Source organism: Equus quagga, chromosome 13 (assembly GCF_021613505.1).
Source record: "Equus quagga isolate Etosha38 chromosome 13, UCLA_HA_Equagga_1.0, whole genome shotgun sequence".
NCBI lineage: Eukaryota > Metazoa > Chordata > Mammalia > Perissodactyla > Equidae > Equus > Equus quagga.
In genome coordinates this window covers 32013526-32084570 of record NC_060279.1, presented here as the reverse complement: position 1 = coordinate 32084570, position 71045 = coordinate 32013526, and the positions used below count along the sequence as shown (strand labels likewise).

The following is a 71045-nucleotide window of genomic DNA, read 5'->3' as shown; positions in this document are numbered from 1 at the left end:
CTACTACACTACCTTGCCACTTGGTCTTTAAAGACATAAAAGGATGAAATACACAGAGAGGAATAAACCAAGCACACATCACAGGCAACCAGAGTGTGGAGGCCTGTTCAGAAAAGCTAAGATAGCTAAGAGGCAAGGTCCAACAATGCTGGTGGGTTTTCTGTGAATAACTCATTCCCTTAGCAGGCGTGTACTCAGTGCTAGTTGCATGCAGAGCCCACAGTAGGCTGCTGCCCTGCTTCTCCTTCTGGACCTCATCCTCATCTTGGTCCTCATCTTGGATGAGTTACTCAGTCGGGTGAAGACAAGCTGGGTGCTCTCATAATTGAAGGCCCAGGCTCGGACAGCCCTCCCACTCTGCTCACGTCCAAGGCCGAAGGGTGACATTCAACCCCATCCCCAGAGTGTATCCACTGCCTACTCTTTTGATCACAAGTTCTACTGTCTTTAGAAAGTTTTCACTCCAGAAGCAACTTCTAGTGTGGACGCTGAACTATGAGATGGTGAGAGATGCTCATGTAAGAGATCACTAACCTCCAGATCCAAAATCAAAATGTTTGGGACCAGAAGTGAAAGATGTATCTTTAAAATAGATGCAGTGTACCATATTAAGAAATGGATCATCTTGTAAGATTAACTGTTTGCAGCACTGTCACTCCTCAAATCCGTGCCCATTTAGATGGGGGACCCTGTGAAGCTAACCAAAAAATATTACCTCCAGTTGTTTATAGGCATAGCCCTATTTCTGCAAACATCAGCTGGTTACAAAGGAAGAATGGAGAGACTCAAAAGCCGTCCCTGATTCTCATTTCTTAGGTGTCGCTTGACATCTGGAGCCTCTGAGGTCATCCACATTGCCTGAGCACCCAGTGGAACTTGGATTCTTGGGCTCCATTTCTGCATAGACGGTGGGCTAGAGGTAGTGGCCCCAGAATTTAAACTTTTGCCACAGATTCTAAGCGTTGGACCAAGCTCAGACATCTACCACTGATCTGTGGGAAACTATACAGATGAACCAGACAATATCCTTGTCCTCAAAGACATGTGAATGCTGTCTCTTCCATGGATCTATGTGGTCACCCTTCTGTTCCCACAGAAGAATACGGATAATTTCCAGAAGAGGGTAGGATTTCTGGTCAGCTTGAAAAATAAGTTTGGTTAGACACAAGCTGTTCTCAGGAGAGCTTTGGGATGGAAGGTTCGTTGGCCAGTGTCTTTTCATGGCCGCAGAACTCACCCACTCCCTTGGCTGCTGGTCCTGGGACACAAAATGATGCATTTCACCACATTGTCTCTGGTTCCCTGGAGTTGCTGGAATTCTCCTCTACTAAGCAACTTGTTCACATCAGACCAACACATTGCCCCCTCCAGCCTGGCAGCCTCAAGGAAGACGGAATTACAGCAACTCCCACGCCACGAGCCCAGCAGTGTCCATCAAACCCTTGGCCGGAGGGAACTGGAAATTCATCTTAATTTAAACAGTATGAGCAGGAAAGATGCTGAAACATTTAACCTCTTGTTTGAAATGGCCCTATGGGTCACCACTCAGGTGAACACACTAGAAGCACATTCCAACTAGCGGCACAACTAGCAGCAACACAGGGGCTAACTTCATCTCCCCAAGATTTATAATCTGCTACAAGGCAGCAGGGCATGAACAGTCCAAGGAAGGAAAAATCTGCTCTTAGAAAGTCAGAGTCTCCTTTTTTGGTTCCCATAGCAGCACCTTGTCCTGTGCCTTTCCTAACTCTCAGCACCTCTGCAGTTAATATGTGTCATCCCTTTAGGACAGTAAGCTCCAGAAGGGCAGGACTCCAATCAGTGTCTAATTCACTATTTTGTCCCCAGTAGTGCTTTGACATAGTGTGCTTGGGATATGGTACCTTGGCCATTTTAGGTTAAATCAGTATTTTTGCTGACTTGAATTATTGAGCATTTAGAAAGCCACAGATAGCATTGTCTTTCCAGGAGTGTACATGGTAGCCTGGCATTTGTCACTTACGTTTGCACGTACTAGCTACATCATGATATGCAAATGTTCATGGAGCATGTGCCACACGGGACACACCGTGCCCAGTGCTGAGCAAGCACTTCAAGGGACGCACAAGACCAGAGCCCTCCTTCTCTCAACAGGTAAGAAAATGTTAGCTTTCCTCTTCCCTTGTTTCTTTCTTCCTATTGCTTTTCCCTCCGATTTCAGTCTGTGGCAAACTGGAAGTGGACCTGGAAAGAGGCTGTGGCCCAGTGGGTCTGCAAGTGCCGCCCCCATTCTGCAGCAGGAGCACCATGGAACTGGAAGAAATGCAACTTCTCTGGCCCTGACCCAGACCTACTGAGTCAGACTCCGAGGCTGGGCCCAACAATCTGTGCTTTAACAAGCCCTCCAGAGGATCCTGATAGGAGCTTGAGAACCACCCATGTAGATGCCTATCAGAGAGGAGGGAGGAGGGAGCAGATCAGACTTCCACCAGAGATAAACCTTCCCGTGGCTGCTCTCGCTGGGGCTTTCGGGAAATACCAGGAAAGAATTTCCTTTTTGTCACTCCCTCTGTGAAAGTCCACAGGGATTACATCTTGAGCCTCCACAGCCTCTCATCTCTTGGTGCATCGCTGGCCTCCTGCTGCCCCGGGTGGCCGCACTCCCAGCTGAGGGGCAGGGACTAGGACTCTGGACTGTGCCCTTAAGCAGAAGTGTGCGCTCAGCCAAGTCAGCAACCTCAGGGCTCGGGGCTGCATCCAGGAAGGACAGAACTGGCTGCTTACCCACAGATCCAAGGCTCTCCTGGGGACTGAGCTCCTGTGAGGTTTCCCCTGGAACCAGCGCGGCCTGTGGAAGGGGGAGCTCTCCTGGCTGCTGTGAGCTCTCCCTGGAGCAGGTCTGGGAGAGCCCCCAGTGCACTTGGCAGGGGCGCCCCAGAGAGAATGCTCCTGGCCCCGCTGAGGACCTGGGACCTGCTCCCTTTCTCTCCCCATCACAGCTCTGAAGACCAGGTCTGTGCCCCAGGCTCCCTGGGGTTTATTCACTGGGCTGCAGGCTCTAACTCCCTTCAATACAGCACTGTGTCCATGGGTCCCAAACTTTGCTGCACATTGGAATCACCTGGGGATCTTTAAAAACTGCTGCCTGTCTCCCGCCCTGAGGCGTTCTGATTTAATCGGTACAGGGGGTGACCTGGCCATAGGCGTGGTAAAATTTCCCCAGCTGATTCTAACGTGCAGAATAGTTTGGGAGCCAATAAACAATGTCTTCTGAGGCCAAGACCTTGCTCGCGTTCTGACGTTTATGGAATAACACAGTCCTAGAGGTGGAGGGTGGGGCAGGGTTCCCGGGACAAGAAAAAAATGTGTTTGAATCATCAGACGGAGTCAAGACTTAGCAAATAGCTGGTAAAGACAGGAGGGGAGAAAGGTAGGGGTGGGGGCTGGTGTGCACTGGACTCACTTGTGGAGATGATGTCACACATTCCTCTGTGATGTTAGAACTGGGGAAATGCATGAACGTAACCGTGGCTGTGGAAATGGAACTTTCTGTGAAATGGCATGTTCTTGGAAGGAGAAGGAGCAGGGAGGGGAGAGAAGGGGGGAAGGAGAGAAGGAAAAAAGGGAGAGCGACGAGGGGGAGGGGAAGGCCCAGGTCAGAGAGAAGAAAGGAGAGAGATTTGCTAGTAAAATCACATGAAGATGTGACAAGAAGTGCAAAGGGGCGAGAGGCTGGTTTGAGTTGGCATGAGGAATGGGTGAAAGAGGACAGACAGCTGCTGACCTAGAAGAAGCCTGAAGCAACAGAAGGAAAAAATAAGCCAAGAGGGAGAGAAGGAATCAACTGCTAAGAGAAGAAAACACGCAGATGCAGAGGTTGACCCCAAGCCCACCCAGCCTCGGGCTCACGGGCGAGATGGAGAGTTTCCCAGGAGAAGGCTGAGAGGACAGCTGCTCACCACAACAGCTCCTTGAGGGGAAGGGACAAGACAGCAGATTGCCAGAGCATTCTCTCTCCTTTCTCCCCGCTCCTGGCTATGCAGGCTTCACAGAGGAGGGAGCTCTGGGCCTGATGTTGGGGAGCCAGACCTTTCTTCTTCCAAGTCTCCCCAAGGGAAAGAGGGCATGTGCTGCAGTTTGCCCCTGAGGGACATGCGGGCGAGTCCTGGGTGCAGGCCTCTGGCTCCCATGGTTGTTGGAGGCAGCTCCCCTATCCTGAGCCCAGCACCAGCCCTGGATTCTTACATCTCACCCTCATGGCTTCCCTCAGGGAGAGCCATCCAAATACTGAGTCACAGAGGAAAAAAAAGCCTTGCAGACAAAACCAAGAAAAATTACACAATCTCTTAAATTCCTGGACGAAAGAGTCTACACCTACTTTGTGCAAAATCAGGAGGCTTCTCATGACTGGGTGTGACTGTAACCCACGTGCTAATGACGAGCCATCTGCAAAGTAGATATACCAACTGTGTCACACGATGCCGCCCCTCTGATGCTCAGCACGTTCTGAGAGGTGAACAGGCAGGTTCCACCTTCAGTAGTGAGACAGCACAGGATGGAGCACAAAGACCCCACCACCACCCTCCAGGATAATGCCCTCCCCAACAGGAACTGCTTTCCCGAGAGTGTCAAGATAGAAGCTGTTCAAGCTCAAGGAACCATTTTGGATTATCGGAAACTCAAGTTCCGATATCCAACATCAAGTGCGTCAAGATGCTGAATGTTATCCCCCAACCAGTTTTATTCCTCCGTGGGCACCACAGGCCTTGCCACACTAGGTTGCCCAGGCCCCTCAGTGCCTCTGCTCAAGCCCGTCCCTCCCCCTGGAAGGTCTTGCCAGCCAGCTTTGAGGTGCTTTGGGATTCACACGATAATGCGCTGAGCCCTGCTGCTGGGAGCTGCCTGTGAGCACCTCAGAGTTTCCAGTCAGTGGTTTCCTGTGGGAGAGCAGTCCAGGGCCTCAGCTCTCCACTTACTGGCAGACCTCCCTCTCTCTGCTCTGCCTCCCGTCCATCCTGACCACTGGCCTGGCCTCGCAGGGAGACAAAAAGTAGTTTGGTTTCCTCGGATTAGAAAGATGGCAAGCCTGGGAGCTGAAACCACTGGCCCTTATTTTTCAGGGGAGAGGAGAGAAGCGTGTGTTGGGGAGAGGGCACGCTAGGACCCCAGGGTTGGGGGCCCGTCTCCTGCAGAGCTGCAGTGGGTAGGACAGTCTGTCCTGCAGGAATGCTGTAACCCCTAAGGGTGTCCGTGTGAAGGCTCTGTCTGTTCTGAAAGTGCACCATGGAGGGCAATGGTCCCTCTGTAACAGAAGTGGCCATTGTGAGATGAAGGAGTGAGAATGGGGCTAAGGTCTTTAGGGAGGCGGAGATTCCATGGCTGGCAGAGAGGTCTGGAAGGGTCAGGGTGACCTAGGGGCCACTGGAGCCTGGTCAGTTCCAGGGGCTGTTGGAAAGGTCAAAAGTGCTTCTGTGTGACCAGAATTGAGCTCTCTGGTGGCAGCCCACACGTCAGCCCCATCTACTCTGAGCCAGGCCCTAGCCAAGCTCTAATGGGGACATAGGGATGTCCTCATGCAACAGCCAGGCTAGAGAGAAGAACACAGGCACAAGCAACTTGGAGGTGGTCAGATGTGGTGTGTACCAAGACATCGCTGAGGAGGCGGGAGAAGGGGAGGAGAGGGTAGGCGCTGCCTCAGTGGAGCCAGGGAGGCCTTCCTCGAGGTGGGTTTGGGGTAAGGCTTTAGGGAAGGGGAGAATTCAGTCAGGTAGTGACTGGGGAGGGTCACCTGTCAGGGCATTCCAGGGGAACAGCCTGAGCAAAAGCAGGGAGGGTGCCCTCAAGCCTGTTGTGCCCAAGGGGGTGTAAAACTGGCTGGTAGATAACTTTTTGCATCTCGAAGTAGGACTTTGATGGTGAGGTCAGTTTTGAATAACCTCAAACGGCTCCTTGAACTTGGATAGCTTGAACTTGGATAGCTTTATCGCAAGAGAGTGACACTCTGAGGAGTTCTCTAAGCGAAAGGATATAGGTGTCAACCTGCAAAAAGTGAGTATTTCATCGGAAGTCACAGGCGTTGCTGTCCTGCAGCAACCAGAACACACCTCACTGTCCTCAGAGTCATTGGGCTCAGTGGCCCTGGGGTGCAGGAATTCCTTCCACAGCTCTCCTGACAAGAGCCCTTCTGGGCCCTAAGGGTCTTGAGGATCCTCTCAGTGGCTCTTCGACTAGAGGAAAAGCCAGCATCGACACTCTCCAGGGAAGTTAACATTTACTGAGCCCTTCCAGAAGACCTGTTCCTCCTGGCCATGGCTGGCTGGACAAAGGGAAGGCGTAGTCAATCCACATGCTCAGTATGAATAGACGAGCTGGCCCCATCAGGGAGTTTGAACAAGGACACAGAGACAGTGAACTGTGTGTTCTCAGAGAGCTGGTTGGGGCTGCTTGTACAGTTGAGGCTGCCATCTTGTTGGGCCACATGCAAGAAGAGTGAGCAGAGAGAAGCCAAAGTAAGAGAGCTCTCTGAGGGCCCCTGAGGGCTGGAGAGGATTGACACAGTTGCTGAATCTTCTGTCCCAGCCCCGAAGAGGCTTGTGATCCCTCACTGAATATCTGCGGGACTGCCTGTTATAGCCTTACAAACAATTGTCTTCTGTTTGAGCTCCTCAGTGGGCTTCTGATCTTCGCAAGCAAGAGATCCTTGATGAGAACACCACCCTCCAGCTCCCCTAGCCTCTGAGCTCAGGCAGGAAAAGCCAGCTTATCACGGAGCTTGGAGGATGGAGCTGGGGTTCTTTTGAGGGCAGCAAGCGGACCTCCCATCTTTCTCTCCAACCCCAGCCTTGCCTCTCCAAACCCAAACTGAAGCTGCTATGTGACTCTGGCAAGTTCACCAGAGTTTTCCGGCCCATTCCTGGCACCTGCTGCTGCTGGCTGCTCTTTAACTCCCTCAGGCACTGCCAAATTTTCCTTGGTGCTCCCAGGCCAGGCAGTCTCTCCAGAGAGAGAGAGAGAGCTCAGCTGAGGTCACATGGAAAATAACCCTGGAGCAGGGCCCTGCCCCGAGCTGCTTCAGCCAACTTCTCTTTGTTCTTGCTCTCCTTCTCACATGAAACTGGCCTGTTTCACCAAAGGTCAGGTCGCATTCCCCTATACACAGGAGTGCTATGCAGTAAAAGTTTGAGACAACTTGTTTGCATCTCATGACTCTGGGAAAGCTTTAAAAGTGGAGAACTCCAGGGATACCGTGCCACGATGTCTTTGTAACTGTTGGCTTCCAGACTATGAGCCCTTCCAATGGGAAAACTCGCAGTGCTGATGAACTCTGCTTTACACCATAACACATTCCTAAAGAGTCACAGATGATCTGCTCACTTATAGTCTGCCTCATTCCAGGGAAGGAAGAAAAACAAAAAACAAAAGCCACAGCATCACCAAGATGACAAATTAGAGAGAAAGAAAAAGGAACATCAAAAATACACAATAGAACCAGGAGAGGGGCAAAGACAAGATGGACACCGTCAAAATCCAACATGGTTGCTATGGGGAAAACACAGTTTGGCCCTAAGCTTTCCAGCAGCTGCTATGAAAAGAGAAATTTGATTAGTTACACAAAGAGTCGTGTATAAACTGAACTTTGGAAAATTGAATCATGTTTCAAATATATTAGTGGAGGTTGGAGGTTGCTGTTAAAGAAAACCTTTGTAGCGGACATCTGGTTTGGTTTTTTGGTGTTTGTTTGCTGTTTGTGTTTGTATTTGTCTGCTCAGCAGCCCTTCATCCGGGGAAATGGCCCTTCCGGACTTGGGGTGATTAGGGTGAGCTGTCAATCACAGAACCCCACCCTGGTTAGGAGGTAGGCTTTGGACCCAGCTCACTAATCAGATCCTCTCCTGGAAATTTGCATCTTGAGTGGAGATACCTGGGGGGCTGTAGGTTGTTAAAGCAGAGGCTCTCATGAGGGTTTCTTCAAAAGACAATTCAAAATGTCCTGCTACCCAGAGCCCCAGAGCTGGCCTGGTTCTGTCCTTCCCATGTCCTGATTTTTCACGTTTTCCTTTGAGCCTGTGATTTCCCAGTATCCTCTCAATAAATTCCTTAAGCTTAAGCTAACAAAAGTCTGTTTTCGTTACTTACAACTAAGGACTCCTAAAGATATGATGCTAACGAGTTCATGTGGAATATGAGAATGCTCTCAAAAAAACCAATATTCATCTTGAGTTGCCTTCTTGGAAAGTCACAATCCAAGACCTTTTATTGGGGTCTATTTGTGATTTCACAAGAGTGGGGTGGGGGGGAGATTGAGGAAGTCAAGGAGTTAATGGAGGAGGCGGGGAGGATGTCCCAGACGCAGCCGTGGAAGCTCTATGATCAGGTGGGCTAAGGTCACCCACCAACCTACTCAGGATCAAGCCTTCGGAGACTTGAAGGTTGCTCACCTGTGTACAATAAAAACCCCAGATGGCCATATTCCCTGTTAACTGGTAACTGGTTGAGAAACTGGGCATAATTCTGTCTCAGTTTCAAGGAGGGAAAGTAGCCCATCATCCTCACTGAGGCCTTAACAATGGGTGAGCTGGACACCTCCTGGGCTCAGGGATGACCGCTAGGTGGAGACTGTTGACCCCAGCAGGGATTCTCCCTGAGGGTGTCCGTGAGTCTGCCCTCCTAAGTCTTAACTTCCCTGAGCTTCAGCACAACCCCATGAATGCAGTCCACCTGGTCTGGTGAGCATTGTACTAAGAGTCTGTGGGCAGGACAACCTTGGGAAAAACACTGTTTGAGAATAACTCTCCAAATGTATACTGCAGGAAAGCCTGTGACTTTGGTCAGCTTCCTGTTTGTGAAGTCACTGATTTGACCTTGAATTTTGTGTGGCCAAAGTGAGTTCCTTCTTCATTCATTAGGCAGATTCCTAGTGAACAAGCATTTTGAGCCAGACTCTGTGCTAACGGCAATGGTGAATCCCTGATGAACAAGGAACAGCCTCTGCCCTCCAGGAGCGGGACACCTCACTGAGCAGATAGGACTTATCCACAGATAATTGCAATAAAGGGCAAATGTAGTTGGTGCCACGCACTGTATTCAGGGCTACCACTGCTCTGGCTGGGGAATTGGACAAGACTTCCCTTGGGCTGGACCTTAAAGACAGTCTAAGTATCAAGAAGAGAAGGAGGGTGGCGGCCGGGCAGGCGTTCTAGGAGAAGGGAACCTTGGAAGGACTGTAGGAAGTGAAAGTGGGAGTTTTCAGCCAAGGCCCCGGGAGACACTAGATCTCACGTTCCAAAGGAGGGGCCAGACCACGTGCTGTATTCACTGAGGAGGTGTCCGGAAACTGTGTAGAGACTTTTAAACTTTTCACCCACATTAAGAGTGTAAAAAAAAATTTGAGTTGGATTTTTTTTAAGAGGATGTTTGAAGAGAGGTTTTTGGAGTCCTGGCCCTCCTCCTGAGGCGGGGAGTGCGCACCCATCACCTCAAGGCTAAGGGAGACAGCTTTCACTGAATCAGTTGGGACACTTAATCCGTGTTCCCTATAGTTTGAGGGTCACAGTGGAGGGTGACTGACTCCCACTGGGGAGACCGAAGGAGGGACGATGGGCTGGCTACTTTCAGAGTGTATATTACTTAGGTGGGGGCCAACCTGCGTTCCAGGCTTGGTCAAGATATAGAATGTGTGAAAATTTCCTGTTGACCAGATGTAGCCATACGTGGGATCATCTTAGGTCCGATCCAAATGGACGTCTTAGAGGGACAGAGACTTCAGCAGAATGCCACTAGAAGTATCACTAGATTCCTAGGGGCCGGGGAAGGGTGGACAACCAGCTAGAGTGGAGACGCTTTAGTCCCTGTCAAGAGAAAATGACGAGGCATCTCTGTCAAAAGGGGAGGAAGTTCTTCAAAAGACCACAAAAGTGCCCAGGAGAGAGAGTATTTTAAACATCTCCCAAGAGTGCTGGACCAGCATGACGTCACCAGGCAGGTCATAACTTTCCTGCTCCCTCTGCTCTCCTCACTCTCCTGTCCAACTCTGGAGGGGCCGCCTGCATCTGGGGGAGTCAGTGACCTGCTCACCATCAGCAGGATTCCTGCCTCCTACGGGCCCCGGCAGGCGTGGAGCTGGGGGCAGCAACCTGAACTCAAGTTCAATATTTTGATTATTAAACTTGACTGGGCATTTTTTGGTGAGGAAGATTGGCCCTGAGCTAAGATTCGTGCCAATTTTCCTGTACCCTGTATGTGGGACGCCTGCCACAGCATGGCCTGACGAGCTGTGGGTAGGTCCATACCCCAGATCCAAACCCGCAAACTCTGGGCTACTGAAGCAGAGCACGTGAACTTTACCACTATGCCACCAGGCCAGCCCCTTGACTGGGCATTTTAATTACTCAACTGAATCAGTGTTGGGTTTTTGCATAGGACTTTTTATTACCTGAGAGTTCCCGGAGAAGACAAGGGACCTGCCCAAGTTTTCGTACAGGAGCAGGAAGAGAACTCAGCCCACGAAACACATTTAGAGGGATATTGGTAAGAAAAATCCAGTTGCTGGATGTTTACAGCCCTGGGGACACTCACATTCAACCTGACAGTTACAGGGACATGATCAAAGCAAGACTCATCTGCCAGCAGTGGGCTTGACAGATCTGTGGGCAGGGACCCAGGGGTCCGGGGGAACCGGTATGGGGTGTTTGCAATATGCCATCCCGATGTGGTGAGGCTGAAGAGGCAGTGGAACTAGTAGGGCAAATACGGAAGATACTGAGCCCCAAGTTCACAGCATCGCCATGAACTCTTCTTAGGGAAATTGTTGAAGCTGAACCTCATCAAGCCTTTAGATCTAACTTCTGGTTTAAAGAAGAAATAGGGAGAGGAACCAAATAAATGATGGTTGGATGAAGCAATCAGATAAAGCCAGAAAGTGATATTCTGCAGAAAAACCAACATGGTTTCTTCAGCAGATCAATGGCATGAAAGAAAGCAGGCAGAGCAAGAGGGAACTATTCTAGACAAAAGGCGATTCAACTGGAATTCAGTGACTAGTAATGGACCCACACTGGTTTCTTAGTTTTAACAAATACCACAATCATGTCAGATGTTAACATTAGGGGAAACTGGGTGAAGGGGATTTGGGAATTCTCCATACTACCTTTGCGACTTTTCTGTAAATCTAAAATTATTCCAAAATAAAAGTTTATGAGAAAGAGTGTTAAGATGCAAAACTATAAATTCAATGTGTGGACGTTGATTGATCTGGTTCAGAGACCCAAAATATAGGACATTTTTGAGACAACTGGGGAAATTGAATGTGGGCTGGGTGTCACTGATTTTGAGCAATCATTGTTAATCTTGTTACACTGAGGTTATGTAGAAAAATGTCCTTCTTTTAAGGGATACTTTCTGAAGTGTTTGGGTAAAATATCAGGATTTTTAAAAAAAATTTTTATTATTATTTTTTTAATTGCAGTAACATTGGATTATAACAATATATAGCTTTCAGATGTAAATCGTAATATATTTAGAATTCTGTGTAGATTACATCATGTTCACTGCCCAAAAACTAATTATAGTCCATCACCACACATGTGAGCCTAATCACCCCTTTTGCCCTCCCTCCTTCCCCTATGGTAACCACCAATCCAATCTCCATTGCTATGTATTTGTTTGTCATTCTTTTTATCTTCTACTTATGAGTGAGATCAAACGGTATTTGACTTTCTCCCTCTGACTTATTTCACTCAGCATAATACCCTCAAGGTCCATCCATGTTGTCACAAATGGCCGGATTTCATCATTTCTTATGGCTGAGTAGTATTCCATTGTGTATATACACCACATCTTCTTTATCCATTCGTCCCTTGATGGGCACCTAGGTTGCTTCCAAGTCTTGGCTATTGTGTATAATGCTGCAGTGAACGTAGTGGTGCAAGTATCTTTATGCATTTGCGTTTTCAAGTTCTTTGGATAAATACCCAGCAGTGGGATAGCTGGATCATATCCTTAATTTTCTGAGGATACTCCATACTGCTTTCCATAGTGGTTGCACCAGTTTGCACTCCCACCAGCAGTGTACGAGGGTTCCCTTCTCACCACATCCTCTCCAACGCTTGTTGTTTCCTGTCTTGTTAATTATAGCCATTCTGATCGGAGTGAGGTGATACCTCATTGTAGTTTTGATTTGCATTTCCCTGATAGCTAATGATGTGAGCATCTTTTCCTATGCCTGTTGGCCATCTGTATATCTTCTCTGGAGAAATCTCTGTTCAGATCTTTTGCCCATTTTTTAATTGGGTTGTTGGTTTTCTTGTTGTTGAGCTGCATTAGTTCTTTGTATATTTTGGATATTAACCCCTTATCTGATATATGGTTTGCAAATATCTTCTCCCAATTGTTAGGTTGTCTTTTCGTTTTGTTGATGGTTTCCTTTGCTGCGCAGAAACTTTTTAGTTTGATGGAGTCCCATTTGTTCTTTTTTTCTTTTGTTTCCCTTGCCCAGTCAGACATGGTACTTGAAAATATGCTGCTAAGACCAATGTCATAGAGCGTACTGCCTATGTTTTCTTCTAGAAGTCTCATGGTTTTGGGTCTTACATTCAAGTCTTTAATCCATTTTGAGTTGATTTTTGTGCATGGTGTAAGGGAATGGTCTACTTTCATTCTTTTGCATGTGGTTGTCCAGTTTTCCCAACACCATTTATTGAAGAGACTCTCCTTTCTCCATCGTGTGCTCTTGGCTCCTTTGTCGAATATTAGCTGTCCATAAGTGTGTGGGTTTGTTTCTGGGCTCTCAATTTTGTTCCATTGATCTGTGTGTCTGTTTCTGTGCCAGTACCATGCTGTTTTGGTTACTATGGCTTTGTAGTATATTTTGAAATTAGGGAGTGTGATACCTCCAGCTTTGTTCTTTCTTCTCAGGAATCCTTTGGCTATTCACGGTCTTTTGTTGTTCCATATAAATTTTAGGATTCTTTATTCTATTTCTGTGAAAAATGTTGTTGGAACTTTGATAGGGATTGCGTTGAATCTATAGATTGCTGTAGGAAGTATGGACATTTTAACGATGTTAATTCTTCCAATCCAAGAGCACGGAATATCTTTCCATTTCTTTGTGTCTTCTTCGATGTCTTTCAACAATGTTTTATAGTTTTTGGTGTATAGATCTTTCATCTCTTTGGTTAAGTTTATTCCGAGGTATTTTATTCTTTTTCTTGCAATTGTAAATGGGATTGTATTCTTAATTTCTCTTCCTGCTACTTTGTTGTTAATGTATAGAAATGCAACTGATTTTTGTACATTGATTTTGTATCCCGCGACTTGACTGTATTCATTTATTGTTTCTTAAAGTTTTTTAGTGGACTCTTTAGGGTTTTCTAGATATAAAATCATGTCATCTGCAAAGAGTGACAGTTTCACTTCTTCCTTTCCAATGTGGATCCCTTTTATTTCTTTTTCTTGCCTGTTTGCTCTGGCTAGGACTTCCAATACTATGTTAAATAAGAGTGGTGACAGTGGGCATCCTTGTCTGGTTCCTGTTCTTAGAGGGATAGCTTTCAGTTTTTCTCCATTGAGAATGATATTTGCTGTGGGTTTGTCATATATGGCCTTTATTATGTTGAGGTATTTTCCTTCTATACCCATTTCATTTCAAGTTTTTATCATAAATGGATGCTGTATCTTGTCAAATGCTTTCTCTGCATCTATTGAGAGGATCATGTGATTTTTATTCTTCGTTTTGTTAATGTGGTGTATCGCGTTGATAGATTTGTGGATGTTGAACCATCCCTGAATCCCTGGAATGAATCCAACTTGATCATGATGTATGATCTTTCTAATGTATTGTATTCGATTGCTAGTACTTTGTTGAGGATTTTTGCAGCGATGTTCATCAGTGATATTGGCCTGTAATTTCTTTTTTCCTGTTGTCCTTGTCTGGTTTTGGTATCAGGATAATGTTGGCTTTGTAGAATGAGTTAGGAAGCTTTCCCTCCTCTTCAGTTTTTCGGAAGAGTTTGAGAAGGATAGGTATTAAGTCTTCTTTGAATGTTTGGTAGAATTCACCAGGGAAGCCATCTGGTCCTGGACTTTTATTTTCAGGGAGGTTTTTGATTGCTGTTTCGATCTCCTTACTGGTGATTGGTCTATTCAAATTCTCTACTTCTTCTTGGTCCAGTTGTGGAAGGTTGTATGTTTCTAAGAATTTATCCATTTCTTCTAGCTTATCCAATTTGTTGGCGTATAGCTTTTCATAGTATTCTCTTATTATCTTTTGTATTTCTGAGGTGTCTGTAGTAATCTCTCCTCTTTCATTTCTGATTTTTTTTTTAAGATTTTATTTTTTCCTTTTTCTCCCCAAAGCCCCCCGGTACATAGTTGTACACTCTTAGTTGTGGGTCCCTCCAGTTGTGGCATGTGGGATACCGCCCCAGTGTGGCCGGTGAGCGGCGCCATGTCCGCGCCCAGGATCCGAACTGATGAAACACCGGGCCGCCTGCAGCAGAGCGCGCCAACCTAACCACTCGGCCACGGGGCTGGCCCCTCATTTCTGATTTTATTTGAGCCTTCTCTCTTTTTTTCTTGGTTAGTCTAGCTAAGGGTTTTTCAATTTTGTTTATCTTTTCAAAGAACCAGCTCTTGGTTTCATTAATTTTTCCTATTCTTTTTTTAGTCTCTATTTCGTTTATTTCTGCTCTGATTTTTATTATTTCCTTCCTTCTGCTGATTTTGGGCTTTGTTTGTTCTTCTTTTTCCAGTACCTTTAGATGAGCTTTTAGATTGTTTATCAGGGATTCTTCTTGTTTGTTGAGAGGATGTTTTTAATTTAAAACATTTCAGCAAATTTTTTTAAAGCAGATGAACCAAATATAACAAAATATTGATAATTGTTATATCTTGGTAATGGGGATATGGTGTTCATCATACTTCCCTGTTTTTCTGTATGATTGAAAGTTGTCATGATAAAAACTATTGAGTGCCTATTTGCCTTGTGCTTTAGGTATTATTTAATAAAGTCCCCCAAACAGCCATATAAGACAGATCCATCACTGAGGGCTCAGAGAAGGTCAGCGTTTTGTCCAAGATCACACAGCTGGAATGGAGCAGAGCCAGGATTCGTCCACGGGCACCCACTGCTCCTATCATGCCTTGTGCGAAAGGAAAGTATCTCAGGGGAGTAAAACAAGGGCCCTCAGGCTTGTATCCTAGTGGACCAGGCTAGCATCAGGGAAGTAGTCCAAGAGAGGAGCTGGCTTGAGGAATCAAGATCAGCACTCGAGCCTGGACAGTGATAATGTGTTTCTCACTTTTACTTGCATTGCCTTGCTTGAATCTTCCATGAATTCACCCTCCTTGTAGGCAGACTGTACTCCCTTTTACAGATGACAGCCAGGCTCAGAGAAGCTAAGTGACTTATCCAAGGTCACACGAATGTCAGATCGGGGAGCCAGGACTCAGACCCAGGCCCTGGAGACAGTTTCCTCCAGCAAACATCCCTCTTCCCTGGCTGGTAGCGAGGAGGCGGAAGGCCCGCTTGTGCCCAGGTGTGTGCGCACATCGAGTGGCAGAAGAATAAACTTCCTCACTGCCCGACGTGCTGGGGTGGGTGCAGGTGCTCCACCAGCCTCCCTCAGCGCCCCAAGCACTGCTGGGAGGACATGGGGTCGGCGGGGCTGCTTCAGGGCTTCTGCTCCATCCTGCCCCCTGCCGTCAGCCCCTAGGCCTGCATGCTCAGCCCCTTACTATCTTTTGCTTCTGCCCAAAAGCCCCCTCACCACACAGGCTTTCTCTGATCTGCCTTTACAAAAAGCCACTCCCTCCCACTCTCCCATCTTCCTCCATATCCTTTCTCTTCTTGTTTTTATTGCCACCTGTCATATCACACATAAATGCATTTCTTCTCTTTCGTCTAGAATGCAAGCTTTGTGAGGTGGGGGACTTCGTCTCTGACACTCAGGATCCCCAGTGCAGGCTCCATGATTATTTGTTGAATGAATATTTGTTACATGAATAAATGAACGTAGAGAGAATAAAGGGTGAGTTGTTAGTCATTTTTTCTCTACCTTTGAAAATGATACTGTTGGCAAATACTTCAACAGGAAAACCAAAAGTAAATCCATTTTCCCATCAGTATCAAGCAATTAGAATGCCCTAGGTAAGGTGAGGGGTTACAAAGCTCAGAGAAGGCTCAGTCAGCAGGCCTGAGAGCTGGAAAATCCACCTTTGTTTTACAGGTGAGGGAAAGGCCGGGGAAGGTGGAGGCGGGGGGTCATGTACCTCAGACCTGGCAGCAGGAGGAACACGACCCAGCCGTTGCTTCACCTCTTCAACCTTCCGAGAAACTCGTTCTCTAAGTCTTGGGCTTTGCAAAGTTGAATCCCAGGATGAGAAAGCCGCTTGGAGAAGTCCTGGGTGTGCTCACAGATGCTGTTCCCGACCACCCAGCTTCAGGCCTGCGGTCATCCTCGCCTCAGGCCCGGCCACCCTTTTCTCTGCTTCCTCCGTCCAGTGTGTGGGAGGCACCTGGGGAGCAGGGCCGCACCTGGCTGAGTGGGCAGCTGAGCCCTAGGGCAATTAATTCACGCAGACATGCTGCAGCTAGCATCCCCAGGGGCCGTTCCTTGTGGCCCCCTCGCTCTCCCAGCAGTGGGAGTTCCTGACCCACTGCCACACTGGAGGGTCAGGAAGTGAGGATGCTCCACACAGGGGGCCAGGAGGAGGCTCAGAGGAGCCACAGCAGGAGACCTGACCACGTGAGTTTCCAGGTTGGAGCCTGACCCCAGAGTCACCAAGGTGGGGAGCTGCCCTCCTTTTCTGCTGACCGCCTCCATCCTGGGCCCACAGATCTTGGCCACGGACAGGGCAGCTGCTCCCTTTGACTTAGGCAGTCCTGCTGCCTGGCCCCTGCCCTGCCCCTCCACCTTGAGGCTTCTCAGCCCTGGCCCTGGCTTTCCAGGGAGATGGCCTACATCTTGGGATCCTACACCCACACCTTGCGAGCCAGGCCTCCCAGAATTACTTTGCATGACCGCTGGGCCCTGACCGAGCCCTGACCACTTTCTACTGACCTGATTGCTTGTTCCTGAGGCCCATCTGCACAGGCCACCCTGCATTCTGAGGCCTTTCTGGACACTGCAGGGCAGACCAGCTTTTAGGAGGTGAATGCAGAGACCTGAAGAGTGGACAAACTGAGGGGCCCGGCAGCAAAGAGCCTAAGCTGGGGCCAGGCATGGGTGGTAGAGGGACAAATATCCAAAATATCCAGCACTGGCCTCTGAGCTACCCAGCAATGTGGTCCTCCTAGGCAGGGAGGTGGGGGGAAGGGGGCGAAGGAGTTCGGACAAGTCCTGGTCCAGGAGTCTGGCAATGGTAAACATGTCACTTTACATGGATGTCAGATGGATAGATAGAGAGTTAACATTTCCACAAGATGCAAGTTCCCCACCAGCGACTCTCCTGGAGGTGACCCCATTCCCTGAGAGCAGCCTACTGGGGGCTCAGGCTGAGTCTCTGCTATGGTTTCCCGCCTACAGCCTGGCAGAGGGACCAGGGTTTTGGGAGGGAATGCCTTCTCCCTCCTCTGGCCGGGCAAGGCCTCTGAACATGGGCAGCCCTCCTATCACCATCATCAACCAAACCCTTTTGAGCCCTGGACACATCATCACCCTGCCTCCAGCCCTTCTGCTGCCACCAAACCAGACAGGCACTTGCATTTGCTCAGGAAAATTTGACCAAACAGCCCCAAGACAAAGGGAAGTCATCTGGAGATTTATTTGCAATAGCGTAAGTGGAGGAAGCAGATAGCAGGGTGGGGGTGGCAGCCACCCCCCAGGCAGGAAGCTGTAAGCAGCACAGCACAGGGGTTGACAGGGCAGCATGCAGGGGAGGGCATCTGAGGTCTGGGCGGAAGGACTCACCACACAGCAGCTGCTCCCTAAAGGGGGGGCAGTGGGGACAGTGTGGTGACATGATGTGCTTGTCCCCCACGTCATCCTTGGGTTCCGTCCTCCTCCCACAACCTCAGGAGACACCTCGTGAGGATTTTTCTGACTTTCTGTCTCTTGTTTTGGATAATGTGGAGGAAAGGGCATGCCTGTGGGAAAACATTTCCCTCGGGGACCTTGTTTCAGAACCAGGCCCCTTTCCTGGAGGGGAGAGTGCGAAGGAAAACCTGGCAGCATGCAAATGTCCAGCATGAGATAGAGGAGAGAGAGAGAGAGAGAGAGAGATTGTAAGCTGCTCAAGGAAGTGCAGGAACAGGGTCACACTCAGCTTCATATTTTTTTTTTTTAAATTTTATTTCTTTATTTATTTAGAGGAAGATTAGCCCTGAGCTAACTGCTGCCAGTCCTCCTCTTTTTGCTGAGGAAGACTGGCCCTGAGCTAACATCCATGCCCATCTTCCTCTACTTCATATGTGGGATGCCTACCACAGCATGGTGTGCCAAGCAGTGCCGTGTCCGCACCCGGGATCTGAACTGGTGAACCCCGGGCTGCCGAAGTGGAATGTGCACACTTAACCACTGAGCCTCTGGGCCAACTTCAGCTTCATATTTTCAAGAGTGCCTCCCACCAGGCCACATGAAGGAGCACCAAGGAATGAACAGGTTCCCACATCTTGGGTAAAATGACCAGAAAACAGCAGAACAGAGCAAGGAAGCTGGTGTGACAGTGGAAGAGCAGTGAACAGATCAATGCCACAAACTTAAAGCCAGCATGGGGATGCTCATTCCAAATCCCCCCCACCTCCCGCCCCTACGAGACTCAGGCCAGAATAGCAGTGCTAAACAAAAACGCATTTGCTGGTGATTTTAAATTTCTTCTTTATTTAAAAAAAAAAAAAGCATTTTTCTGGGTTTTTAAAACTTCTCCAATACATCAATTTTTTTTCCTGCCCCTTAGAACTTCTTTCTTGCCTCCCTCACTCCTGCTCCTGGTGCCGCCTGCCTGCAAGACCCAGATGAAGGACCCTTCTCAGTGGTGGAGATCCGTGAGCTGGAGGGGTCGAGGGTTTGAAGGAAGGTGGTTACTGGTCAAAAGGAGAAGTTCATTTGCACAAAAATATAAACCGTGGAGGATGAGACCAGCACATACACTTATGGATTGATCTACAATCCATATAAAAAAAATAGACCCAAATTGTCATTTTACGTTTGCAATATTATACAAAATAATATATATATTTTTAAACAAAACATACCCGTCTACACACACACACACACACACACACGCACACACACACACACACACAAACACAAGGTGCCAGTAGCCCCTCTGCACTTCTGCTTGTGGGGACAGGGGTGTCAGTAGGCAAAGATGACATGGTAGGTGACCTGGTGGCCATTGTCCCAGGCATAGAGCAGGCGGTCCTTGGGGTTGTAGTCTATCTGGGTGGTGTAGGAGTACTCATTTTCAAACAGCAGCCTGGGGATGATCTGCGTGTTGGTGTGGGTGTCGAAGGCGTAGGAGATGTTGGCGTTGCGCTGGTTGTAGCTGTCCACGGCGTACAGCACCCCGCAGATGACGAAGCAGTTGCCGTAGAAGTTCCGCCGGAGCCCCGTGCGCCACGTGGTCTCCTTCTGCGTGCTCAGGTCCACGGCGTTGAGCTTGCTCAGTACGATGACCTCCTGGCTGAAGCCCTCGTCATCCAGGGCCGGGTAGATGAGCCACAGGCCATTCTCGTCCACAGCAAAGTCCACATCCGAGTGGCCCTGCCACCGCCAGGGTGTGGCCTCCTCGTAGGCCACGTCATGGAGCATGGCCCAGGCCGCCACGTAGCGCTGCTTCAGGTCATACTTGATGATGTTGCGGGTGAAGGCCCGGTTGTAGTAGAAGGCGCCGTTGTACACCACGTGGCCCGTGCCGATCCAGCTGTAGGGGAGCTTGTAGGAATTGCTCCAGCGACCTGCGGGCCGTGAGAAGGCAGGAGGCTTCAGGGCAATGGTGCAGAGACAAGCTGCCTGCCAGGACGGGGGCAGCCCCGTGCGAGGGGACCAGCAATCAGTCAGGGGTCACAGGCCCGGGCTTGTGTCATGGCTCTGGCACTTTCTAGTTTTGTATAGCAAAGCGCTTAACCTTCCTGACCTCTGCACCCTCCTCTGCCATATAGAAATCACAATTCCCACTCAGCTCACTGAGCTGTTTCAAGGATCCAGGCGCTAAGCTACATAAGTGTGGTTTGTAAACTGTTAAGGGCCATGAGAAGGGAGGATGTTTCACTACCGTCTTCTGGACTGGACTCCAGGTCGTACCATGACCCAGGGGCTGGGAAGGAGGGGCAGAGCTGAGAGATGAGTGAGCAGAGGATGTAAGGGAGTATGCAAGGGGGGTGTCCCGCTACCAAGGACAGTCCTTTCACCATCAGAATAAGGTGTCGCCTTTCTTGCCCACTGTCACCACCCAAAGAGATCTGGCCATAATTAAAACAGAGGACAGTGGGGAAGGAAGAAACCCCAAGTGGACCCAACACACCTACCTTGTTTGAAGTTCTCCAGGTTCCGGAACTCTACCAGGGTGTTGCCATAGTAATAATTGGTTACATAAATCCGCTCGTCCTTGGCCAGGGGGTCCTTCATCCAGGCCCCTTCGTTCCGCCCATATGTGTTCTGGGTGGTCGGCCCCGTGATTGTGGACAGGGTGTCCTTGCACCTTCCTGATGGAGAAGAGGTGGATGGAGGCGTGGGGATGAGCCAACAATGTCCCACCCCTGAAACCTTTGCTGGCTCCCCCACCCCCACTCCAGAGTCTGAACTCCCCGGCAGGTCCCAACAGCCCTGTGTAACCTGACCCCAGACATTTTCTCAGCATCATCTCCACACTCCCCTCACCCATCCTATACTCTACTCCTACGCAACCATCCGCTGTCGCCATCCTGGGCCTTTTTTCAGCCACCATGCTTTGCTCCTGCCATCCTCTGACTTCTCAATCCTACAGACTCATCCCTCAAGGATCCAAGCTCCAATGTCCTTTTCTGACACCACATCCTCCTCTGGAAAACCATTCTATCCTCTATGGGATTCCATCCTGCTCCCACAGTACTGTGGATGTGCCTGTCTTACAGGATGTGCCAGCTTACATCTCAACGATGCTGGTGCATCTCTCTCCTCCCTCCATGCCCATCCCCAGCCAGAGCATAAGCCCCAAGGGAGCAGGGGCTGGGGCTTTCCTCTTTGTGTCTTCAGTCCTCAGAATACACAGTGTCCACCATATCGTAAGCACCCAGCAGATGTTCTGAAACTTGGATGAACACACGGCAACATGAGGTGAGGACTCTGCTGGCTGTGACCAGGAACAGGCAGCTCCACCAGATGCTGAGCTGTCCCGAGGCGCTTGGCCCAGTCTGTCTGGGGCCCAGGCCACCAGCAGAGACCAGCCCTGACTGAGCAGTGGATGTTCATGCCCCTGAAGCCCACCTGCCGGGCCCTAGAGAGCTGAGCTCAAGCCTATGCCCCTGTCACCACTGTGGGCAGGATGCCAGGGCCCCCTTCTGGGGCGTGTCAGAGGCAGGGGACCAAGGTCCCGCATAAGGAACTCACTCTGGCTGTAGGAGCCTCCTTCAAAGGTCGAGTCTGCCTTCATGGCACAGAAACTCAGCAAAGTCCTCCTGAGAGACCCTTTGTAGTGATCTAGAGTTCAGGAGAGGCCCTAAAAGGCCACTAGAACTACGCTGGGTTCTAGACCAAGTTAGGAGTCTGCAATGCTTAACATGCACCATTATTATGGAACATGGCTGTGAACAATACTGAAACCACGCATGAGCACTGAGAGCACTGCTCCTCTGTCCCTGCCTTAGTGGGTTAGCGAGGAGCCAGGAAGAGGGCAATGGGAGGGCCGGGGGAGAAGCAGATGCATCCAGCTCTCCCACTGCCCCCACTCCTCCTGGGAAAACACCCCCCACTTGCCCCCGAGATTGGTGCACAGATGGGCAACAGTGATGAGAATAATTGGTCCCTGACATTCACCTGAGACAAGAGAACAAAGGCCTACAGTTCAGATTTGGGGTTCTCTAAATTCCAGGCCACCCCTACTCCCAAACTGTGCTAATCTGTTCCATCCGTGCTGCTCCCCTATTAGTGGTCTGAGGAAGGAGCCCAAACTGGCAGGACAGGGCAGGCGCTGTGCCCTTGGCTGCGGGCCTGAGGCAGCCGGGCGGCTGGAAGCGGGATGAACATTGTTTCCCAGGCAGGCCCCACAGTTGGGTGCCGTTGGCAGGGTTCAGGCAGCTCTGTGTGGGGTTTATTAGGTCCTGGTCTCACAGGGCAGGGAGGGATTCAGACCCCGTAAGACAAACAACAGAACCTACCCGCCAAGGCCTCATTCCCCCACAACTGAGCTCATCAGTTCAGGACAATAAATAGAAGGCTCTGGTGGAGCCCGGGCAGCAGAGGTCTGATGGAAAATATCTCATTCCCTGGCGGAGAGCGGGGCCTGGCTGCCAGTGGAGAAGCCATGCTCCCTCCGCACTGAGGTGAGCTCCAGCGGACCATCCCCAAGAAGAGGCATTTTTATGTGCCCCCTTCCCCTGGCAAAGCCCAGCCAGGACACCAACTCCCTGTCCCAGAGCCACCCCCAGCCCATGCCCCAGAGCCCCAGCAATGGCCATGGGAGCAAGGGGTTTCTGTCAGGGGGTTGCTATGGCTATGCCACCTCTCTGGCCAGACATGGAAACTACAGATGAGCTCCTAGAAGCCAGGACTCATCAGTTTGGATGTGCTGGGTCACTCCGGGCAGTGCCCGTAGCCCTACAGGGTCCTGTCTCAGCACTGAGGCTCCGCAATGGCAGGGCCCTGATGTGGGGTATAGAATGTGCCCGGGGCTTGCAGCCAGAGGCCTGGCCATGGTCTTGGCCCTGCTACTGACTCCAAAGTCTGTGTTGCCTCTAAAATGTCAGAAAGTTTTCATTTCTTCTGCAGTGAAATGAGTATAATATATGCCCTACCTACTTCACGAGAGTGCATGGGAATCCACTCTGATGATGGCACAGTAGGCTGAGTAATGGCCCCCAAAGACATCCAGGTGCTAATCGCTGGAGCCTATGAATGTGACCTTATATGGCAAAAGACACTCTGTAGATGCCATTACCTCAAGAATCTTGGGATGGGGGAGTCCCGATTATCCAGGTGGGCCCTAATTGCAATCAGAAGTATCCTCATAACGAGGAGGCAGAGGGAGATCTGACTAGAGATGAGGAGGCAACGTGACAAAGGAAGCAAAGACAGGAGTGATGCAGCCACAAGCCAAGGAATGCTGGCAGCCACCTGAAGCCAGAAAAGGCAAGAAATGGATTCTCCCATGGAGCCTCGGGAAGGAACCAGCCCTTCCGACACCTTGATTTTAGCCCTGTAAGACTCACATTGGACTTCTGGCCTCCAGAACTGTTGGAGAATAAATTTCTGTTGTTTAAGTCACTAAGTTTGTGGTAATTTGTTCCAGGAGGCATAGGAAATTAATACAGATGGAGTCAGTTTCTGGAGTCAGGCATCCTCATTTCTGTGGGAGGAGGGGAGTCCCAGCTTGCAGCCTTGAAGTCCTGATACCCAGAACCTCGGGACGGATTTCCACTTGCCCTCATACAGAGCAGACGCTGGTGGCACGAAGGGCTACCAAGCACAGGCAGGAACGTGGGACAGACCCTGGTGGTTCGAGAGCCTTTGAAGACAGGTTCAAGGGAGCAGGTCAGGAAACCATGAGGCCCAGACTCATCATCACTGTCTGAGAATCTGAGGTCATTCGGGTGCTCCCACCCTTGGCAGCGAACTGTCAGCCTTGGAGCGAAGACACTGCATGTGGACTCCTCTTCAAGGGCAATGAGAGAAAGATGGGAGACCGTTCAAAGGAGCTGCCGAGAAAAGAGAGCGAAGAGTGTCGCCTGCAACTCATCTCAGAAGTTTTCTCCCAAGGCCGGGGGCGGCTGACGTTTACTGAGCACTCTCTACATATTAACTCATTTAATCATCAATAGTCCTGCGAGGCAGCTGGCCCTGCTTCAAAGGCTCCCAGGGTCTGAAAAGAAGGGGTTCTTCCCCTCAGCATATAAACCTGCTCCAATCTCGCCATCTTGAAAAAATAAATCAGCAAGCAAGAGGCTCCCCGCCATTCCTGGCTCTCAGCTGCGGCGCTCACCGGGCAGGCCTCCCCCGCAGGGTGGAGGGGAGCCCACATACTCATTAACCCTCAGACCCTCAACGTGACTGCTGCCTTAAGCGCTCACACACAGCCCCTCAAGGATGCTCTGCGTTCCTTTTATTCTAGTCAAGCCCCTTGTTGGTCTGAAACCATGCACCGTCCCTGACACCCGCCCACCCACCTCAGGAGACGGTTCCCTCCCTCACTTGGCTTTCACAGCACGCTCTCATGGTCCCCGCCCACCTCCCTGGTCATGCCTTCTCCAGCTCTTTGGCTGGTTTCTCTTTTCTGCCCACCTTTCAAATGCCATCCTTTAGAGGTCCACTTTAGACTCTCCTCATTCCTCCTGCATTCATTGGGCAAACTCAGCTCTTACTGATGACTTGCAGCCCAGAGCTTGTTTCTGAGCACCGTCCATCCAATTGCCTACTAGACATTTTTCTCCTGTGTGTCCTCCTGGCTCCTCAAACTTAATGAATTAAAAATGGAGTCACAAGTGAACTTCCTCCTCCTGTACGTCCTGTCTTGGAGAAAGGCATGGCACACCACCCATCAAGCAAGCCGGGAACCGTGCTCATCCCTGATGGCCCCTTCTCCACACACGCTCCCATTGGTCACTGCGTCACACCTAGTCTGTCTCGCACCTCTTCACCTCTCTGCCCTTCCCTCCACCTCTATGGCTTAGCTTAGACCTCACTGCCTCTTGCCTGGATCACTCCAATTACGCCCTTGGTCTCTCTGGCTCATCTCCGCCCTCTTCTAACCTACCCTACCCAGTAGTCCTGAGCTGCTTTTCTGCTTAAACCCTTGGGTCACCATCACCAGCCACTGCGCAAAGCCCAAAGTCCCTACCCCAGCACATCAGCCCCTCCTGTGCTGACATTCTTACTTCCTGCCATCTCCTTCCTTCAGAGTTCTCAAACTCAAATGCCTCCGGGGGCCAGGTGGGAACTGAAAAAGGTGAAGCAGGCCCAGTGTGAGACATTAGGCAGCAACAGAGACTGGTGGATTGGAAGAGCAGCTTGGCCCGAAGGCATTCAAAGGCAAGACTGTAAAAACATCTTGGCGTGAATTCGGCCCTCAGGTGGCCAGCTTGAGCTCTCTTGCCCATACCTAATTGCCTGGACTCCCTGTGGGTGACCTGCCCAGGGCTGGCCTCATGGGCATGTGACCTGTGCAATCATACAGGGCTCTCGCTCCGAAGGGGTCACCACTGGTTTAATGCTCTGCTGTTGCCATCTTGAAATTCTTAATAATTTTACCTTCGAACTTGTGTTCTATAAGTGAAGTCTAATAGGACAATGGAACGTGTGTGAACACAGGAGAATGCACCCTGTGTGTGTCCGCCTTCCTTGTCGCCCATTTGCATGCAGCATTTGCTATGACTAATGAACACAGAATTCCAGGTGGACCCACTGTGTGGGAGTTCCATCACACTCAAAGCAAATACAAGGTAAGTGTGTTGTCTCTGGGACTGAGTAAGTGGACCTGCCCACCCCAGAGGCGACACTTCCCGTTCGAACCTGAACTTGCTTTGAAGGTAGAAAGAAGACAGTGGTGTTTTAAGAAACACGAATAAACAAGTAACCCTATCACATTCTTTCTTTCTTGTGTTACTTCCCTGTATCAGCCAAGAACTTATGCTAAAAATGATGCAGAAGAAGAGGGGAAGATACGATTCCCTTCCTTTTTAGTCCTTCCTTACTCAATAAGCCGAAGGTAGGGAGTGTTGGCAAAATGTACGTATATCAAGAAGTGAAACAAGACAGACGAGTGAGCTTTGTGCTGCGTTTCCCCTGTTCTGCTAGGAACAAATTCCTAAGTACAGAGGAGCTACGAGATGCAAATTGTGTCATTTTTGGTGCATTCCACATATGAGCTATAAGATCTTATATTTGCATTTAAAACGGACATTGCAAAACATAAAGATGAATGATAAAATTCATGCTAATAATTTAAATTTTTAATATTTCTTCGCTTATAATGACATGAAGTAGCAAATAAAAAAACACGATAACAAAAGAGACAGACACATGCACACCACAGAAGAAAGGAAAAAGCTTTATATTCACCGCCTTTCATGGAACTTCCCCCTGCTTTTTGAACTCGGGCCCCACACTTTCCTGCTGGATGGGGTTCCACAAAGGCTGGGTCACTTCTGGTCCTCTCGGTGGCTCTGGTGCTTCCCACCGCAATGCCACCTTCCTTCTCGGCCCAGCTAACTTTTCCCCATCCTTTAAGATAGCAGGGTCAGCACCTCCTTCCAGAAAAGAGTCCCTCTGAGCCCAAAGCACACTGTGCGTTCCTTCACCACAGCGCTCAGCTCCCTGAGTCGCGGTTATGTTTATGTGTCTCATACACAAACTACTGTCTATATTGTGTCTATATTCCCAGCACCTACGCATCATCAGCGCTCAACACTTTCCTTTAACTGATAAATCTGAATATTGTTCCCTGCTTAGAACCTGCTCACCACCTTTAGAATTAAGTTCCGACTTCTCATGCCCTTTATCATCAGGCCCCTCACTCCCTATTCCAGAATCCCATCCCTCTCCCAGGATGTGCCAGGATGTGTGGGCTTTCTTCAGTACCCCCTCCCCACCTGGCTCATGCTGTCGGCTCTGCCTGGAGGGGTCCTCGGAGCCAGTGAGCTGGTGACCACCCTTGGAGATGGCGCTCCATCGTCAGATCTGACAAAGCCCTTCACTGGACCGTGTATATCACTGTACTTCCCACGTGCTTGGCCTCTTTAGTCACCTGCCCCCCGCCACCCATGGTTAGCCATCTGTGGAAGTGACCACATCTCCCACACTTTCACAGCCAGCACGGTGTAGTACTGAATGAATGAGGAATGGACTCTTTATCCTTGTAGGGAGGCGTAGATCTTATTCCTTGTCCATTTACAAGGAACGTCTCTAATTTATGCTCTTGTTTCTAGGGCCAGAGGCCCCTGTGTTATGACTCAAGTTCCCATGGGTTTGAGGGGGCTGGTTAGGCGAGCCAGCAAAGTGACTCAGAGCACAGTGCACCTGTGGAGCTGGGGGTGGGGAGCTGCCTGTCAGGTGACTTAGGGTGGCCGACTGGGAACACTCTTGGTCCTGAGTCTGAGCACTGTGGAGGCTCTGGCCAGCACTGCCCCTGTCCTTGCTCAGCTGCCTCAGACCAGCCCGCTGACACGAGGTGGGCAGGCAGGCCCTCTCACTCCCACAGCCAGAGGGGCCGGCCAGGCCTCAGGAGGGTTAAGGTCATATGCTTTGTAGGGGAGACATTCTTCAGAGATCGTGATGTTTCCTAGATTCAATTATGAGACAGGCTTTCTCTGGGATTGTTGTTATCCTGACTGTTCTCTTTGTCTGCTCCTCCCTGCTCCCCACCCCTGCCCCAAACCAGCCCCTTCTAAAGCACGCACCAGGAATTGTAGTCATTAAAGTCTGGGACTCCGCAAAGCCTTGGCCATGTGGCACAACCATTTTCTTCCCCTGCAGTAGCCTGAGCAGACTTCCCCAAGCCAGTCGCGCATGGTGACCGGTCCCTACCCGCCGCCAGCCCTGGCTCCCATCACTGACGGGATCTTTCCTCTCCCCATCCTAGAGCCACACTCTGGCCAAATGCTTGTTTTCACAACCAAAAGTAAATTCTAATTTACTTGTTTTTGGAATTTTTCTGAGAGTTTTACAGTTCTCCTGAGGATCATGGTAGACATGTTAGGACATCACAAAATCAGATTGGAAAACTGTGGCATAGGATGTTCCTTTTAAAAGGAGCCCGATTTACTGGCCCCGTGGCTGAGTGGTTAAGTTCGTGTGCTCAGCTTCAGCGGCCCAGGGTTTCGCCAGTTCAGATCCTGGGCGCGGACATGGTACCACTCATCAAGCCATGCTGGGGCGGCGTCCCACATGCCACAACTAGAGGGACCCACAACTAAAAATACACAACTATGTACCGGGGGACTTTGGGGAGAAAAAAGAAAAATAAAATCTTTAAAAGGAGCCCCAGTTAAAACCACGCCTCAAAATCAAAATTGCCAGACTCATTAAACAGCAAACAACCTTTCACAGGCAGCAAAGCAGTGGCCTGTGTCGGTTTCAGCCAAATGATTTTTATTTAACTGATGAGTAGGACGTGCAGCACATCACGCTCTTACTCAGTCAGGTACAGGCAAGTTAGGGGGTCCACAGAATAGGTTCCAGAAAGGAAATCCTATCCACACGAACAGTAGCCCGAGAGAGGCACTTGATGGTGATAAACGATTAAAAATGATTCCCGAGAACAAACTTGCCAAGACTGCATATTACCTGAACAGCCAAACCTTTCCTCTCACTGTGCCACCCTCTCTTTTCACTCCTCGGTATTTGAAGAAAACGCTACATCTGTGTCCATGTCCTGTGTTTTTTCTATAGTAGACTCAAGAGGCAAGAACCCCAGCTCTTCTGAAAAACCCTAGAGGCCAGTCTTTAAGCAAAACCTTACTTCCTCTGTGTGACGACGTCATTCTAGTTGAATAGAAAATTGAGCAAGAGAGAATGTATCCCCACCTCCAGCTCCTACCACCAGGTAAATGGCTGCCAGGACACAGGGTTTCTCCTGTCTGGGTACCAGCTTCTCAGTCAGGCTACTGGAGGAGGACAGAGTCCTAAGAACCCCAAAAAGGTGCATGTTGGGAATTACACCAGAACAGCCCACAGATGGCAACCCCTGGGGGAGGAAGGTGGGAATAGGCTCTGGGTGCTGGGACCCAGGCTGGAGGGGGTGTGGAGTCAGTAGAGAACTCCACTCCTGGCTAGGAAGTCACCGAGGGAAGAGGCTCCCAGGCTGGCAAACCCCATCACTGAGGACGTACAAGGTGTGTGGGTCTACCCGTAGCAGGTCTCCACTGTTGGTATTCCAGCTACCTGCGGAGAGGTAGTGGGGGCAGACTTCTAAGTTTCCAGAGGAACTGTCCCTCCCACCCAAGGGAGCGGTGTGGGAGGTATGGGGGCCAAGGGGAGCTCACTTGCATAACAGATGGGGAGACGGAGTGCTGGGCTCAGGGGGCGGTCCCTAGAGCATGGTCAAGGCTGCCTAGTGCTGATGTGGAAGCAGGACCTCTGCTCGGACCCCAGGGCATTCTGCAGAAATTGAGCAGGACCTGCAGCTTCAGAACTGACAATCCATGCAATGAGGAATCAGCCTTCTACTCTACGGGCAGCCTGCTCCCACCATGGAAGGAAAAGAAAGGAAAAGAAAAACATTCTCTCCTGCTCCCACCAAACTCCTATGGCCCAAGATTTGCCTTCTTGCTTAGCGTCCTCCAGGCCAAGGTTCATGAGATTTTGCCCTGGGGTCCATTTTGACCAGCTCTTTCCCTGCTCCCAACTCTGCCATTATTCCGGGATTTTCACCCAATAAGAATCCCTTGCTGTATCACGGCCTGATAAACTTACTGCAGAAAACCACAGAATATAATGGGAGAAAGAGTCCTTAGCAAAGTTCTAATTTCAACTGAGCCCCACAGAGGGCAGGGGTTTGGCCAAGGGTCACACAGCTGTCAGCGGCAGCGACCAGCAGCACCCGGCAGGTGCTCCCTCCACCACCTTGCCTCTAGCAGTAGCGGGCCCCTTATTCTGAGGAAGGATTGGGAATGAGGCTGCCAAGGGAGCAGAAAATGGGAAGAAGGCAAAGATAGGAAGAAGGCAAACCGCATCTTCTGCCAATTCACATATATTTTTCAACAAGCATTCTGATGAAATTATTATTCAATAGTGTTATTTTTCAATCACTGTCGGCAGTGACTTGATGAATGTTTGGTTTAGTTCTTCTGGGACTAGAGAGCTGTAGCTAGCTCCCACCTCTCTCTCTGGTTGTCTTCCCCCCACACTCTCATCTTTCACTGTTCTCAGAGTCATCTTGTGACCACGGAGCTCTCGGGCACAGAACAGGGCTGCATTCTCTGAGCTCCTGGAACACCCCTACAGCCAGAAGGCTTCCCTTCTCTGCTTAGAAAAGTCCTGTTCATCCTTCAAAATCCAGCTCGAATAAAACCTCCTTAGAAAAGCTTCCCTCGCCTTCTAAGCAGCCACCAAGCTGGTGCTCCCGCTTCCATGTCTGTTTCTCCACTCCTCTGTTCCAGCCTTTATCACACGGTGCCACAGTGTTCCACGCTCTCCAAGCCCGCCTCGTGGGACTTTGCCCTGGGATCCGTTGCACCGGTTAGTCCCCTGCTCCCACTCCTCTATTATTTTGGGATTTCTCCCCCACCTCCCATGAGAATCCCTTGTTATTTCGTGGCCTGGTAAACATACTGCAGAAAACTTGACTTAGCCGTTGCCAAATACCCAATACGCATCACAAAGCGCAGTCCACAGAAAGACCTTGACACATGTTCATAAAACCGCTGATGAAGTGAGTGCTTGGCTCCACTGATGTATACATGCTTTAGAAAGGCAGTTCCCCCTCTTGTCGCTGGCCCACTGTGAGTACATAAACTGTGGACGTTAAAACTGGTCACTGGCCAAAGGCGCACCTCCGCTCACCTTTCTTTAGGAAGAAGGCTGACCATCTGGCCCCTCCCTCTCCTTTCAACCTGTTTCCAGGCTCAGCCTTTGACCTGAACTGACCAGGAGACCAAGGCAAGGTAGGGTGAACTCACCTATGACATTGCGGATGTCATCTTCTTCTTCAGGGCTCAGGGTGGGGCTGGCAGGGGCTGTGCCCTGCCCAGCGGTAGCATCTTCTGTCCTGACTGTGGTGGGAGGCACTGGGGCCAGGTGCGTAGCCTCCACAAACAGGTCCTCAGGAGCCACTGATGGAGAAGCTGAGGCCGGAGGTTGCTGGGTGGCTGTGTGGGCCACGGTGGTGGCTGGCACCTGAGTAGAAGGTTTAAGGACTGCCTCCTCCGTGGGATCTGGCAACACTGAGGTGGTTGGGAGTGGGGTTGAAAACTGTTCAACTGAGGCAGAAAGTGTAGGGTCGGGGACACCGGGAGCTGAGGTCGTGGCCTGTGGCTGTGCTGAGGACAGGGGTGTGGTCTGAGTGCCAGCATCAGTTGTCACAGCGGCACTGGGACGGGGGGTTACTGGCCTCCGGCTGGCAGTGGTTGGCAGGTCGTTATGTCTCAGAAGCTGATCTTCAACCAGCAGATCCACTCCGTTGTCACCGCTGAAAAACTCGTCTTCTGGGAAACAAACACAAGGTCCATTTGTGACTCGGGGAGAGGAACCACCGTTTGATGACCAAGGGCAGGCAGTATAGGGCAGGTTAATAGGAGGGTTTCTTCCCTCAACATGATGCCCTAATTGAGAGATGGAGCCCAGCTGGGATTCAGAAGAAGAAGGTGAAAAGGACCACAGATGGAAGGATTTCCTGTAGGATCTCTCTCAATAGCCTGCTGCCATCCTCCACCCGGGACTCAGGGGCCACCAAGGGAACACACAGCCATGGGCTTTGAAACCTGGGAGGAGGTTCGTCTCCGTCCACTCATTCAGGAGAAATTTATGGAGCATGTACAGTGACAGGGCATGTATGTACATGTACCTGTACAGTACAGTATGGAGCATGTACAGCAAAACAGAGATCCCTGCCCTCACAGAGCTTCTAACTAGTGGTAGAGACACTAAACAATAGATGGATAATTCACTTGAAGGTGCTATGAAAAAAAAAGACTCAAGGAGAGTGAGGAGGGTTCAGAGAGCTGGAGAGAAGGGAAACTTGCAATAATGGATAAAATGGTGAAGATGGGACTCCAGGCTTGAAGGAGGTAAGGGGGTTAGTCAAGCAGCTATGAGGGAGAAAAGTATTCCAGGAGTAGCAGTGCAAAGGCCCTGAGGCCAGAACATGACAGCTGAGGAGCAGTGAGGTGGCCAATGTGGACAGAGCAGAGGGTGTGAGAGGAGAGTAACAGGAGTGAGGTCAGAGAAAGCATGGGAACTGAGTCATGTAGAGGCTTGGGTGCTGTTGGACCTCAGTTTTTATTCTGAGTGAAATGGACGAGTCTGCAGGGTTGTGAGCAGAGAAGGAATATGCAGAGGCAGAGATTTCTTAGAGAGGAAACGAAGAGGCCTAACCACAGAAGAAATAATTGGTAAATTGGCTTTTTCTGCTCATCAAAAACACTTTTAAGGAACTGAAAATACAAGCCACGGGCTGGGAGAAAATATTTGCAGTACATACAACTGACAAAGGACCTATTCCAGAATATGTGAAAACAAACAGCTCCCGCATATCAGTAATAAAAAAAGACAACAGATAGTTAAAAGCGGACAAAATGATTATGCCAGTGGATGGGTGATCATAAACTGGAAGGAGGCAGAGGCGGGGGGCGGCGGGGGGTCAGGAGGCTGCGGCGCTGGACCAGGCAGAGCAGGGAGAGGCGAGGCTCGGGGCTTCTGAGGAGGGCTGGGCAGGGAAAAGAAGGATGAAAGGGAAGGGGGCAGGGGGCAAGGAGGAAGACAGGAAGAGGAGACAAGATAAAGATGAGGCAAAGGGAACATCTGCTTTCTGTGAAATAGTAAGAAGGATGCAGATAAAGGGGGAGGTGCTGGAGACTCAGCTGGGAAGCCCAGCGACCCTGGAGGAACAACCTGGAGAAGCCCACTATGTGGCTCTGAGCCAGTCACTCCCCCTCCAGGCCTCAGTGTCCTCATCTGCAAATGGGGAGGACTGGACTGGAGGACACTGAAGTCCCTTCCAGCTCAACCATGCTCTGCCCTGTGGGATTCTGCAAGCCCAGAGAAGTCAAGCAACTTGCCCAAGGCCACTCGGCAAGCTGGGAGGAAGTGCATGAGAACTCTGGAGGATTCGTAATCACAGGGAATTTTCAGGTGACCCAGCTGGCTCGGCGGGGCCACAGCAGTAATCAGACTGCACAAGGGATGTGCGCTCACAGGAAGTGCATCTCCACAGATGGACACGAATGGTGACCCTGCTCCCTGCCCCGCCCCTGCAGTGGCCCTGCTGACCGCAACTCACGCTGCTCCTCGATGTCGTTCTCCTCCTCAGGCTCCTTGGCCTTGTAGTAGGTGATGCCCCGAATGACCGTGGGCTTGGAGGCTGGCCGGCCCCGCAAGTGGACCTGCCTCTGCAGGGGCCGCTGTGGCTTCACCACCTCGGGCGGAGCCAGGGGCCGCGTGTGCAGGAGCTCGATGGAGTTGATCTGCTGGGACACGGTCTCCTCCTGCAGAAACCGCTCCTCATACTGCTCCTCAGAGGGGAACAAGGGAAGGTCAGGTCACTGGTCAGAGAGGCAGTGGTCAGGTGGGGCCAGTGCTGGAGCCCAGGCCATACTAGTGACGGTGGCTAATCATAAAAGCACTTCCCAAGAGCCAGGCACTGGTCTATGTGCTTACATATGTTCACCAATTGAATCTTCTCAGCAGTCCTAAGAGATTGGAACCATTTTTATCATCCCATTTACAGATTAGGAAACTGAGGCACAGAGAGGTTACGTAAATTGCCTAAGGTCCCACAGCAGGTAAGTGGTAGGGGCAGGATATGAACCTAGGCAGTCTGGCTTAAGAATCTGTCTCTAACCTCCACACTATACTTCTCAGTGCCATTCCCCTCTCAGCTCTGGCCTAGCGATGCTGGGTGACCTAGAGCTGGTATCATTGTTTCCAGTGAGATCCACGCGAGGGCAAGGGTGCTGGGTGGGACATGAAGCCTGCAGACTGAGATGCACACCTCAGGATGGAGCATGATTGCTTTTACTTCTGCTGTCAGAACAGACTGCCCTAACCCCTCCCTAACGTATCCAGAACAAAGTCCAGAGTCCTTGGCCCGGCACTCAGAACTCTTCTCTCGTTTGGTGCCCAGCCCCCACGCCCTCGGGACTCCAGGCACTTGGCTAACTCCTGAACCTCTCGGTTCTCCTGAGCTGCTGGGTCTTTGCTCACACTGAGTTCTGTCTGGAAGGCCATTCTCTTCCCCCTATAGAGCTCTTACTGTCATCTACCCTTTGCTCAAGGCCTGGCTAAAATCTCAGGTCCTGAAGGAAATACTCCTAGAACTTCTCATTCAGCAGTAATCTTTCCTTCCCAATCCTCACTGTGCACTCTGTGGCAGAGCCTTCTAATTGACTACCCACATCCCCTGTGTCTTTGTTCCTTACTGATGGGAAACTGGTTTTGTGGGAGTGGTCATGGGACTAAGTTCTGGCCGGTGGAGTGTAAGTAGAAGCTGGTGGGAAGAGCTTTCGGAAAAGTTTCTTAAAAGGGAGGCTGAGCCCAGGCATCTTTTGCGCTCTTCCTCATTTCTCTGGCCTGAACTGTGGACAGGATGGTTGGAGCTGAGTAGCCATCTTGTGACCAGAAGGAGATTTTGCAGATGGACATCTTATACCTAGCCACACCAGGCCTGGTCCGCCTGGTCCAGAGCTCTTCTTCATGAACAAACAACAAACCCCTCTATTGTTTACGGCACTGTATTTGGGTCTCTTACTCAAAGCTGAACACAATTCCTAATGGATACAAGCCTGTACTGCTATTAGGGCAGCTCTCCCAGCCTGCCTTCCACGAGCATTACGGAAGGATGCCTCCGTAGACTGTGAACAGCTGGAAGGGTAGAGACCATCTCTTCTCCATCTTTGATTTCTCTGGGTGGATGCTCCTTAATATTGGTTAAATTGAATTTTTGAATCATGAAAAATCCCAAGGAACTGTCTGCATTTGTGCCTGGCACTGAGATTTTGTCAAATCAAATGATGCTTCAAAGTAGGTAGCTCATGACCTGGGCATCAGGAGAGCACCGCTATGATGGTGCTGGTCACATCGAAGGACCACCCAGTCCTCCACAGGGCAGCTGCCCAGGGACTGACCTCTTGTGTCCACGGTGTGGCAGGGTCTCTGGGTCCTGCCTTGGTCCATCTAGTCATGTCCCCCAGCCAGGATCAGAATTACCCACCTTTGAAACCAAAGGACCTTGGGTGCAGGGCCTGTGAGCAGGCTGTGTTCAAAGTCAGGGCCACCCCACAGCGGGGTCCAGCTCCTGAGGGGCAGTGGCTCCATCAGGGTGGTGTGCGGGGACCTATGGGGGAGTGTCGCCCAGCCCTGCTCTCAGGAGTCCCTCAATGGCTGAATAAGAAGAAACAGCCTCCTGAAGGCGCCTCAGCCATGAAAGCCCACTTCTCACCAGGAAGAAGTGAGTGAGATCCCTTACCTCCTGGAACTCTCGATCTGGGTGAAATCCACCCAGGGAGCAGTGCCCACTTGGAAACAAAACCTCTGTCCTCAGATACCCAGAGCCCTGAGGGCAGAGCAGGACCTTCGTGGTCACTGAATATGAGCTGGCAGGGACCCAGCTCTCATGGCCAACTTTCTCACTTTGCACAGGAAGAAGCAAATCTGGTTCTTGTTTTGACCTTTAAAATCTGGCCTGGAGAAAACCCGGAGTCCTCACTCCCAGCCACACCCCCAAGTCTGTACTGGTTTTCCCGTAACAAGAGAGTTTATCCAGATGGTACGACAGACAAGGCAGTTCCTAAATGTGTGCTTCCCGCTCCTCAGCACAAATGGAGATTGACTCCTGGGTGACGGGGGACACCTTTCTGCCAGCTTCCCCTGGCTGGGACCAGAGAGTTGCCCAGAAGAAGCAGGCAGACGTGCCCTGGGCAGCCCTCACTCCTGCCACCTGGCCCTCTCTCACCTCCTATTTCTTGCCAGTGAGGTGACCTTGACTAGAGGTACAAGGGATACTTGGCTGGTGGGGATGACATTTTAGTGAGCACCTATTACGGCAGACATGTCCCTTTATGTTATTTTTAACGCTTAGAACAATGGGGCAAGATAGATATTCTTTACATTCTATAGATGAGGAAAGAGAGGCTCAGAGTCATTTTGCAACTTGGTTGAAGGTCAATGAAGTGGCTGAGAGTGGCGCTTCTTAAGCCACAGCAGGCCTGCCTGCCTTCAGGACCCGTGCTCTTCCTTACAGTAAGCCACACTGCCCCCAGCCGTGACCACGGGACTAACTCGTTTGCTGTCTAAAGACTCATCTGCGTCCCCAAGCCCTCAGGGCCATGGTCTGGCTAGTGCCCAGCAGACTTGGGGATCCCTCATTTCCCACTGGAAAGAGCTGCCTGGGAAGCTGACAAGAGGCCCCAGCCCTTGACTCAGACGCTGTGGGCCATCTAATTGCAGGCCCCTGGCTCCCTCTGCATTGCAGAAGCAGGTTGTCATTTCTTCGTGGCAAACCCCAGGAAGCGTCTTTAACTCCAGGCTCTCAGGGACGGGTGGGAACAGCAGTGTTTTCTCCCAGCCAAGGAGATGGAGCAAGACCATGGACAGCCTCTGCCAGAGAACATATAATTTCCCTGGATTCACTGGCGACAGGATGCACTGGGCCTCGGCAGCCGCCACCAAGCTTTGATTTCCTCTCTCTGCTAATCCAAGAGTCTGTTGTGTGACTTCAGCTCCTGGCATCCCCGTGTTCCCACTCCCACCCTGCCCTCTCCACTCTTCACACAGCCCCCAGAGCTCCTTGCCAACCCTCCAGGCAAAGACCTTCTTGGAGAGAGGCCTCCAACAAATTGCCATACGCCATTCCGAGAAACTCTGACATCATCTACAAGAACCCTGAAAATAACTAAACTCAGACACCGCATTTGCCCCCTTTCCAGCGAGGGGTTCACCAAAGAGACAGAGGGATGAAAAGGGACAGAAAGATCCCAACCTCGGGCCTCCTTTACCACTTCCCCCTTTCCGGCCCCTCCCCGGCGCAGGCTCTCCCCCCACCACCCTGGTTTGGGTGGATTGTGCTAATGTCAGCAGTGTGATGAATGGGGATTTCAGGAGGGGAAAGGGCTTTGCTGAGCAAGGAGAAAAAGTTTGGTGTGTTTGATTTGGTTTGCTGTTTGCCCTCAGGAAATCTGAGCTGGGTTCCTGAACATACCACATAATGTGTCATCAAGACAACAGATGAATTCTCAAGCTCAGCCGACCGGGAAATTGGAAGCCAGAGATGGTGGGGAGCGCCTGACTCCACTGGGCAGCCCGGCCGGTGGAGGATGCCAGATGGGCTGCGATAGGAGCCACTGGGCCCCTGGTGTGATGATCGGAGGGCCTCCAGGTTCCCTTCCAGCCCAACTGTCCTCTGGCTCTTTGGTTTACAAGCTCAGACCTGCTCAGGGATGACCCACCAAACAGACTAAACACATGCTCAGTAGCTAGCATGTTGGGGACACCCAAAAATGAGAATAAAAATAATTTTTGAAGGACTATGATATTTCCAAAAAAGCATCAAAGTAGTCATCATGGGCAAAGCCAGAAAATTATTGGCCTTCCTTCTAATTATTTTCTGGTTTGAAATTGCTTTATTTTGAGTTACATATTGGCCAGGGTATAGGCACCATACTCTCTTCAGGGCTTGTTGTCTCCGAAGTCCTAACCTGCCCGCTATCCTGCCTTCAGAACACATGTGCCCCAGGCTCCCCAAACCCACAGGTCCTGCCTGGTTGGCACCACCTTGATGAGTTTCTCTGCCCAAGAGTCCCAAGCTCACATACCCAGTCTGACTTCCTCTTGTACCCCAAGTCTTAATGACCCAGGCAACAGAGTCCGAGGTGGTAATGCTGCCCAGCCCTTTTTCCCATCACAGCACACAGAACAACAGCTCCGGGGCCCTGACTGTCGCAGCCCTGCTCTGTCTGCACCCTGCCAGACTGCCCCAGGCTGAGGGGATCCCTCAGGGTACACCTGGAATCCACACTGTGCCATCCACCACCAGCCCCCGGCAACCAGTCAAAGTAAACAAGGCCTCTCTTAACTGCTGCTATCCCCCGGTGTCCGGGGAGCCCTCTTACAATACTTCCTCCAGAGCTGCCTCGCTAATCGCATCCCTCACTCTTCAAGTCCTGCCAACAAAATGTACCTGCTTCCTCCTCCACTCTTTTGGGTTATCTCCTCAATTAATGTCTGTTTCTTGGGCATCAACTTAGGAGATAACCCAACACATTAAATGCCCCATCAGACCTACAGAACTACAGACTGTTGTAGGGAGGAAATGGGGCCATGACAGTGAAAGGACCTGAAAGCTCTATGCACACGGGAGGTGCTGGCAGCAGGCTTCCCAGGGGGCTGTGGTCAGAGGCCCTTGGAGGCTGGGGCTGTACCTCTGGGTGGGCATAGGCTGCTGCCGCGTCCCTCTGCAGGGCCGAGCGGATGTCCGGCATGCTATCCAGGAGGTTATCGGAGCAGTTCTCTTTGCCTCGTTTGTTCATCTCAGTTCGAATTTCTTCCATGTCCTCTTTAATTTTCTCGTTTTCCTTGGTGAGGTTTTTAGAAACTTCCTGAGAAGAGGAAAAAGGTGAAAAGAGAATCCATTAAAGTGCTCTGAAGACAAGCGAGAAGCAGCTGGCAGCCATCTTCTGCTCAGAGCACGGACACACACAGACAGGCTGAGGAATCGGCCAAGGAGCAAGTGGGGTCCCAGAGTGTGCCCAGCCCTGTGCTGAGGACAGTGCCAGGTCCCAGGCAGCCTTTAGGGACGGCTCGGCTCTGTTATGTCCCACTGCTGGAAATAATGCCTCAGACTGCCACAGCTTTCCTAATAATAACACTGCCATGTCCCTGGGCCACCAGGACACCTGTTCTTTCTCTCTTGTTTGTACATAGTCTGCCCTCATCCAGTGATGAGTAACATTACAAAAAAATTCCACTCACTTGCACCCCATACACCTAAACCAGTAGCTCAATTAATGAACGAAGGGTTTCCTAAGCAGTTTTAGAAGGGGTGCCCAAAGAAATACACTTAGTCTGCTTTTCTAATGAGCACAAACGATTCCCCAACACTTTAAAAGTATCATTTATGTAGAAAACAGATAGGCTGGCTTTAAAGTTTTCTATTTACCCACAAAAACAGTTTTCTAAATCACTCCCACTTGGCAAATTAGCTGTGTTCCAGACATGCTTCATACCAGAAAGGACCAACCTACGCTTCAGTCAGCCAACACTGGTGAGTACCTCCTGTGTATTTAAGGTACAGTGGGGCAGAAAGAAAGGCTCTAAATATGCCCAGGGTTCTTGTCCTGGTGCAGGGGAGAGGGGATGACAACTGTAACTGGGGAGAGAGGTCCACACTGCAGGGAAAAGATGACCAACCACATCAGGTTCTGTAAGTGGCAAACGTGAGGTTTAGTGAGTTCAGAGGAGGGAGGGAATGGACTAGAGGCCTGAGAGGCGCATCCTGGAGAAGGTGATGCTGCAGGGGATTTGAATCACGGACAGTTGTGGACAGGCTGAAAGGTGCCCCGTCTCCTCTAGTTATTTTTAGAGAAGTCTACTACACTGAGATCCAACATTGTCCAACTCTGGCCCTCATTCTAAGGTTGCCATGGGGATCTGAGTTTTTAAACGTGATGTTCTCCTTTGGGCCTAGTTTATGAGAGGGGTAGAGGAAGCAACCATGTAAAACAGAGGTTGCATTGGCTTTCCATCTTTGTTTAACAGACAGACATGGGAAGCATAAAAACTGAGTCATTGCCAGGCACAGCGTGCAGCCTGGTAGGATGCTGCTGATGTCCTAGAGGGAAGCCATGGTGGCTCAGAGCCGGGGCGGGGGGGGCGGGGGGGGAGTGTGCATCTATCCAGGCAGATGGTGACACCCTGACACTGTAACTCTGGTGGCTCCTACAGGGGCTGCCCAGAAGAGGCCACTAGTTAAAACTCGCTTGTTAACACCAGCGAGGCTCTAGAACCACAGGCCGTGCTACTCCTACAGCATTTCCCTGCACGCCAGCTACTGAGCACTGGAGGGGCTCGATGTGTCCTGGGGGGCTTGGGCCCAGCCAGCCTCTCTAAATCTCACAGAAAGAACTGTGGGAGCTAAAGCCCGCGAGAAAGAGGTCCTGTTTCAAGAATCCCCGGAAAGAGTGGTCTTACCGGGTGTGTCGTCATTCCCCACAGGTGCCATGAGGGGCAGTCAAGTGCAGAGGTTAAGAGCATGGATGTTGGAGGAGACGGTCTGGGTGACATCTCAATGCTGCTAGTGCTGAATCTGTGATCTTGGACAAATTACTTAAACTCCCTGTGCTTCAGTTTGCCCATGAGTCCAATGAGGATAAGAGCAGCACCTGCCCTCTGGGTTGTTATGAGGAGTACATGACTTATACACGTGGAAGTGCATGGACATACTAAGTCGTTGCTATTTTTCATAGAATCTTACAGCTGGAACGGACTCCAGAACTCAAGCCTAACCCTTCATTTCATCTGTGAGGCCCAGAGTAAGGGTGTGATTTGCCCAAGATCATAAAACAAGGGGCAGAGCTGAACCCAGCACCCAGCTTGCTGGCCCTTGCTTCTTCACTTCCCTCGCTGGGTCACTAAGAACACGAGGAGAGGGTCCCGGCATTCAGCCAACTCTCAAGCAGCACTGAGCACATGAAAGGGGCCTGTGAATACCTGCACTTTGGTCTCAGGATATATGAGAAGATTTGCATATGCAAAGAAATATAGACATGTTGGACTCCCCTAAGTCCTTGCTACTCAAAGTGTGGTCCAGAGACCAGCCACACAGGCATCACTCCATCACACGGGAGCTCGTTAAAATGCAGAATCTCAGGCCCCACCCAGACCTGCTGAATCAGAATCTGCATTTTAACAAGATCCCAGGTGATTTGCATACACATTAAAGTTTGAGAAGCACTGCCTTCAATGTAGGAAGCTTGGGATACAGCTGCTGGAAAGGGGGCCAAAATGCGTGAGAGGCTGTTTTCTGGGAGCCAGCTTCTTTCCGGGGGCGACAGGGAATGTTAATGTTCCCGATGCCTTAGTGAGATTCAAGCATTTCCGTCCATCCATAAGCACCTGCTAAGAGCAGTGCCTGGTGTCTCCCCCTGAAACGCTCATGTCCTGACACATATAATGAGGCCCAGCAGGGCCAGGGGTTCAATATATTACTTCTTCATTAACTCATGGATGTGTTCAGTTCTGGGCGTTGAGAGGTCGAGTGTAAGCCAGACTGGTGAGGACCCTGCTCTGATGAAGACCACCGTCCATGAGGGGAAGTAAGCAATAAACAAGAAATAAACAACAAAGCATTCACTAACTGAAAGTCAGTCAGGGCGATGGGACAGATGCAGGTTCTGACTCCTCGGCAAGGTCAGGACAGGACATGTCTCTAAGGTGGGGACTGAGGTGTGCCCACATCTGCTGCCCGGCCACGGCCCTAGGACTCCACTCTGGGCCTAAGTAGCCTTGCTATTAAAATAAGATGCTGCCCGATTCCTGAACACCTTGAAAGAGTCATCGGCACTGGCCCATACATTCCCTGTGAGGCAGAGAGGCAGCTCCACAGATTTAGGTCCTGCCTCCCAGATTTTGGGGTTTCTAGGCCCCTCTTCTCATTGATTAATAAATCTCCACTCCTCTTTCTGGTTTTAGTGAGGAGTCATTATTCTAGGTTTCCATAGAGGAAGGTTTGAGGCAGTCCTGGCCCTGAGAACCCAGAGGAGCAATATAGTTTATTCCCCTCACGGGAATGGCAAAGCCCGCCAGCCACCTGAATAAACACCAGGCTGGCAGTGGCATCACCCTATTGGCCTGCTGGGCCGGGCCAGCTGGTGTCCCCCAGGTCAGCAGCAGCAGGCCCCTCCTTGGCTACCTCCCATTCAGCCATCTCTAACCTGGAGGTGCTGGCCTTGCAGGGGTCCCCACTCGTCCCTAGGGCTCTGCTTTCCTCACACCAAGAGGCTTTTGTGGGGCACTTCTCAGAAGGCATGGGGGATGCCACCCACACAGGGCACTCTCGTTCCTGCCCTGGCAGAAGGGTGAACGCCATGACTTCATGCTTCAGGCTCTTCCCTTGTGGGACAGCTGCAACAGTGACATTTACAGTGTGTGCAGCGTGGCTTGTGGGCGGTGACGGCAGTGTGGTGGAGGAGGCGGGAAGGGTGCCTATCTAGCAGGGGCAAGCACACCACATGGCCCCTGCCAAGGATCCTGGCACTGTGAAGAGGAGGGAGGGGGGAAGGGAGGAAGAGCAGGTAGATAGAGGCCTGTACAGAGCCAGTCATGGCAATTAAAGATCTGGGAACTCTGTCACGGGTCGTTGGGCCAGACAGAGCCAAGGAACTGAGAGGTGTTCACAGAACAAGTGTCATGTGCTGGAGGGGCATGCATTTGGGCATCAGAGAGTGCTTGCTGAGAGCAAGCCTGCAGTGCCAAATGGGGACAGGTGTCCCATGCTGACTACAGCCAGATGCACAGATACCAGAAGGGAGAAGTGTGCAAACTAGGCAGGGTCCCTGGGAAAGAGGGAATTGGATGTAGGTGGAGTTGGGGATACAGCTGGCAGTCAGCACTGGGCAGCACAGTTGGTCAGAGCACAGCTTTAAGGATGGTCAACACAACCAGGTGTGCAGGCAGGTGAAACGGGCGTGGGGGGTAAAGCTGTTCCATGGGTACAAACTGTGTTGTGGCTTTGTCCAGCTGTTGGGCAAGTGTGTGTGTGCCTGGGTGAGAACACGTAGCAGCTTAAGCCAAAAGCGTTGGGACTCAAGGGAAAGATGACCATGGTGCAGAGCCCTGGCAGCTCTCTGTGGTCGTGTTCTCCCCACCAGAACCAGGGACAGGGGTGTGGTGGGGGAAGGTGCTGGCGCTGGAGACCAGATATGAAACCCACACCACGGTCCCTGCCTGGTTATGTAACCAAAGAAGGCAAGCGATGGGACCTCTCCAGGCCCCAGGTGGAAAAAGGAGGAGTAGTGATACCTACCTCACCGGGCTTGGTATGGAGAATGGATGAGGGGCTGCGTGGGGCACAGTGCCAGGCACAAAATAGGGCTGGACACATGTAGGCGAAGCTGGAGTGGGACGGACCCTTGGGATCTCAGTAGCAGATATGCAGGTAGAAAAGAAAGGGGAGCTAAGGTCTGGTGTGGCTCGGACACGAAGGATGGCGAGGACCCAAGGCTGGTGTGTTCTAAAGAGACACACTAGATACTTGTAGGAGGAGACTAAGCTGGACTGCAGCTGGGCCAAACCTGGGCCCAAGTCATGCGGCAAGCATGGGCTCCCACATCTGTGGAGGCCGCCTGACCCCCACCAGTAGACGGCTGGATGGGCACAGGGCCCAGATACAGATGGCAAGCCTGAGGGCAGAGGGACAGGCTCCGTTGGTGGAGTAAAGTGTAGGGGTAACTGGACCCTCGGTGGGAGGGCTTGAGGTTCCCATGAGCTCGCCCTATTCTTCCCCACTCTGAGCCCTCCAGGACACAACTAGGACCAGGTGGCCTGGGACAGCCACTGCAGCCGACAGGTGTCTCCAGCCCCTGATAAGAGAGCTGGAGAGGGACAGCAGCTGGGAACAGCCGGTGCTCCTGAGGACAGGACAGGCTGGACGTGGCACAATCCCTCTGACCACAGCTGATGGAGACAGGCAGCCGGCCTGCGTGCAGGGGGCCGCCAGCTGCCACATTCTATCGCTTCCCCAACCAAACAGCTGTTGAGCGTCTAGTCCACACCAGATGCTGGGAAACAAAGATGACTTAGACCCAGCTTGCCCTCAAGAAGTCCACAGCCTGGAAGAGAGTCAAACATATAAAGAGCAAGACATTCCAGGCCTCTGAGGATGAATTTCCATATTAGGGAGAACCCCACACTTTAACTACAGCCACGTGCTCCCTCACATCCTGGCAGCTACGAGCTGTTCCTAGGCCAGCAGGTGGAGAGCTGACTCACACCTTAAATCCCTTTAGCTAAGAAGAAAATCTTTCATTCCACAGTAACAAATTAGATGTGAAGTACATATAACCCCAGGAGAGGTAATATATTGACTTGAACTCATATTAAGATGTAAACTGAATTAAATAATGTTAGAGCTCAAATGTATCTTAGAAGTATTTATCTGCAACCCTTTCCCTTTTCACAGCTGATGACACTGTGGTTAGACAGGCTGAGTGATACTCGCTCTCCAAGGATGCACCTGAGTCAGGAGAAGAGTAAAATGACTTAACAGCAAACCCTTCCCCGGAAGCCGATTTGGTCAGGAGAGACAGTGAGCACTGGGGGCGTCTCAGTGGGAGTGGACGGTGGGCAGGAGGGGAGGCTTGGAAAGACACAGCTCCCTAAGTCACAGCCAGGCCTGCACACATGAAAATTACATTTTCCTAGTAGTTGGTGAAAAGATATATCCCCCAGGGTCTGGAATGCTCCTTTGATCTTGCCTTCCAGACCAGAAACACAAAGGCCACCAAATCCTTAGGTTTGGGGGAGAAGCCTCAGCAAGGTCTGTGCCAGCACATTCTGGGGAGCAGGCCAGTTCTGGGTCTGGTAAATCCATCGTAGACTGTAAAGCTTACGTGGACACAACGCTATCAGGAGAAAAGGCTTCAGAAGATACACAAGGTTCCACACAAGGTGTCCATCTGTGCTCACGGACAGGGTTTGTGAACTCCAGCGGGTAGAGGCGAGAGAAAGAGAAGTCAAACACACTAGAGGGGACAGGGCTTTGCCAACAGAAATCACACTTTGGGAAGCTTGTGGGCACACATCTATTTTAAGAGCGCAGGATATGCACCCATTCACACAAAGGCATACACATACACAGCCATATGCACATCCAAGTACTTATAAATGTTGACAGGTGTCTGGCAGCTAAGTAGAGGCGGGGCATTTCTTCACAAAGCTTTGCAATTTTGATTGGCATGACTTAATTCAACTAAAGCCTTGATGCTAGAAGAGATTATTTTAGTGATCTGTCCCTCAGTTTGTCTTTTTCTCCACTTTGACAATAAACCTCCTCCTGAAAACAGTACTTATACCCCTGCCTCTTGTCCTGCTGCCTTCAGAATCCATTTTTAGGCCTGGGCAGCCTACAAGTCTTTGGGTCCCTGGATGCACTGAGAACTCAGGGGAAGAGTGTCCTTGAGCTGAATCAGGACCCCTGCCAGGTCTACATGCAAAGGACAGGGTTCGCCTTTGCCTTTGGGAGCTATAGATTTCCTGTCTAGACTTCTAATTCCCATCTCTTCTGGCACCTATGCCCTGTGCCCACCCCCACCCCCAACTCCAACACATTCACCTTCTGTGTATGTGTCCCCCTTCCCAGGCACTCCCGGAGAGGCTCAGCCTGGGTCTACCACATTAAAGCTTCTTGGACTGCTGACCACCTTGGATGCTACTTCTCACTTGGACCAGTTCTAGAGGAATGCCCGTGGGACTTCAGGCCTCCACCAGGTGAACAGGAAAGATGTTTTGAGGGTTAAGTTTTTGGAACACAGTGAAATGGCCCTACTGAGATACACACTCCAAACTGACACACAATAGAAAGTCTACCAATCCCAAGTGTTGGTGAGAGTGGGTGTGGAACTTTCATACCCTGCTGGAGGGACTGTAAACTTGTACTACCGCTCGGGAAAACAATTTGGCAATTTCCCCTGAAGTTGAAAAAAGCATAACTAAAAGCTCAGTAGTTCCATTTCTATGTATATACCATAGAGGAATGCACGCGTGCGTGGGCCAGGGTACACGCACAGGGACGTTCACGTAGAGGGGTGCTCCTGGGGCTATTATGAATTACAAAACAGAAAACAACCCCCATATCCATCATCAGTAGAGCTGATCAACAAATTGTGGATATTCATACAAGAGAATACTACACAGGAATAAAAACGAATGAACTACAAGACATAAAAACAACATACGTAAGTATCAAAAACCAAAAGTTGAGTGAAAGAAGCCCAACACACACACACACACACACACAGGATTCTGTAAGATTCTATATATTTAGAGTTCAAAAACAGACAAAACTATTGTCCTTAGATGATGAAACTAAAGGAAACTAAGGAAGATGATTAACATAAATTAACATAAAAGTCAGGATAGAGGTTCCCTACAGGGAGGGGGTGTGAATAGCAGAGGGCATTTTGGGTGTTAGCCTTGCTGTGTTTCTTGAGTGGGGTGATACTTACACTAGTATTTGCTTTATAATAATTTGTTAGGCTATACATTGTTTGTGCACTTTTTCTATGCATGTGTTATTTTTCACAGTTTAAAACAAAAGCTTAACCAAAACCACGCCACTAAGCAGAGATCCCACAGCTGATTTTACCAAGAGGTGAGACTCTGAACAGCTCAGATTCCATTTCTCTCTCCTTCCTTCCTCTTTCATCTGCAAATGGAGTTTCCATTCCTACAGCCTCCTACACACCCGAGGTGGATATACACGTGTGCCCGCTTCTACCGCCAAGTCCTGATCTGACGCTGGGCAAAATGCCCCTCCAACTGACCCCTTTTGTCTGGTCTGACCTCCAAAGAACTCCTCTTGGGATTTCAGAATATCCGAAGACGGGGAGCAGAATTGCACTTCCATTCCTCCTGCAGAGCCAGGCTGCAGGAGTGTTTTTTCCATTTACCCAAGATTCTGCCTTTTCGGTGACTGCAGACGGCAGACAGACTTAGCCAGCACAAGCCAGGAGACGAGTGGCTGGACCTCAAGCCAAGAGACATTGCTCTGCTCTATGGGCCCAGGGCCCAGACCCATCTGTGACTACTGCCACACCACAGCACCCTGTCGCTTTGGACTGCCTGGTTTGGGGAACTTCTCACTGCATGGGACCTTCCCTAACTCAACTTTAATCCTATTAAGGGGATTTATGGGATACAGTTACGGTTCTGCCTAGAAATTCCCTTGGAAGGGTTATTGTTTTAAGTTTTGGTTAGGAAAAACTGATGCTTCCAGAGCAGACAGCGATGATTCAAAGAAGCTTATGGCGTTGATTAGAAAAAGCCCTGGACCAGGAACCAGAAGGCGTGAGCTCCAGCCTATACTGTCCTAGCACCACAATCACAGAGAGAGCATCTAATTTCCTTAGGTCTCTCATCCTGTCCAGCTCACAAATGAGCTAAATGTATACAGAAGGCTTTAAAAACCGTAAGTGCTATACAAATATAAGGGATTATTATCATTATTATAAAGGTCCAGTTTTCGCTGCTAAACATATCACAGTTTTGAAAAGAAGAGAACTCTCATCAATGTAACTAAGATTCGTTTTGGCAAAAACCCAGTTATTGTGTGACTGCACAGAAGACACCATCCTGCTGGGGTAGTGGCATTGCACCAAATTCACCCACATGCCTACCCTTTGCCAAGCAAGGAGGGCTCAGCTGCTAGACCAGGCTGGAAACAGATTATGGCCCTTGAACAGAGCTGGCCTTCTCAGAGGCTGAGTGTCTGACCTTGGCCTCAAGAGCACTGTGCTCTACCCCCGGAGCTATCTTTCCCAGGCTGTGTTCTCCAGACAGAATAAAAACCATATGGCTGCCAAGGTCAGGTGAACACAGAAGAGGTGGCTGTCAGCCTGTTCCTATAAAAATGCAATCCTTTTTTTTAAAGGGGTATTGCACATTTGGATGGTTCTGGGGGCCAAGAGAAAGAGAGGCACTTTCCAATTTCCAAAGTCCAACTGGATCCTGGTTTAATTCCTTTTGAACTCTTTTGGAAGAATCAGAAAGTGGTTTTAAATAGGAGAAAGAATCCCAAGGCTGCATGAAGTCCATTGGTTGTAGGATAGTGTTGACCATTCCCAATCTCATCATTCCAGCTGTCAACATTGGGGAAGGAGAGAGCCAAGATGCTGAGTGGCCTAATTCTCTTAGGGAGCCCCTCCAGGAAGAGGGGGCTGATGAGAGTGGGCTGATGTGGTCCTGTTTGCCACTGTGACCTACCTGCAAAGCTCGGGCTCCGGTACCCTGATCCCACTTATCAGACCTTGTAAAGTGATTGTGGCCCCACCAATCCTCCCAGAGCAAATGGCCACATGCAGAAAACACTTCATCACAGCTCTGGGGGAGCCAAGCCTAAGGGTGGGTGGAGAAGGAACTGGTGTTCACCTTCTGGGAACATTTTTAGGAGTGCAAGGAGAGTGCTGAAACCAATCCACGCAACTACAATGTTTCATCGTCCTTGTCCCAGCTCTCTTGGCAAAGTGATGGGGCGAAGTTTGCCCCTACTCACTGGCCACAACCTGAGTGCCCTGTTGCATTTAATAATTTCAAAGTACTTCCAAAATGCCTAGCTCACCTTTCACCCCTCAGCAAACATACAAAGTAGGTAGGGTGCCTTTCCCACTTTACAGATGGAGAAAGTGAGACATGGCTGCTTAGCAGCTGCTAACAGAGTAATTCACTCTGTCCTGACTCCTAGTCCAGGGAGGCTCTTTCCGCCAAACTAAAGAGCACTGATTTTTCATATCTTAACATCTACTAGTCACCCATCTGGGAACCTCAGCTCCTCCATGAGAGACCCCCTCCCCAGTACCCACTTTTTCATGAAGAATATTGATATGTTTGCATGTTTACACTGTTATTAAATTTACCACTTAGAGTAACATTCTGAAAATTACACAGATGGATGTTAACTAGACTTATTGCAGAGATCATTTTGTAATATATACAAATATTGAATCATTATGTTATATACCTGAAACTAATACAGTGTTGTATATCAATCATACCTCAACAACAACAACAACAAAATACCTAGCTTTCTACTTGAAGCAGCAGCTCTGGGAGTCCCTGTTTCAAGTATCGGTTCAAGAACTGGATGCCAGGCAAAGAAACATATCCGTCAGCTTCTTACCAATAAAGATGAATGATGATCATTACTCTTCTGGTGACTAAATGATTTCTTATCTATATGTTCAAGCATCACAGCAACAAAACAATGTCACCATTATTACGTCCACAGCAACTTCTGTCTCCCACCATCACATCACATACCACTAACTGAAAACCATGGCACCAACTGTACATCTCTCTGGAGCTCAGCCATAATAATGTGGTGTCTCTACCTATGGAAATTACTTTACTAGTCCATTCTTCCTGGGTGATCAGCCTGAATGTTTTCTAGTAGGGAATATTATTTATTAGTAATCATTTTTATGTCTTCTTTCTCTAAAATGGATTTGAGATGGATTACCACACACACACAGAGGCAAGCACTAAAACAGTTAAAAAAAAAAATAAAAACCAGAACAAGATATTAACAACCATCTACCCAGGAGGGAGACGACTCTACCTTAAAACCAGAAGTAAGATGCTTATTGTACTTTGACATTTTATTTAGCTCTAAGTTCCCTGGAAGTCAAAGTAAAAATAGAAATACATCGGTTACGTGGTTCTTACGTATGAAAAAAGAAGGTATTTCACTGATTCTCTTTGTCACCAATAATTTGGCATGATTTTGGATGAACGTTTTATGAATATTTTTTTCTTTCCAGAGAATAGAATGGGTTGAGTCTAGTCGGGACACGTGCTTTCTGAAAAAGTACTGTGGGAAGTTTGATACACTTTTGGGCCTTATCGAAAGAAAGATATGGAAACCCAGAATCTTCCTTACCTCCTCCAGCTTATCCACTCGCCCCACCAGTTTGGTAGTGACCGAATGCAGCTTCAGGAGATCCAGGCCATAGAAAGCTCCTTCCAGCATGTCTATGATGGTGGAGAGCTATGAAACAAGGGTAGGGGTTAGTCCAGGGCTGGGGCAGACAGACCCGGGGGAGATGTTTCCTCTTAGACCTCTATGTTGGAGGCTCGACAAGGAAGCTAAAAGCCAGGACGTGAGAGGTGGCCCTCAGAAACTGGCACTTGTGTAGCCGGGCACATAAGCAAACACAATGGCGTCAGTATATTCTGCCTACTGGAATACTTGGGTAAGGAAATGGGAGAATCCTACAAGAACAAGTAAACCTGAGGTCTAGACATCTTCACCAAACTGTTTACACCTCTTTTATTAAATCTGTCAGTTGCACGCACATCTGTCTTCCCTACTAGACTGTGAGTTCCTTGAAAGCAGTGCCTATGTCATCTTCATCTTTGTTGCCCCAAGACCTGGCAGAGTACTTGGCCCATAACAGGTCATCTTTAACTACTCAACAAAGTGGCTTATAAACTCCAATGCCTTGAGGATATGCTTCTGAAACACTCAACTTCATTGTCTATGGAAGGCCCTGGAAGACACCAACAAGGTTTTTTTTCCTTAGCACTAAAAGCTAAATGGACTGTAGAGTAAAAGAGATCCAAAGACCCCTCTTTGAGGTGGAAAGCTGCCATAGGGCACCCAGCCTTCCCAGTTTTTTCCATATTGGCCCTTCTGCCAGTACAGAGCCACTAGGAAGAAGGCGGCTGTGGCTCTGGTGGCATTCCGGGCATGCAGAGTGCAGGCAAAGGGGCAGATGAGAGACACTGAGCTGAGCCTCCCTGCCAAGGACCGATCCCCAGGAGAGTTGGCTGGATACACTTTTGCAGTCTCTGCTCCCCACTCATTTCCCAGCCTTGCTTCCAAATGAAAAATTCCATGTATGAAATATTCATTTTCAGAAGCTCATTTTCCTCTCCACCAGAGGAAGACAGCTGAATCCCAGGTAAGCACCATGAAAGCTAGCTGATGAGCAGCATGCACTGGGATGGTTTTCTGACTCCTAATAGAAAATGTTGCCTGCTGTTGTTCCGGATGCCCCTGAGTCCAATCCCTCAACTGGGTGACTGAGCCTTTGGTTCAGAAAGTATTTTCACGGCAGAGCTGCAGCTCTGAGGGATGTGGCTGGATCCTGAGACATTCACTGTACTGATAAACAAAACTCTACTTACAAGGATATCAACGACTCCCAGTTACTGAGCGTGTACCAGGTTCCAGGCACAGCAGTGCACTGTACATGGTCATCATTAATGGAACTAGTCTCTATCAAGCCCTGACTATGTCAGGTGTGGTCCCAAATACTCAGCAGTTGTCATCTCACTGATTCTCAAAATGACCCAGAAAGTAGATGTTATTATTCCCACTTTTCATTCAAGGACACTGAGGTCAGAGAAGTTAAATCACTTGAGTAGGATGCTACAGTAAGTAATGGCAGAGCAGTGATCTGAACCCAAGTCTGTCTGGCTCCCAAAGCAAGCCCATCTCACTACCCAACACTGCAAGTGGAGTGGGGCAGGCAGGCATCAGATGAAACCCTCAGCCAACCGGTGGGGCTGCCCCAGGTAGGGTCTGAGCTTCCCCCCCCTGTGGACCATGATCACAGGATCGCACCTTGACGACTGGATCAAGCACAGACCCCAGGCCTCTCCTTCCCTGGGTCGCCTAGACCGTGTGCTGAGGACTAAAAGACTCCCTGCTCTCTGCGTGTCTCTCTTCTCTTTGAGGTGCCTGCTGGGCTGACAGGAAATCGTGGCAGTAACTCTCCTGAAGAAGAACACGGAGTTCTTTTGGCTGGCGGGGCCTGGCAGCTGCTCCAGGCCTGTCTCCTTAAGGAGAGGTAGGCACACTCCGCTCTTGGTGTCCCCTTTAGACATCAGGGTTGCAAATGACCAATTTGTCAGATCATCAGCCTCGGATCCACATGCAACACTCTAGGGCCCAGGGCCTGACCTGCTTTAAAGGTGAAAACAGGTTCCACTTCTTCGAAAGCCTACGATCCCCCGCAATGGCCTTGCCAGACTCATGGGTCCCTAAAGCGCCCTCTCACCCACGGCATTACCCCACACCGGGTCCCACCTTCAAGTCCCGGCTGTCCGCCTCCCGCAGCTTCCGGAGCCTGAAGTCTCCCTCACAGGGATTGAGGGCCGACGGTGGTGCGACACAGGCACACTTGCAGGACGAGCCTGAGGTGATGGTTTCCACGGTGTAGAAATCTTCCTTCCTGGAGGTCCCCTCGTTGACCCTCTGGCAGGCATCTCGGCCCAGGGGTCTCACTACACACTTGCACTGACAGTCTGAGCCCTCAGACACGGCCTTGACCTTGTCATAGTCACCCAGCAACTAGACAGACAGACAGAGAGAGAGGGAACAGGTTGGGGGTGTGCAAACACAGGCCTCAGTCAGGGTCCTGAAGAAGGCTCTCCATTCACTTTGTCAAATGTCCTATGCTGATGGGAGACCTCAGACAACTCTGAGCTGTGGAGCAAAGAGGTCACTGCCACACAATTTGCTGACTCTGACGTTTCCTTGAGGCACTCAGAGTTCAGTTCTCTCCATTTGTCTTGGAAAGCTGTGCATTTCTCAGGGGGCCTTAGCCTTTCACCATTTAAAGGAAGAAACAAATGAGCCCCATCATTCTTTCAATAGTCCTTGCCTTAGCTAGAATCCAGATTTAGATTAAATAAGGAAAAGGAGAAGCGATGATGGAGGGATTGGAAAGCTGAGATGCAAATCTGAAGATGACTTGCTTCTATCCTCATTCATTCCTTCAGCATTTGTTGAGTGCCTACTTGGGACTGTGCTAGGTGGTGTCAGAGGTGAAGGAGAGGGCCAGAGAGCCTGCTGCCAAGGAGCTTACAGTGCAGGAGGTATATAAATAATAGTCACACCAAGGAGAGAGCCATCAGTGCCCCCGAGGTGGCGAAGTGCAGTGGGAGCTCAGAGAGAGCCACGGAGAACGGCTCCAGCCATGCACCAGGGAAGACTTCCTGGAGGGAGCGGTATTTAAACTGGGCCTCGAAGGATGGGTTAGATTTGGAGAAAGGGAATTGGGAGGAGAGAGATAGGTCCAGAAGTCAGCAAGGTTTACTCAGCCTCAGGGTTCACTTGGCTCCTAGAGCAGCTTCTGCACCCAAACCCTAGGCCAAAGCCAGGAAAGTGAGCTGGCAGCGCTTGCTGCCTCTACAATGCTAAACATTTCCTTCTGAGCGCTTGCCCCTGCCAGCATCTCCAGGCAGGAAAACACGCAACAGCAGGCTTTCTGGAGCCACCATCCTGGGCACTTGCTAGAGAAAAGGCTCCTCCCAGCTCCTCCCCAACAGATCCTGCATCCCCAAAGCCGGTGCTCCCTTTCTAGGCATGGAGAAGGGCTCCCTTCATTTGACTAATGACCCCGGCAGGCAGGCACTGAGCTCGCTGGAGTGGAAATGCTCCTGGGATGCTGTTTAGGGGGAAGAAGGCTTGTAATGTTTTTCTTGCAAAGGTTGGGTTTCTCCTAAGACTAATATTTGTATTGGGGCTGTTGTCAAATACAGAATGGATCAGCAGAAGAAACAGCTGTAGTTCAAGGTGACTTAAGCGGCTGGTCCTTATGGGCTGACAGTAAATTGTAGCTGTCTGCTCTCTGAAACTCTGCCTAGATTCCTACGGAACCCTGCTCTGAGACCCTGGGTGGATTCCTTCCTTTCAGGGGGCTCGGGTTTCAGGAAAGCTTTTGTTGTAGGCCCTCCAGAGCCCCCATGTGAAGGACATTTATGTCTTTTCAATTGAGGGGTCAGTGCGAGGTTATGAGTGGGTACAGGGCATACATTAGCATAATTATTAAAGGGAGGGGGAGGAGACTAGTGTTTGAGAAATGTCAAAGTGGAGCTGATCGTTCTTTCTACTGGAAAGAGACAAGACCCAGTCCGAGGGCTTCGTGAAGCTGCTGGCGGAGCTATAGGGATCCTTTCTCAGCCATCCCTCATCCTCAGGATATGGTGACACCCACCACACATCATCATGCCAGCTCCGGAGAGCACGAAATAAACACTCCAGAGAGACTATCCCTTACAGTCATGAGATCTGGGCTCAAGATTGTCAGAAGACCCAGCTGTACCCAGGTCTTTACTGTTCCAGTACTCTTTACTGTTCCAAGACTTATAGCCCTCATCTAGAGAATGGAAATGAGGGTGTGTGAGGGTTGAGTCAGATAAAGCAAGTGAAAGTACTCTGTAAAGGGACAGTTACAAAGCTGTCACCATCAGCTGTCACTGGCCCCCCACTGATGATCTGCCAGACCTGAGTGGATCTGTATTTCCACTCCACCTCCCCAACACGGGCGTCTTGTCGTCAGTCCCTCAGTTTTGGGGTGACCTCACATTTATCACACACGTTGCTGCTCTGTCTTCACCCCATGCTTGTCCCTGAGTGTCTCACTCTGTGCCCTGAAATATCTCCCCGGGGTTACCCAGTCTGCCTCTTGTCCAAAATGCCTGCCTGTTTTCCCATTCCAGTTCTGACAAACAGCCACACAGACAAGAGATGGCCATACTTTCCACAACCCTTGAACCAAAAGGTTTTGGTGTTGCTTTTTTCCCTTCTTCTTAGGGAGTTCTGAGTTTCCATCTCCTCTCCTTTCTCCTGATTTGGTAACCTTGAGAGAGCCCATGAGTTTGGAAGGAGGACCCATGTCCTTTCACTTAAGAAAATATTCTGATAAATGAAGTCAATGCCCCTCCCTTCGGTAATGGAGGGAGAAACAGCTGCCTCCCAGCGCTTCAGTGAGGACGGTCTTCTGGCTCTTGCCACCACCCAAGGCAAGAGGAGTGGGCATGGGACTCGCATCCTACCTGAGATAAAACGTTCTCCTGGTTGTCCGCTTCGTTTTGCAGAGTCTCGTCCTCCGTGGGCGCCACCGTCTGTACGTCTGGGAGCTCGCTGGTTCCTGCATGAGGAGTGCTGGACCCCCAGTCCGCAGCTACCACCAGAGCGAAGCAGAGAACTAGCAGCAGAGGCTTGGCCATGAGGGACGCGACAAGAAGGGGCTCGGCCCCCTTGGAGAAAGGCTGGGGTCGGGGGTCTCGGCAAGGACGGAGGCGATAGGGTGTCTTGGCTGGAGCCCAAGGGTGGCTGCTCAGAGCGCCTTCTAAAGCTGGGTGCGGCTGAGCGGGACAGGAAGGTGCGCCCCAGAGACCCTGGTCATCTCCTTCCCGACGGGAGCAGCCCTCGACTGTGCCGCCCCCGTGGAGAGAGGGGCGCAGGGAAGGAGGAGGTGACGGGGAAGGTGGAGGTGGCACGGGCGGGCCGCGCGCGCCGTCCTCTGCAGAAGGGCTCAGCGGGAGGAAAGGGTCCGCGCAGACGCGGGCGGTGCGCTGGGGGCGGGCGGCGGGGAGCCTCGGGGCGCACGGGGACCAGCGCGGGGCGGCGGCGGCGGCGCGGCGGCGAGAGCTGCTGGGCGAGGGCGGCGGAGCGCTCGCGCGGAGGGAGGGGCGGAGCCTCTATTGTGCCGGGGCCGCGGGGATGCAGCCAGTGACGGCGCGGAGGAGGCGGAGGAGCGGGCCGCGCGCGGCCGCCGGGGGCACGTCGGCAGAGCGCCTCTCTGCTTTCACCTTCCGTCGATGTTGAAGGGAGAGAGTTACCCTCGGTGGGGTCCCTGAGGCTTGGGGATCACTTGTGCCCATTCTCGCCGAGGGGAGCGAGTTTGCTCTGAGTGGGGAGGCAGGCACCGAGCGCTCGCCCCAATCCCGAGCCTGCAGGCATCCTCGGCACACTGCTTCTGTTGCTCCCCGCGAGAGAGAAGGAGCGTTTGCTCTTGGGCATTTCTTCCCCCACCCCCCGACTTGACTCTGAGCAAGATCTCGGGCAGCTTTGAACTTAGCGCCACTGGTCGTTTGCTTGCCTGCCACAGCTTTAGAACCTGGTAATACCTCCACCCAGAGGATGACTATTGAACTCCCTGCTGGAGTGCGTCCGCAGTGGTGTAAATATTAAATACAAAGAGAGTGGCTGTAAATCTCTAACACTCTTTGAATGTCCCTGTGGGGGAAGCTACTGCCCGAGAAGCAAATGATTATCAAAGGGAACAGCTCTGACTATCTTCGTGGTCTGGGACAGGTCTCAGGGTCTCTGTTAAACTAGATGTTCTCTAAGAGGGCGTCTGCCTTCAAGAGTGTGCAATTATGTTGCAATGTCCCTTAGTGTCCCTTTTAGACACCTACTGTGAAGATTAACAGGGTATGAATTTAAGGAAAGGCACTATACCTTCCAGAACAAGTGCCAACCTGAAAATATTGAACAGAGCCAGGCCACTTCAAAGATGTGAGAGATATTATTATGCATCCTTGGGAAATTCAAACACCTTGCCTCTGTTATGCTAAGCAATGAGGGTTGTAATCATCTAAGTAATAAACTAAGGCGACTTCAGCTCGTATAATAACCCTTATTAATATATTTTAATTTTTTTAAATCGCGGTTTATGGACAAAATCGAAGGTTCTGGGTGTCTGGGCTTGAGGAAGTGTCACACGCACACACTCAAGACTCTATGTAAGCTATCAAATATTTTCCTAAACCAGTTGTGTGTAAACATCTATAAAATATAGTTTTAAAATTCAATTAAAATAAGTGTTGAATGTCAGCTAGATGCAAGATAAGCTAGGTTGTTAGATATTTAATGGGAAGATGAGATAGTCCGTGTCCTCCAGAAGGAGTAGGGGTGGGAGAGGGGTGGTAAGCAGAATAAATACTCAAATCATAGGGCAGAGCAGCAGGATATTCCATGGGGCTTCAAGGAGGAATAGGTCCCTTCTAGTTGAAAGGTCAAGGTTTCATGACACTGGAGTGACACTGGAGATGACTGGGATGATGGGAAGCTTTCAAAAAGGCAGTAGATAAATCAATAAGATGTAGGCAAGAGAGAGAGGCCATTCGGGGCAGACAGACCAGCCTGAATGTGCGTATTCAGATAGCAGACTGCTGCTCACTTCTCAGGGAAGACTACTTGACTCCACCCCAGGGTGATTCCCCTATTATATGCTCCCATTATACCACGTGCCTCTTCTTCACAGAATTATGGGAAGTACGTTTTTATAGGCCTTTGTGTGTGTTTCAGTAGTGCCTGTCTTCCCCACTAAACTGTAAACTCCATGAGGGCAGGGCTCTTGTCTGGTTTTGTTCATCATTACAGTCCCAGAGTTTAGCCAGTGCCTGGAACTAAGCAGACACTAAATAAAATCGGTTGACTGAGTGGGAACTACAAATAGTCCAGCTGGATGTATTCCCAATGACCTTCATAAATACGATCTTTGTATCCATCAGTGTGCATTTGACTGCAAGTAGCAGAAAATCTACAATGGCTTAATCAAATATGAGTTTATTTTTCTCCCACTCTCAGAAGAATTGGAGATTGGCTGTTTGAAGTTTGGTTCGGCAGCTCAGTGATGTCATCAAGGACCCAAGCTCTTTCCATTTTCCACTCTATTATTCTTAAGGTATTGCCTTTTTGACCTAATCATTATTGGTTTAAGCCACTCCTTTGCCATACTCTTTTGCCACACATTTAATTTCCCAATCTCTCTTGCAGCTAGGGGTAGCCATATGATTCCGTTCTGGCCCATAGAATAAAATAAGTCTGCGGAGAGTTTCTAGAAAAGATATTTTGCTTCCTGATAAAAGAAACAAATAGGGGAGAGGAGCTTTCTGGTGCTACCGTTCCCCCAGTTCTTGTCTTTGAGTACAATCATGGTGCCTGGAGCTGTGGCTGCCATCTCATGACCATGAGTCCTTTCTCCTGTTGAACTGAAATCTATCTCCTTTTAAAGTCCACTTTTAAAGTTTCCTTTTAAACTTCAGTCCTGTGGTCCTACACAGAATAAATCTAAGACCTTTCCCACAAGACAGCTTTTCTTCCACTTAAAGATAGAAGGTAAGTACCTTCTAAATCTCCTCTTTCTCAAGCTAACTACACCCACTTTCTTCACCTTTATCTCCATTTTATTCACCTGTTTCTCAGATCACATGGCTTTCCAGACCTTCTGTTATTCTGGTTATTTTTTTCTCTAGAAAAGCTCCAGTTTGAGTAGATGTTAGAGCACCTTGAAACCATTTCTTCTCTTCTTCTGGGCACTGTTACTTTATTAACGCAGCCCAAGATTGCCTTAGCTTTTTTGGCAGTTACATTGCACCAGTGATTCACATTGATTTATTTTTTTACATGTAGTTTTTTCCTTTTCTTTCTTTTTTTTTTTAAGGTGGATTTTATGCTGGTTTCCTCCATCCTGTGCTTTCCAGCTCTGTTCTTTTTCTTAACCCGAGTACACGCCTTTACATTTTTCCCCACTAAATATTATAATGGCCTTGGCCCATCTTTTCATCCTGTCGAAATCTTGCTGGTTTTGCTCTTGTCAAAGTTTAGGGTAATTTCCAAATTCAATAAGCATAGTTTCTGTCTTAATTCAAAGCATTAATTTTAAAAAGTCATATTCATTCAGGTAGTACCAGATTCTAGAGCCTACCATTATAGGAAAAGTCTTTCCTTATTGATAGTAACCCTTTTGGTGTGACTTCTCAGTCAGTCAGAGGTGTTGGTGCCCAGCCCCCACATCTTCATCATGTCTACAAGCATTTCTCAAAAGACTCTTGTCACCTACCTTTCAGAAATCAAGATGCACTGTTGGTGGCATTCCTCCCACCTGCCAGTCTGATAACCTGACCTGAAGATCCTGAGATGAGCTCGGTTTGGATTTAGAACATCCAAGTTGACGCCCTGTAAACTCCTTGCATCCTTTGCTAAGTACCTACAGGTTCCGCTTCACTTGATCCTCAGCATATTGGTGTAAAATAAGCATTACTCTCTCTGTTTAACAGATGAAGTCACTAAGGCACCAAGGCAATGAGATGTGTGACGGCTACCCTGTACCATGTGCCAGGCATCATTTTGTGTTCAAAAAATCTCTTTTTTCAATGAGGAAACAGGCACAAAGAGGGACATACTTGCTGTGGAAATGTTCAAAGAACAGGGGCTCAGAAAGCTATGAGCTTGCAGCTTCAGCTACCTGAGACCCAGGACCAGTTTCGGCTGGCCAGCCTGTTGCTGGATTCTGGGGGTCCCCCCAGCTGCTGCATCCACCAGGCCTCCCCAGCCAAGTTTGCTTCTGGCAAGAGCATCTGCTTTCCAGTTTATCTGGGAGCCTCTTGGCTTTGTTCTGAAATTCATGTCTGTTGAAAACCAACACTTCGTTTGCCAGGTGGGGCCGGGCTGGCTAGAAATGACCTGCCACCTTAGTGTGTAATTTAGAAAATGCACCTGCCCCGCAGCAGCAGAATCAAAGAGCAGAGCAAAATCCCACGAGCAACATCATTCTGCCATCCCCCTTCCCTGGCTCGCTACGGGGTGGGAGCCCTGCCAGGGAACTGCCATAAAATGTTGGAAAGGGATGATGGAAAGCACGGCTGAAAATGAGGTCTTTTTTCCCCTGTTCACTCTGCTTTGCTGTTTTCTCGGCTTCTTGTTTTGCCTTTGATCTTCTGCATTTTCTCTCTCCTTTAATTCAGTTTAACTCATTTGTTGAACGTATATTATGAGCCAGGTGCTCTGCGGCCTGCTGAACACACGAAGACAAAGAGACAAGACCCCTGCCTTTAGGAGCTCATGTTATAAAGATTATAAATGTATAATCCTAGGGAGGCATACAAAAGAGCTTTTTTTTTTTTTCTTTCCCTCAAGATATTTTAGTAAAGAAAGAAGGTTTTCTTAACTGTGAGAGAGCTGGCAGGATGTCTTGCAGGCAATGAAGAGCCATTAAAGGATTTGGGCCAGGAGAATGCCAAAGTCAGATTTGCAGATTAGACAAGTTACTCGGGTGGTGAAGAGTAGAAAGCAGAGAGAAAGGCAAAGCAATAACCATAGTCCTCAGTTTGCAGACCACCTGGCCTCCTGAGCTGGTTCTGCCCGAGCCCGAGTCCAATGCTGGATGGGTCATTGCTGTGACCCAGAGGGGGTTCCCCTGCCCTCTATGACACATGGTGACCACGGAGGGATAGGCAGGCCGAGGCCCTTTGCCTTCCTAAGGAGCTTCCCAGGGCTGCTCCAGGGCACAACTCCAGGAGATACCGTTCACATCATAGCCACGTGAATGGACCCCCCGAGAATCGTGCAGCACAACCTGCAACCACCAAACGCTATCCTGGGACCGCTCAGAAACACTGAGAACAGCCTGGTGCTTTCTACACACTGTGATCTCTCTCTCCCTCCCCCCCTCTCTCTCCTGGTTCTAAGAGACCTCCTCGCTCACAAACAGAGCAACTATGTGCTATCATGTGGTTTGCTTTTTCAGGATATTCACCTGCCTCCTCGCCTTCTCACAGATGCCTGATGTCACTTTAATGAGTTCTGCCTTCAGTGACAAGCCTTTACGTGCAAATACACTTGGTAGGGGGAATGCATTGCCTTAAGTCTATCCCGGGGAATAAATAACTGATAACAGATTTTGCCTGGGAAGTAGCAGTGGGAAGACACTGTGAAGTTAAAAAGACATGTTATAGGACAAACCCAGAGAGGGGGACGTGGAGAAAGGGAAGGCCTGGTCCATGTTTTACTCCTTGTTAGACTAGAAATGAGGTCTAAGGACTCATATTGATTCCTGATCTTTAGAGATGAATAGAAACTGGTTCAGTAACACCTGGGAGAGGAGTAAGCCAGCTAGAAGACTAGAGATTCTAAAACTGTGATGAGTTTTTGGGAAATGCAAGCAAAATGGGAGAACAGGGGTTACAATGGAGGGAAAAGAAAAGGAAATAGGGAGAGGTGAGAATGGAGGGCCAGATCACACAAGGCCTGTGTATATGCTGGGAGTCTGGATTTTAATCCAGAAGCTATGGGGAGGGGGATGCCAAAATTGTTATAAGCAAGGGAATGAAGTAAATAAACTGGAGTTCCAGCTGATGGTCCTGGCAATAGCATACAGAATGGATTGGAGGGAAGGACTGAAGTCGGGAGACCTGTTTGGAGGCTGTTGTAGAAATCCAGGCATGAGATTGGAAGGCTCTGAGGAAGGAGTGGCATGGAGAGAAAGAGGTGGGTATACGACAGATTGAAGAGGGAGAAATAATAGACGTGACGCCTCTCTGGATATGGGGCTAGAGAAGGGTGAGGATATTAGTAAGAATTCTTGGTTGGAAGTAACAAAGCAACTTTATCCAGATTAATTAAAGAAGGGTTGGGGAAGGAGCCTTTATTATAAGGATATGGGAGTGTCTCATAGAACCCAAGGGCCGTAATGTCACTGGGGTCATTAGAGACTGACTTGAACTGGGGACTTCTCCGGTTCACACAATAGACAGAAAGTGTCCAGGCCACAGTTGCTTGAAGAGAGAGTGAGGCTTTCTTCTTCTCAGGCCCACTTCCAAATGCCCAGGGAAGGGACAATGGTCCAACATGGATCAGGCACCGAATCCTGAACTAACCACCTAAGGTATGTGTGGAGGGAGTCAGGTAACTTTGTACAAACAAAGTGGGAAAAGGGGCAGGTCCCGGGGAGGGGCTGCTAGACCAGACAAATCAATGGGAATCCAGTGTACTCTTGCCCATGGCTGGCTGGCTGTCTCCCCTCTACTTCCAAAGATGCACTTACTTAACGTAAATTAATCATCTTATAGAAAAGCAAAAGTATCTCCCTGTAAGAGACAATCCAAATTAGTATCTAGGAATGTCATAGGTAACACTTCTGTGAGTCCACATCTCCAGGTGTTATCTTTTCCAGCTTGACTTGAATCTAGTTCAGATGTGACTTCTCACCATCCTACAGCCAACAAATTACATGATAAATTCAACCTGTTGTATATACATGTAGCTTTCAGCTCATAGATATTTCAGTTGGTGGATTACCCACTAAAAACATTTAATCCATACATCTTCTCTCCAGGATACTCCTTCCATTGCCTGGCATGCATGAATGTCATTTAAGTGTAGCCTTGTCAGGTAGCCTGGAGCCATGGGGAAGCCTCGGCTTTGGGGTCAGACAGACAGGCTATGGAATCTGGCTTTACCATACTTGCTGTTGACCTTGGGCAAGTCACTTCACTCTGTGAACCTCGGTCTCTTCATTCTAACATGAGCATCACAAATCTCCTCCTCTGCTTCCTATATGCTCACCACACGTTCCTTTTGTCACCCTCACAGGAATGAACCCCCACCCCCAATTCTAAGGGTAAAAACAATGAGGAATATAAAGATCACAGAGGGCTTAACAAAGGGTAAGTCTTAGATTCAGTATTGAGAGGAAACCCAGACAATGAGACAAAGATGAATGTTTACTTGGGAGCAGGAGAGATCATTGTAGTCTGAGCTTTGTGGGGGCTTCAGAACCACATGCGGACTTAGGCTGAAATCTGAATCCTGCTGCCTATCCCCTGGGTGATCTTGGGTGCTTTTCCCTTCTGAGCCTTAGTCTTCCAATATGGCTAGGTAGTTGTAGAGATTAGAGATGTATAAAAACGCCTGACCCACTGCTTGCCACATTCACAAATATTTATTGAACATTAAATGAATGATAAAATAGTGATTATTTACTAAACGAGTATATTATTATTCCTGTTTCTGACTCACTATGTGCACTTAGTAGAAACTCTCTCTGTGCCTCGGTTTTACGCTCAGGGTGATAAAGGAAACCATCATTTTTGATTCTTTGTTCCTTCCATCTGGCAATTGTGATTTAGGTAAACAAATTTTTCCCTTTTTTTAGTTTGCTTTGTTCTGGGGACTAAACTTTAACAAGGTAACTTTTAAAGCTCGAGCAATTCCTGAGGTGTCCTCAGAAACTGGGCTTCGGAGCCAGCTGCCAGCCCCTTGCTTTTGTTGGCGGGGTGGCCCCCACACATCCGGTGGCTGCAGCTACCCAGGGAGGTGCTGCCTCGAATGCGGGTGGGGGTTGGGGTAGAGGTGAGGGTGGAGGTGGGTCGGCTGCGGGCCTTCTCTGGGAAGACAGAAAGCATAGCATGGAGCAAGGTGGTGAGCAGAGCAAGGCTGCCACAGGCATCCCTGGCCTGAGTGGAAACCCAAGGGACACCTCACTCCAGACAGGAGGAAACCCAGCTATGTGCTCCGAGAGCCAACGCTCCCATCCAAGGAGACACCTAAAATAGCAGCAACATGATTGAGACGGAGTGGCACTGCCCCAGAGTTCCAACTCCTGCCGACATTCTTTCTCTAAAAAATTATGTTCTTCCTTTTGAAAACCCAGTTCAAGCTTGTTCCAATCAACCTTGGGAGTTCCCCCTGTTACCAAACCAGGTTCACTTCTGCCCGCCGCCCAGAAAGCCAAACACCAAGACAATGAGATTTGCAGCAGAGAGGGCTTACTCACAAGGCAGCCATGTGAGAAAGCGGGAACACGAGCCTCAAATTCACTTCCCTGAAAATAGGGACTCAGGGATATTTATGGAATAGGGGGGCAAGGTGGTCTGAAATGTGGAGAGAGGTGATTGGAGGTGAGGTAAGGTGAGTTAATTGATGACCTGTGCAAGCGTAGTCAGACTTCATGGCTCTTCACAGGATGCAAGCTCACAAAATGGTGGCATTAGCATGATCTGAGGGTGGAGTTTTTAGCCTCTTGATGTCAAAAGGTCGCCCATTGGACATCTGCTTGGGCCCAGTTGATGAGTTGGTGGTCTCAACCGGCCTGAAGTGGACAAGGAGTTCTAATTCCTGAAAAACAGCTCACACACCCATTACCATGGTGACCCAGGCTCCAGGAAGATGTTATCTATAGGAGCCTAGTGGGAGTCGGATAGCATATTGCCTAAACAGTACAGTTATCAATAGGTGGGTTAAACAGCTAAAAGCTATAATCAGTAATTGCAAAAAGGAAAAAATCCTTTAGTTTCTAGCTACTTAATCATCAATGGCTAACTCTTTGCCAGTTTCACCCCACCATCATTCCTAACCTTCCTTCATCTCACTGACATCACCCTGCTTTCCTCTCATTCTCCTTTCCTCCTTTCCTTCTTGCAAAGAAAAAACCATTAGAGCTCTGTTATCTGAAAGTGATAAGTGTGGTTCCTGAACAACCATGCACTGTTCAAGTTTTCCATTACTTCATAGGAGATTTTCAGAATGTCTGAGCTTCACTTTTTTTAGACCTAGAATTGTATGTCCAGTAATACAGGGCCTTTGCATAACTCCAGGGGGACTATACAGTATATATTAGTGTCCCCTTGGGTTAAGGACAGTTTGAACACCTAATATGGCCAGGTGCAAGCATCTCATTTGATCCTCACAACCATCCTGCTGTGTAGGCGCTGTTACCCCTAGGCTGCGGGTGAGGAAATTGAAGTAGAGAGATTGACTAACGTGACCAAGGACAAACATACACGACTTATAAGTAGCTAGCTAGCTTCGATCTCAGGGCTGTCTGACTCCAAGCTCATGCTGTTAATCACATCCCATCCTCCAATATTTAACTTTTAAAACCCAACTTCAGCCCCTCACCCACAGGCCATCTCTCCTAGAATTTCATACTTAAGGTTCTCCAACCACTTATGCACAAAATGGTAAACCTACAGAAAAATAACCAACAGCACAAGTGGCAGGCAGTGAGATTTCCCATCTGGGAGACCTGGCATCTTGTCCCAAATGCTGCCACTCTGGCTGTGTCTGTGAGCTTGGGAAGTCATTGGCCTCTCTGGGAAGTCATGGGTTTTGGTTTTGTCTATTTGCCAAGAGAACTGGTTGGACTGAATGATTTCCAGGGTGGTTCCTTTCAGCCCTAATATTCCGAATTCTTTGGTTCAAGCAGCTTGATTTATTGATTCTTCTGTAGTGTGTTCCGGAACACAGTTGGCTTGAACATAGCTACGCACAGAAAATAGTTGTTTTGCATGTTTCTGTAAGGCCATCAGTCACTCTAGAAAGTGTTGAAAATTTGAAATGTGAGAAGAGTAGACATTCTCTTCTTTTCATGACACATTCCTCAACATCTGAACATCCTGATTTCCTCAAATTATAACATGGTGATTGCATAGCCATCCTGTGAAGGCAGGAGGGAGGGCCAGCAGGGCTGCCCCAGGGCTAACCACCAGGAGAATTTGGCTGGTCTGGTCAGAAGCGGTGGATGATTCCGTGTGTGTGGACCATGTGTTCTGGCCCAGGCAGCTGGTTCTAGGCCTGCCAGTGGCTCACTCTGGGATGGGGGCAGGTTGAGCAGTGATGGCAGCATTCACAACAGCACCATTTCTTGAGTGCTTTACACGTACTGTCACTAATTCCCAAAGCATTGTTGAGAGTCAGGTGTGGTTTTCTCCATTTTATAGATGAGACTCAGAAAGTGTGAGCAATTAGACCAAGGTCCCAGAGTCTGGCCTGAAACCTGGGACTTACTAATTCAGAGCCAGCTCTGAAACACCATGCTGCCTTCAGGCTCTCTTATCTTCTTCATCTGTGGAATGAAGGGTTTGACCTAGTGCTTCCCGGCATATGACCCGCATACTGCTAGGGGTACTTCATCATATCTTAGGTGGTGCCAGATATTCACTAATTGTAATGATCATGTTTTTTGCTTTAAAGTGTGTTAGAAAAAATATAACATAAAACTTGCTATTTCATAGATATTGCTTAGGAAAAGTCTAAATAAAAAAGTGAATTGATTTAAAGTTTATTTAAAGAAAAGTGCTAAGTCAGGCCAAGTGATATGGCAAAAATTGTGAAGGTGGGGACCTTCACAAATGCCTGAGGTTTGAGGGTTGTTGAATCAGATAATGTGCTCCAATGTTCACTGGTTCCATGAGGACACAGGAGGACTGTGGTCTCTCTGAGCCTCTGGCACTGTGTCTCCAACTATTGGACATTTGGAGTCCTTTGAATGGGGGAAAGAAACAAACTATGTATACAAAAGACTTAATAGCCAAGGCCCAATTTATCCCCCTTCTAATATCTACCCCACCCCCACCCCGTGTCTCTGATGTCTCCAAGGCTTTGCTGTCAGATGTCTGTCAACAGATCCCTTGAGTGAGAAGCTTAAGGCATAGGTTGCAAAGTAGCTGGCTGCAGATGTATTTGGTTAGGCCAGCACAGTGACTGACTGTTTGTTTTTAATTTCTGAATTTGAATGTCTTTAGGGAGGTCACACAGTCTAGTTTGCACAGACCTCATTTCTCCACATAATATCGTCCTTATTAGGCCCCTAAAGGCGTATGAGTCTGTGACCCCTGGTTTAAAGTCTTACCATCCCCAAAGTCAAAATCCTTAAAGGCGCAAAGGACTGGTTCTTCAATGGTGGGATTTCAGAGCACAGAGCTCCCAAGGAGCCGTCAGCAGTGCGGATGTTGGTAACACACCATGAGTCTCTAATGCATGTGGAGTTTGTGTACCAGCCCCGCAGGAGAGGAAGTCAGGACAGGAGCCCGTGCAAGAGGTGACAATTGTCACAGCTTTTTATGATCCTTTGGTAGCTCAGTGGCTGCTTTGCAATTTTTAGACTGGGAGAAGAGTGACACCTGGTGTCTGGCAGCATTTTTCAAACCCAGCAATTCCAATCTGAGCTCATCTTCTCCATCCCCAAATCGGCTTCTCCTCCTCCCCTCTTCTCCCGTTTGTACCAGGCTGAAAACTTCACAGTCATCACCAAAAATTTCTTCTCTCTCTTCTCGCACAACCCATGCATTGCCAAGGTCTATCAATTTGACTTGCATTGATTTTATGTATCTTGCCCCTTCTTCCACTGCCTCTTCTTGGTTCATAAGTTCATCTCTCCCAGTGCAGTAACTTTCTAAGGGTTCTCACCTACACGGCACTGCCTGATTAATATTCTTAAAGTCCAGTTCCATTGGATCACTCCTCTGCCAGAAGTCAATAGCTCCCTGTGACCCGCAGGGTAAAGTCCTACACCTCAGGCTGTCTGTGACTTGGCCCCACGCTACCCTTCTGGCATGTTCCACTATTCCTGTGTTCTCCAGTCATATTCCAGGCTTTCTGAAGCTCAGGTTGCTGCTTACACCCACGTGAACCACTCTTTCAAGAGGTTTGGTTATGAAGAGAAGTAGAAAGAGCAAATGGTAAAAGAGATGATCAAAGAGGGAGTCTTATTTTGATGGACAGAAGTGACTGGGACACGACTTAAGGCAGAGATTCAAGAGCCCCATTCAGGGGAGGTTAAAGATACATTCTGGTGCCCAGTGAACACCTTCTCTGGGCCAGAGACTTGACTCTGCTTTATAAGGAATAATTCATTCAGTCCTCTCAACAACCTTACAAAGTAAGTACTATTGCTGTTTCCATTTTACAGATAGGGAAACTGAGGCCCAAAGAGGGAGTCTATTCGTGTTACAGCTAGAAGGAAGGAGAGCTGAGGTTTGAACTCAGGCTGTTCAACTTCGAGTGCGCTCTGTTAACAACTTCATCTAAGAGAGAGGGATTAACAAGCGGAGCCGCGTCCCTTGAGAGACGGAAAGAGGAGCAACCCACCTTGGGGTGGGCGTGGTCATCCATTCGTCTTACACGGGAGAGGAGCACCTCTTCCCTGAGCCAGGGGAGAAGGAAGCAGGGTCGGATGAGGGTGACACGGTTGGCCTCACAGAGGGAGGAAAGTAGCCAGAAACGTTCTTGCTGACGGTTCTCTGTTAAGAATCAGAGGGAGGCGGTGGGGTAAGGAGCTTGAGGGGAGCGAGCAGGGTCTAAATTAGTTGCTGTGGAACTATTTTATAGTGAAAGAGGAATTGTGAGGACCTGGGTCAGAGCTGCTTAGCTGAGGTTACAGATCGTGCATTCGCAAAGGCCTCAGCCACACAGCTGTGTGGACTCCTTTGTCTTTTCTATATTAAATCTCAGCATCACTTGAACACTGTCTCCTTCGCAAAAGCTTCCCTGATCCCTCGAACTAGATGTGGACTTTCCTTTAACTTCCCACAACATTTTGACACTTTTGTACAGGCCTTATATTAACATGCCTTATAGTACAGTTGGATGTTTGAATTTCTGTCTTCCTAGATGGAAGGCTCTCTGAGGACAAGCATGATGTCACACTTGTCTTCTTTCGCTCAACAGGGCCTGGCACGTTCTGTCGTATTACGCTTGCTTATTAAATGCTTTTTCACTTATCAGTTGATTGTTCCCCTCCACGTGGGGCTATTTCTTTCCTTGATTTTTCCTCCTTTATTTTTCTCTCCTCTCTTTCTATCCAGCTGTGCCCCAGCATCTTTCTTTTTGCTTTTCCTATTTTTTTATCTCACTTACACTCTCGGGTGACTGATGGTGGCCACAGGCATTGCCTTGCTCATCTAGATTCTCTTGAGGTTAAGAGGCTGTGCAGAACAGTTCTAGAATAAATGAAGATCATGGACAAACAGGGATACTAGTGTCACCTAAACACTCTCTGGGATATGTCACAGTACTTCTTATAGATGTAGGGGAACCTTGACTAGAGTGGGCCCAAAAAGGATGAAAAGAAAAATCTTTAGTTACTTCTGACAGAAAGGGTATTTAACTTAATTGTGTTAAACAGAGGCCCCATAGCATCCATATTTCTACTCGGTTCATTTTTCCTGTTTTTTTTTTTTTTTTTTTTCTCCCTTTAGATGTTACTCCCCAAATGCCACAGCATGGCCTGAAGACTTGCCTCACAGAATTCAGCAGCCATTGAGGGCATACATGTAGACGAGAAACAGAATTCCCCATGTGATGGGCTGAAAAATGCCCCCCCCCCCCCCCCCAAACACACCCACATCTTAATCTCTGGAACTTGTAAATGTTATCTTATTTGCGAAAAATAACTCTTTGCAGACGTTATTAAGGATCTTGAGATGAGGAAATTATCCTGGTTTATCCAGGTGGGCCCTAAATGCCATCAGAAATGTCCTTATAGGTGAGAGGCAGAGGAAGAGTCGATATACCCAGAGGACAAGGCAATGTGAAGAAGAAGCAGAGAAGGAGTTGAAGATGCTGGCCTTGAAAATTGGAGTAATGCAGCCCCAAGGCAAGGAGTGCAGGCCTCCACCGAAAGTTGGAAGGGACAAGGGACAGATTCTCCCCGAGAGCCTCTGGGGGGAGTGCAGCCCTGTCAACACCTTGATGTTGATCCAGTGAAACTAACTGCCAAATTCTGGCCTCCAGAACTGTGAGAGAATCCATTTCTGTTGTTTTCAGCCACCAAGTTTGTGGTAATTTGTTATAGGAGCCACAGGAAAGGAACAGACCAAACCACTAAAAAGTCAAGCTGTTCCCTGATGACAAGTAACCAATGGGAGGCATTTGGCAGAGCACATTGGAAGAAAGAAAAACCACATGACCATTTTGGTTGTTAAAGACCCTGACATCCAAAGTATAAATGAGCAATTTTAGACAGAGGTTGAAAAAGGGTTGTGCATCTGGTAAGAAAAGCACTGGTAAATAGATGCCTCCATCTCAGCACAGACTCCTGTGGAACGAGAACAGCATGAGACACTCAGAAGAGGATCAGCCAAGCCTGGGCAATGTGAGAAAAGGGAAATCCAGATTATACCAGAACAGACACGAGCCCTTGAGGCATACTTCGCAAAGCTTTATTCTACTTTCCTCATAAGAAAGAATTTGAAGGTAATATTTTAAAAAATCAAATGTTAAGTGACTGTTATTTTATGCTTAACTAATTATAACAAATTGCACTTTATTCTCATTTGCTGATGTGAATTCAGTTCCTTTTAATTAGTCCTTATGCTATTTTCATAATCTCCTAAGGTAAAGAACTCATCCTGATGTTGTTATGGATAATTGTGGACCCAGCGGACCCCACCCGAGTATAGCAGGCTAGCTCTGTTGCTCAGAGAGTGCAAGTCAAATGAATGGTACTTTCAGAATGCCGCTTTCCCAAGGCTTATTCCGGGGGGTGTGGGCAATTCATTTTCTAAAGCAAAGTAAGGTAAAAGACCAGCAAGCTGTTGGTTTCTGTGAAAACTGAAAAAAGATACGCTCCTTCTTTGTAAAAGGGAAACAGGAAATCAGAAATACGATATCTCCTTGTAAGAAGGAATCTGCTTTACTTAAATAGAAACTGAGGATGACTCCCTCTTCTGGCTGCAAGGGAGTAACTGATAACAGACTTTCAATTCTCACTGTAAACAGCTAGAAAACTTGACAAAATGTATGAAACAACTGCTTCAGACCTTGCACAACAGGCAGCACAGAACTCTGACCTCTGAGAGAAAGGAGACAAATAAGGTGAGACCTGTGATTAACACAGTTTCCAGCCTGGAGGCACTTTCTGGAATGTCATGCAGAGGTGGGAAACCCAAGAGATCGTAGCAGTCTCACTGAGTTGAGGAGACAGAGTTCAGGGAGGCCAAGCCATCTTGAATATGCAAAGCAGAGTACCAGAAATAAGGGAGCCAAATAGAGAAAGAGATTCAGAAATGTGCATACAGTTTTCTTTTGAATTCCTGGCAGAACACTAAGCTGTACATATGTAGAATAAAGCTCCATGAAGGTAAGAAAAGCACTGGTAAATAAAATTATGAGAGAAGGAACAATTACTGGAGAAATATAAGATGAGCAATTCCCAGAGCTCACATAGGATGGGCAGATGTTCAGTTTCTGAACTTTCAGATTGGAGGACCCTCTTCCAACACCCGTGCATTCAGTAGAGACCCCAAGATAGTTATGCTTTAGCATTAGGGCTAAACTAGACCAGAGTAAAGGCAGTGGTGTGTCAGAGCTGGCTCACACTAGTTTGTGAGAGCCAACTGTGCACATCTCTTCCCAACTCCACCTTCAGTAACATGTTAGTAGCTAGAAATCAGCCATTATGAAATATTTACACCAAGAAAATCAGCATACACTACAAATCAGGGTTGCTGTTTTATTTTTCCCTGGAGATTTGGTTGTCAAACATTTACCAGCATACCCTACGGTATCATAGAAAGATATTTGGTCTTTGTCCCTGGTTACTAGCCCAGAGCTCCTAAAACCCTTGGAATTTCCTGTGTGATAAGGGTAATAGGAGCATCCTTTCTTCTAATCAGATGACTCTTGACAGGACCCAGTCACGACTCTTGACAGGATGGGGCCTGGTTGCCCAAAAAACCAAGCCTTGATTAGAAGCTTGGTACTTTCAGCCCTACCACCCAACCTCTGGGGAAGGGAGAGGGGGTGGAGATTGAGTTCAATCACCAATGGCCAATGATTTAATCAGTTGTGCCTATGTAATGAAACCTCCATAAAAACTCCTAAACAATGGGGTTCAGAGAACTTCTGGGTTGGTGAACATATTGACGTGCTTGGAGGGTGGTATGCCTCCCCCTCACTAGGCTTCAATGCATTTCCATAGACATCCCTTACATTTGGCTGTTCCTCAGTTTTATCCTTTATAGTAAACCAGTAGTAGTAAACAAAGTGCTTTCTTGAGTTTTGTGAGTTGTTCTATCAAATTATCAAACCTGAAGAGGAAGGGATTGTGGGAACCCCCAACTTTGTAGTCAAGTTGAACAGAAGTGTGAGTAACCTGGGACCTGATACTTGTGACGGGCATCTGAAGTGAGGACAATCTTGTGGGACTGAGCCCTGAAACCTGTGACATCTGACATTAACTCCAGGTAGTTCATATCAGAATTAAATTGCATTGTAGGACA

At 49.2% G+C, this 71045-nt stretch overlaps 1 protein-coding gene across 2 annotated transcripts; it reads right to left on the bottom strand.

Moving 5' to 3' along the window:
* Positions 1 to 18795: 18795 nt before the first annotated feature.
* On the bottom strand, positions 18796 to 54896 carry OLFML2B (olfactomedin like 2B). Of its 2 annotated transcripts, none has more exons than XM_046683758.1 (8): positions 54309 to 54896; positions 51556 to 51819; positions 49402 to 49509; positions 38174 to 38350; positions 33040 to 33271; positions 30722 to 31246; positions 20444 to 20620; positions 18796 to 19873 (listed from the first exon to the last, which is right to left on the bottom strand). In XM_046683758.1, the coding sequence occupies exons 1-8, from the start codon at positions 54480 to 54482 to the stop codon at positions 19272 to 19274; spliced, it is 2259 nt and encodes a 752-aa protein (XP_046539714.1). In that variant the 5' UTR covers positions 54483 to 54896; the 3' UTR covers positions 18796 to 19271. The 2 variants fall into 2 exon arrangements, with proteins under 2 accessions (XP_046539714.1, XP_046539715.1); XM_046683759.1 differs by having other exon boundaries at positions 33040 to 33265; positions 54309 to 54892.
* Positions 54897 to 71045: the final 16149 nt, after the last annotated feature.

Excerpts from the sequence above, each read along its gene's own strand:
- OLFML2B (XM_046683758.1), bottom strand. The coding sequence starts at position 54,482 with ATGGCCAAGCCTCTGCTGCTAGTTCTCTGCTTCGCTCTGGTGGTAGCT. Across the intron at positions 51,820-54,308 it reads AGGAGAACGTTTTATCTCAG|TTGCTGGGTGACTATGACAA; the intron begins GTAGGATGCGAG and ends CTGTCTGTCTAG. Across the intron at positions 49,510-51,555 it reads CGGACAGCCGGGACTTGAAG|CTCTCCACCATCATAGACAT; the intron begins GTGGGACCCGGT and ends CTTGTTTCATAG.